The sequence below is a fragment of the Vipera ursinii genome, assembly GCF_947247035.1.
Source record: "Vipera ursinii genome assembly, chromosome: Z".
In the NCBI taxonomy this organism is placed as follows: domain Eukaryota; kingdom Metazoa; phylum Chordata; class Lepidosauria; order Squamata; family Viperidae; genus Vipera; species Vipera ursinii.
The window spans coordinates 49,737,181-49,809,269 of NC_139517.1; the positions used below are offsets into that span (position 1 = coordinate 49,737,181).

General features: G+C 40.6%; 1 protein-coding gene across 1 annotated transcript; it reads left to right on the forward strand.

Annotated features, from left to right (window-relative positions):
• The first annotated feature begins 26,071 nt into the window (after positions 1-26,071).
• SULT1B1 (sulfotransferase family 1B member 1) lies at positions 26,072-51,060 on the forward strand. The gene is made up of 8 exons (XM_083376236.1): positions 26,072-26,120; positions 35,830-35,976; positions 36,116-36,244; positions 39,854-39,951; positions 47,823-47,949; positions 49,292-49,389; positions 50,514-50,694; positions 50,856-51,060. The coding sequence occupies exons 2-8, from the start codon at positions 35,832-35,834 to the stop codon at positions 50,966-50,968; spliced, it is 891 nt and encodes a 296-aa protein (XP_083232362.1). The 5' UTR covers positions 26,072-26,120; positions 35,830-35,831; the 3' UTR covers positions 50,969-51,060.
• The last annotated feature ends 21,029 nt before the right edge of the window (positions 51,061-72,089 follow it).

A 72,089-nucleotide genomic window follows, 5' to 3' on the forward strand; every position in this document is an offset into this window, starting at 1 on the left:
TCCTCCAGGACCAAAGGGAGCTGCCGTGCCACCACGCTCTCAACAACCTTCGCAAGAAAGCGAAGGTTGGAGACAGGACAAAAGTTATTTAGAATAGCTGGATCCGAGGCAGGTTTCTTGAGGAGGGGCCTCACCACTGCCTCCTTCAAGGCAGCAGGGAAGCACCCCTCACTCAAGGAAGCATTAATAACTGCCAGGAGCCAACCTCGTGTAACCTCCCGAGCCGCATAAACCAGCCAGGAGGGACACGGGTCCAACAAACATGTGGTGGCACTTAATCTCCCCATGATCCTGTCCACTTCATCCAGGGTCACAGGATCAAACTCCTCCCAGATATTATCAGGCAAACCCGTCACTTTGACAGATACTGCCCAGTCAGAGTCCAGACCAGCCCGAATCTGAGCGATTTTATCCAGTAGATGCTGACTAAACTCCTTGGCCCGTCCCCGCAAGGGGTCCTCCCCCGTCCCCTGATTTAAAAGGAAACGGGTCACCCTAAACAGGATGGCTGGGCGGTTACCTGCGGACGCAATGAGGGTGGTGAAGTGAGCATGCTTCGCTGCCTCCACTGCCACAAGGTAAGATCTAGAAAAAGATCTTAACTGTGTTCGGTCAGATGCGGACCAACTGTACCTCCAAATGCTCTCTAGGCCCCTCCTCTGGCGCTTCATCTCCCGCAGGTCCATGGAAAACCAAGGGGTCAACCGGGACCTGCGCCGAGTCAGAAGCCGCAAAGGTACAACGCGGTTGAGAGCCTCCAAAGCAGCCCATTGCCAGGCGTCAACTAAGGTCTTGACTGGGCTGTGGGAAAGGGAGGCAGGAATCAGTCCAAGCGCCATCTGGAACCTATCCGGGTCCATCAGGCACCTGGGGCAGAACCACCTGGTCAGTTCCGCCTCCCAGCAGCGGGAGGTGGCATAACAGAGGCCCAGCCACAGGAGATAATGGTCTGTCCATGAAAGGGGTTGAGAGATTGGAGAAACCCCACCCAGACTATTAAGCCACTGCCCAGAGATAAAAATAAGGTCGGGCGTGTTTCCCCCCTCATGAGTCAGACCCTGAATAATCTGGGTCAGGTCCATGGCCATCATGGAAGCCAGGAACTCTCAGGCCACCCCTGATTCACCCCCCCCCAGGGAGGGCAGGTTAAAATCCCCCGGAACCATAAGTCTGGGAAACTCAACCGCCAACTCCGAGAGAGCGTCAAGCAGCCCGGGCAGGGCCATTGCCACGCAGCTGGGAGAAAGGTACATAAGCAACAGGCCCAATTGACCCCCAGGGCCCCACCTCAGGAGAAGAGACTCACATCCACCTATCTGAGGGGCAGTGGCCTCCCACGGACAAAGGGCCTCCTTAATAACCACTGCCACCCCACCGCCCCTACCCTGAGCCCAAGGCTGGTGAAGCACACGGAAACCTGGTGGGCATAACTCAATCAAAGGGACTCCTCCCTCTGGGCCCAACCAAGTTTCCGTAATGCATGCCAGGTCTGCGCCTTCCTCCTCGATCAAATCCCGGATGAGGGGAGCTTTATTAACCACAGACCTGGCATTCAGATAGACCAGCCTGAGCTCAGGTACCTGTCCTCCCCCATCCCTGGAAAAGCAGGATGAAGCCAGAGGGTCAGAGCATACCACCGCTCAAAGACTGCGGGGGCGCAATCCCAGATTTCAATATGGCCCTCTGTTCATCCATCTGCCGCCATTCCCAATCACCGTAGGGATCACTGTCCCCACCCCTTCCCCTCGGGCCCCAAGACCCCCCATCCCGGCCCCCCCATCACCATGACCATCTATCAACCTGGACTGAGGAAGGTCCGGCAAAATCCCCCCATCTTTCTGCCGGGCCTTATGTCCCTCCCCCCTCCCTAACCCATTAAAAAGTTTAAAAAGAAAACCCCCTAAGCCTCCTTTTTGTGCCATGCCACCTCTCGGGATCCCAAGACCCATCATTAAGGAACCGGCAGCATAGGTTAGAGGGCCACACCAACTTTGCCAACTTTTACCATCAATTTATTCCCTCTTTTGCAAAGATAGCCATGCCAATCATCAATTTACTCAAAATAGCAAAAGGAGGGCAAAAACCCCAACCTTGTCGGCCATTGCAATGGTCATTAGAGTTCCAGGCTGCATTCGAAAAACTAAAGAGACTCTTTGCAGCTGAACCAGTCCTTAAGCACCCTGACCCTGAACAACAATTCACCATTCAAGCGAATGCTAGTGACATGGCTGTGAGTGCCATTCTCTTACGAAAAAACCACAGAGGGTAGTTACAACCCTGTGTTTACACTTCCCAAAAGTTAACTGACACTGAGAGTAGATAGGCTGTTTGGGAGAAAGAGGTTTTTGCAGTTCATTGGGCATTGCTGACATGGTGTCACTCCTTGGAAGGGGAAAAAAAAACCTTTTGAGGTATGGACTGATTACAAAAATTTGGAGGCTCTAAAAAAACCCCTGTAAATTATCCCCAAAACAAGTTTGGTGGGCTCAGTAGTTCAACTGTTTTAATTTCACTTTAAAATATTTTCCTTGGGGTAAGAACTTTTTGGCTGATGCCTTATCTAGAATGCTCAATCCACTTCTCAACCAAATCGCAAACACAGAGGCCCCCTGCTGGTCCTGATGATCGCTCACTAAAAGAATTGAAGGAGAAGTTAGAGACTGATGCCTGGTTCAAAAACAACAAATCTATTTTAGCCCTAAAGGGGAGACTAGCTTAGAAGGGTTCCAGACTCAAGCATTGCAATGGAGTCATGATGCTAAACAGGCAGTTCACTCTGAATTTTTGAAGACATTGCATCTTGTGGAGAGACAATTTTGGTGGCCCAGAATGAAAAAAAGACATTGAGAGTTATGTTAAGAGTTGTGTCACTTGTGCTGCCATGAAGAGGCATCTTGGAAAACCCCCAGGATTGTTGCAACAAGTTGTAGAACCTTCCCAGCCTTGGGAGGAGATACCCATGGATTTTATAGTGGAGTTACCTGAGAGCAAGGAAAATACCGTAATATGGACTGTGATTGATCTATTTTCCAAACAGGTGCATTTCATTGCTTGCTCGTTTTTAAACACATATATCGACTCCATGGTGCCCTAAAGTGGATTATTTCTGACAGAGAGGTCCAGTTTACTGCTAAGTTCTGGAGGGAGTTTGTTAAACTGATTGGGTCCAAGCAGGGGATTTCATCCTAATACTAATGGTTACTGAAAAAGCTAATGCAATGGTGGAACAGTACCTCAGATGTTATATAAATTACCAGCAGACTAATTGGGCTGATCTCCTGCCTTTTGCAGAGGTGGCCTAAACAATACTGTGCACAATAGCACTGGACTCACCCCATTTAAAATAGTAATGGGTTGAGATTTTGTGCCCATGCCTGAGTACCCCCAGGAGCCTCCTACTTCTCAGACTGGATCAATAGGTGACATCCTTCCAGGGGGTTTGGGCGAATATGAAGAAGGCATTGACCAAGGCCACCAAGGTTTACAAAGTGGAAGGAAATAAACATTTTCCTCAGAAACCTTTTCATGTTGGGCAATTTGTTTATCTTTTAACAAAATATTTAAGGTTAAAGTTACCAGTAGAAAATTGGGTCCAAAATTCCTTGACCCTTTTCCCATCTCTAAGATCATAAGCCCTGTCACAGTGGAATTGAAATTTCCACGATTGTCAGGAAACATTCACCCTATGTTTCACTGCAGTCTATTAAAACCTGTGTCAGAATCCTCTTTGAGACCTGTCCCAAAGAAGCCATTGGGTCTAGTAGTGGTAGAAGGGGAGACACATTATGAAATAAAATGAATTCTTGACTCTAGGTTGTACAAGGGAAAGTTACAGTACCTCGTTCAGTGGAAAGGCTACCCCCTTTCAGAAGCTACATGGGTAAATGTACTAATGTGAAAGCAGACAGATTAATAAAAAGGTTTTACAATAAATATCCTCACATGACTCGAAGGAATACTGAACCTTTTTTTTTGTTTCTCCTACAGGAGACTCTTTCTTTTTGAGAGGGTCCAAGTGTCAACTTTACAAATGATCATGGCTGCAGCCATTTTCCTTCTCATTTTTTAGTTGCCACATAGTACGCAGGGAGGAGAGTTGACTAGGTGCTTCGCTAGTCAAAATAATATTTTGTCCTGTGGGAACCAAGATCATCAGCTGTTCCTGAGACTAGAGAATGGGCATTTCATAAAAGGCCCACTAGATAATCATAATGGAGAATGTAGTTCCTTCCATAGCTTTTGTGGGTGGGACATTTAACTTTGTATTGGGGAATTGATGCTTGTGTATCCAGACTTGGTTTCACTTTTGACATGCCAATACTTAACTAATAAACATGTTCTTTGAGGAATTTGCAAGCCTCGGAGTTCTGCTTTATTCATCTCTGTCTGTCGGAACCATGACAGCAGGTTTTTCAGTAGAAGATTTTCATTATAGGATCCCTAAAAGATGGCTATCCAGGATTACTATTTCTGTGCAACTCATGGCATTAAGCTAGCATTGAAGCTATTCTGGTATAACTTATTATCACTCTTCAGGTAAAAACTGAACATTGTTAAAGCTTGATTTCTCCATTTGGGTCTTAGAGGAACTACAAATTGCAAAGTGATAGCTACTCTGTACATGGAAGTGTGTAGGTTTCCAATCCTAAAGCTACCATAGTATATTTACATTTTTCCAGTAGACACAATAGAGTATTGTAAAGCATTTTTTATTTCATTTTTTATTTTTGTTTTTAATCAATATTTCTAGGAGCTCAAAGTTATGTCCAAATGTGCAGTACTGTAATTCCAACAACTATATAAAATAGCTTGTAACAATACTATTGGCCTAGTAAATTCAAGTCCAGGCCATCCTAATCTAAATCCAGAGTCCTATCTATTACTTACCCTAATTCCATTCTTCAAATAGCAAGATCTTTGGTGAACGAAAGAGGGACTTCTCACAGTATCATAATACACAAGAAGAGAAAGGCAGTTACGTGTGACTGAATAACTCTCATACGGCTAATTTTTTTATGTTTCTCAATGAGGAACAGGGTTGTATAAAATAGGATTACACCATGGTGATAATCTGCAAGCCTTTGATTTTCCCAAGAGCACAAGAAAAGCTTGTGATAATAGCTCTACAGCTGCTTGTTTCCTTACCCAGGAGAAACTGCATCCAAACCCCATGGGTTTTCAAACATTTCAGACTTAACACTTGCCTAGCAGGATAACTATTAAAACTGAGAGGCCTGTCTGTCCTGGGTTGTCATATTTTCTTATGTGTTAGGAAGGAAGTGTCCACAGTTGCTGCGAAGGAAGATTTAGAGCAGAGACAAACACAGTTTGCAATGAAACAATACATTGATAGCTTCTACATAATTTACAATATTCTCCAAATTTCACTTTTGCAGTTGCGGGTTATTAACACTTCATAGCCAAAAGAGTCATGATTGTTGAGTTGCCTAATCTCCAAGGTCCTCTGCTATTACTAAGTAAACAATGATGTCATGGAAATTAGAACCTCCCGCCATTATCATGGCCTTTAAGCCACCACAAAGTATTAATCTGGTTGATTATAGATATATCAGAAACCCTGCAGCTGGGAGAGATTTCAGCTTCATAAATTCCTTTTACATCATTGTATTTTTCTTTATTCCCAAAGCATCTATATATTGCAGAAAATCCTTCTGTGTATTAATGACCACAGATTTCATATCTAGAGTATATGTGTGATTTTAGTAAATAAGATATCCAGGCTGTGTTTTACTTTTCACGGCCCATCTTATTTCAAAACACATTTGAAACTAGGAGAATAGCTGCTGATATGCTGTATTTTTTATTAGTTTTCTTCCACTAATGGCAAAAAAGGGTCATAATTTAGGGGTTGCAAAAACAATGTCAAGGGTCTGAATTTTGATCACATGACCAGAGGGATGCTGCTGCAACAGTAATAAGTGTGAAAAATGGTCATACGTCACTTATTTCAGTGCTGTTATAACTTTGAATGATAACTAAATGAACTGTTGTAAGCCAAGGAATACCTGTATTTTGTTGCAGTCAGCCAAATGTTCAGACTGGATTTGGCATTGTTGTCTACCTACCAAGTCCTTCCTGGGACAGACATATCTGGATCTTTGATGGTGTTACAGATAGCACTACATGTTAGATTTCCTGAACATCTGGTGAAAAAATGTTATAAAGTCTCCTGCTTGAGCAAGTGTTGAATTGGAGGACCTCCAAGGTCCCTTTCCAACTCTGTTATTCTGCTCTGCTCTTCTCTGCTCTAAATGGGCTATAGACTCAGGACTGTTGGCAACCAGGGCCAGCAGCTACAGAACTACTGGAAGAAAAGATGTTTATCTATCATAAATACACAGTGTTTGAAAAAAAGAAATAATGATCTGTTATTATAGATCAAGTCCAACAAGAAGAGGATATTTGAAACAAATGCACTAGTTCTGGAAAAAACAACATCCAGAATCTGAAACAGAACAGAGGTTAGCTGATCAATGTCAATTTATAATACAAAATAAAGATTCAGAGAAGCAGAATTGAAAGAACTGCAAAGGTCTACCCAGGGTAGAAAAACCAGAGCTTTGCCAGAAATTACTCAGAGAAAAACCAGGGAGAGTTGGCAGTAGAGAAATCCAGCAGAGATATAGAATTGTTTTCATTTGAAAACTAGACATCTTCTTCTCTGAATCAGAAAGAATAAAGTCTTTAGTTAAAAGAAGTAGAAGAATTAAAACAAAGAATAACTGAGCATCTAGAACAGACAAAAACATCTGAATAAAGCTGCCTGCATTGAAGTTTCTTCTAAAGAAACAAGCATTAAAAGATGCCAACACTGCAATATCAAATTTAAGCATCAGCTCACTGCAAGAAACAAACCAACAAATGCAAGAAACAACATACAAATTTGCTTGCAAACAGAAACAAACCAACTAATTATAACAGCTGCAGTTATAACTGAATACCTGGGATACAAAATCAACAAAAAAGGTGGGGGGGAGCCAAACAGTGCACCACCAAAATGGAAGATCAGACTGGAAAATAAAAATCAGCAAGCTGAGATAAGATGCAAATAAACTAGAACAGATGAAAGAAAAGCTAAAGAACAAACAAAAAAACACCCAAAGAATACCTAATCAAGAAATACCACTTAGAAACAAGGAAGATCAAGAAAGCTCCAGAAATAATAATGCAGCAAATAGCAGCTATAGCCAAGAAGATCAGCAGATACAAAGCTTGAATTGCAAATAATAGACAGAATCTCCAATTTCAATCCAATCAGAAACATTTCTATTAACCCATCAATAGAGAGACTGCAGTGAATCAGCAGTGACAAGGAAGAAATGTCTGCTGAGACTCTCTGTATAAATGAAGCATAGTATCCTCCCCTCAATGTGATTGTGGGGTCCCACGTCAAACTGTAGATCACATTGTGACCAGCTGTAAGCTGAGGGCATATACTGGACCAGTATCTGATTTTTTAAAATAAACTGCAGAAGGAATTTTAAGACAACCACCACCACCCATTCCATAATCCTAGGAAAATAAGGAAGAAAAAGAACCATTCACAAAGGCTAAGAAAAGACCTGCCAAGTGGAATAGCCTCAGACAACCCAATAAGAGCATCTTATGAATGGATACATTGTATCCATCCATTGACTGGAAACAAAACTGCAAGAATGTAACAAGCAGCAGCTTCCAGGCTTAAGACTGAGGCAGGCTGAATTGACAGGATTAAAGCAGATAAACACAAGAAACCACACTACGTTTGCATTCTCCTCCTTTCCCCAAGGTTAGACTTGACCCTGTCCACCACCCAGAAAACCAGATAGGGGCAATCAGAATACCAAAAGACATATTATTAAACTAATCAAATTCCCCACCAGGCATCTCAATCACAAAGGTCCAGGAGAGTATAATAATCATTCTACTCACCCTTCCGATCAGCCAGCTGGCCTGGAAGCCAACACTGTTGTCATTGCAGTTTTCTGGCTTCTGAAATTAAAAGTTCTTTTCTAGCAGCTTGCTTCCTGGCTGCTCATTTTGTTCATCAGCACAGATCATATTGTCTCAGCTGGAAGGAATGAATTGGAGGGTTTTTTTTCTTCCTACAAATCAATGCTCCACTTCAATGGTTAGATGGCCTAAACTTTGATATTTGAACATAGATTTTTTAAAACATTTATATTTTATTGTGTTCTACTAATCTAGATGAAATATTAGTATATATTGCTATATATTGTTAATATATAAATGCTAATATATTGATTGATATGTCATACAATAAACAAACAAACAGGGCAGTTCTGGTGCAGATATGGGATAACCCAAAGAAATACAAGAACACAGCTTGGTTAAAGGAGGTGGATAAGAATAAAAAAGAAGCTGAAATGAAGGAACTAGTAATAATAGCAGAAATAGTTGCCATTACAGAAATCTGGTGGGAAAATTTGTCTTAAATTTGAGATTTAAGGTGCTGGTACTTACCTTTAAAGCCCTACATGGCTTAGGCCAAGGATACTTGCAGGACCATCTGCTGCCGGGAACGACTTCCCATCGCCCAGTGCGCTCACACAGAGAAGGCCTCCTCAGGGTACTATCAGCTAGATAATGTCGGCTGGCGACCCCCAGAGGGAGGGCCTTCTCTGTGGGAGCGCCAGCCCTATGGAACCAGCTCCCCCCTGAGCTTCGGATGGCCCCAGATCTCCAGTCCTTTCGCCGTGGCCTCAAAACACTCCTTTTCTACCAGGCTGACCTGGACTGACAGGGATTTTAATTATGTTTTTAATTTTTAACTTTAATTTTTAACTTATTTTAATTTTAATTTATTCTACAGGGCCATTAATTTAATTTTTCTTTTAACTTCTGTATTATTTTATGATATTGTTGTTAGCCGCCCTGAGTCCTTTGGGAGATAGGGCGGCATATAAATCCCAATAATAAATAAATAAATAAATAAATAAATAAATAAATAAATAAATAAATAAATAAATAAATACCCATGACTGGAATGTGCGGATGGATGAATACAAATTGTTCAATAGAGACAGATTTATAAAAAGAGAAGATGAAGTTGCACTATATGTAAAGAGAGCACTACGTATCTACAGATATGTATGTGATCAAAGATTAAAAACCCTCCTTCTGTATATGGGTCAATAGAAAAGGAAACAAAAAGTGACATTGCCATAGGTGTATATTATAGGCCATTCAGCCAATCAGAAGAAATAGATAAACTCTTTGCCAAACAGTTAACAAGTGTATGTAGGAAGCATACCACAGTAGTAACGAGAGACTTCAACTATCCAGATATTAACTGGGAGACAAATTCTGCAGTGAGTGAGAGATCAAACAGATTCCTAACCAACCTAGCCAACAACTTTGTCATCCAAAAGATAGATGAGAGAAGTAAAGCTATACTGGACCTAATTCTTACTAATAGAAAAGAAGTGATAGATGGAGTTGAAGTTGCCAGAACCTTGGGTGAAAGTGACCACATCATATTGGAATTCAATATAATGCAAACACAAGCTATAGAATATAATCCAACCGGTGTCTTCAATTTTAAAAGAGCTGATTGTAACAAACTCAGAGAGAACCTAGGAAAGATTCCATGGATGAAAATCCTAAAGGAAAACAACTCAAGAAGAGTGGGAAACTTTGAAAAATGTGATCATAAAAGTCCAGTCCAGCACAATACCACTGAAAAAGAAAAACAAGAAATTCAAGAAGAAACCAGCATGGCTGCACAAAGATCTCTCTGATAAAATGAAAGACAAAAAGGACATACAAAATAGAAAGAGGGACACATAACCAAGGCTGATTATCAGCAGACAGCCAGAGCATGCAAAGATGAAGTCAGGAAAGGAAAGGCTCAGAATGAACAAAAACTTGTAACAGAAGTCAAAGATAATAATGAAAAGTTTCTTTCAACATATTAATAGCAAGAAAAAAGTCAAGAAAACAGTAGGTCCACTAAAGATAAGAGAAGATGGCAAGGAAGTAATAGGTAGTATGGAGAAAGCAGAGCTGCTTAACTCATTTTTTTGCATCAGTCTTCACACAAAAAAAAATTAAAGCCCAACATACCAAAAAAATACTGTAAAAGACAAACTGGAAATAAAAATTAAAATAAGCAAGAAAATAGTAAGAGATCAGTTATCTGACTTGATAAATATAAATCACTGGGACCTGATAGATTACACCCCAGAGTTTGGAAGGAGCTGGCAGATGTTATCTCAGAACCATCGTACCAAATCTTTCAAAAATCCTGGAGCACCAGGGAAGTATCTGAGGACTTGAAAAGGGTTGATGTAGTTCCCTTTTTTAAGAAAGAAAAAAAACAGATCCAGGAAACTACAGACCAATCAGTCTAACATCAATTCCTTGGGAAGATCCTGGAAAAGATAATCAAAAAATAGATTTGCGAACAACTAGAAGCAAACTATTTATAACTTATAACTAGTAGCCAGCATGGGTTTGTTAAAAAAATATCATGCCAAACCAACCTTATTTCATTATTTGATAAAGTGATTAAATTAGTGGACATAGTATACTTAAAATTCAGTACGGCATGTTACTAAGTAGACACAACTTACTTCTTGGTAAGCTAGAAAAATATGGAATAGACAACATGACCACCAGATAGATTTATAGCTGGCTGACAAACCATACTCAATGAGTAGTCTTCAGCTACATCCACATGGAGAAAACTAAGCAGTGGGGTACCACAAGGCTCTGTCTTAGACCCTGTACTCTACAATATTTTCATAAATGACTTAGATGAGGGAATAGAAAGGGAACTCATACAATTTATAGATGACACTAAACTGGCGAGAATAGCCAACACCCCAGAAGATAAGCTCAGGATCCCAAAAGATCTTGACAAACTTGAACAATGGGCGCTATCCAACAAAATGAATTTTAATGGGAAGAAAAGCAAAATTTTACATTTAGGCAGGAAAAAATCAAGGATATAAATATAGATTAGGTGAGACCTGCCTCAAAAACAATAATTATGAGAGGGACCTTTGAATCCTAGTGGATGATCACTTGAATATAAGCCAGCATTGTGCAGGAACAGTCAAAAAAAGCTAATACACTCCTTGGTTGTATAAAAAGAGCATAGAATCAAGATCATGTGAAGTATTAGTACCGTTTTATAAAAGCCTAGTAAGAACACACCTGGAATACTGCAACCAGTTTTGGTCACTATACTACAAAAAAGATATTGACACTTTGGAAAAAGTTCAAAGAAGAGCATCTAAGATGATCAAAGGCCTGGAGACTAAAACATATGAAGAATGGCTGCAGGATTTGGGTTTGGCTAGTCTAAAGAAAAGAAGAAATAGGGGTGTCATGATAGCATTATTCCAGTATTTGAAGGGCTGCCACAAAAAAGAGGGTCAAAATATTCTCCAAAACACCAGAGGGCAGGACAAGAAACAATGATTAGAAACTAATCAAAGAGAAAAGAACTTGGAATTAATGAGCAACTGCCTAACAGTGACAACCTTCAGAAATTGTGGGCACTCCATCACTGGAAGTTTTGAAGAAGAGGCTAGATAGTCACTTATATGAAATGGTATAGGTTCTCCTGCTTGAGCAAGCAGCTGGACTAGAAGGCCTCCAAGGTCCCTTCCAGGTCTATTCTATTCCAAATGGTAGAGAAAAGAGCAAGGAAGACCAAGAACTGGTCAGCTCAAGGTGAAGATAAATTGCATGATTTTGGTTGAAATATCTAACTGGTCTATAATAACTTGTTGCTAAGCATTTAAGGAGGTGAAATTGAAGAGTGGCTAACATCTGGGGAAACCTATTTGATAATAAAAGTTCCAGCAAAAGGGGCAGCACTAGGTATCTACAGACCAGTTTATCAACAACTTTCAAATTGTTAACTGGTGTGGTAGCTGATGCAGTCCAAAAACAATTACTTTCCATCTGAGCAAAAAAGAAATTGCCTGAACAGCAGAGGAACAAAGGATCAACTCCTAATTGACAAGATGATTTTGGAAAACTGCAGGAGAAGGAAGGCTTCTTCTATAGAGTAGATTAAGTACAAAAGGACATTCAACTCTCTGCCTCATTATTGGATAATCAAGTGCCTAGAGATAACAGGTGTCAAAGGAAAAATCTTCAAGTCCAGTCCAAGCCGGGAGTAAACAAGATGGAGGCTAAGATGCTGGAAATAAAATGGAGGCTATTCAGCAAAGAAGGTTCTTATTTATTTAGTTGCCAGAAACTTCAGACACAACATGTTTCTGGAGTGGCTGACAAAATGAATTGGGAGTGAGTGGGTTTTTATATCTTCTTTGGGCTTTGTATTTGAGATTCTTCCTGTGCAATGTACTTTGACCTGAGCTTGAGTGTGCTCTTTTGGTATTCTAATGGTGGTGGGTTAATCCTATTATGTCCTAAAGGTCATGTCCCTGTCCTTGGAGTTTTTGTTTTTCTAATTCCCTCAACTCCAGCCTTCCTACCCCAGTTTTCCTGCCTGGATTAGAAAATCTGAATTTCTAAAAGGCTGGCCTCCTGAATTTCTGCTTGGGGGAAATTGGATCTGGGTTTCTGCCTAAGATTTTTCTCAATTATTCTTTTGGGAAAATACAATATTCTGCCTTTTTAATATCCCCCAAAATATTTCCTTCTCTAGGAGAGTGGGTGGGTGCTTAGGCTGGATTACACAAAGACTTTTTACAGCCTTTACATGTAGCCAGAAAATTCTGTAATAAACATTGAAGTCCCTCCCAGTGACCAGTTAGAATACAGATCTGGCCAAACAACTAAAAACTACATTTCCCAGAAAGCCATCTCTTAAGGAGACAGCTTTTAACCCTTAAAGGCTACCACTTGCTCTAACAGCACAGCCACCCTCCTGACACTCTAAAGGGTCTGGATCCCCACTCCCTAAGCTTAGAGAAGGGGGATATGGTTCTCTCTTATCTCACAGCCCTGCACCAAAGACTTTGGACTCTGGAGACAAAGTGCCTGACCCAAACACTGCCTTTGGAAGAAGCCCTTCATTCCAGGAGATTGGGTGTGGATAAAGTAATTTACTAGAACCTCACCACTGGACCTTACCAAATCCTTCTCACCACTCACACAGCCATAAAGGTAGCTGAGAAAAATGCCTGGATACAGTGGATATACATCAAATCAGCAGTTTTCGATCACAGTACCGGACCAGCCTCAGTCCAGAAGGTCCCACCCCATGACTACAAAAGGATCCAGAGACTGACAAGTGGGCAGTAAAGACTCTATTTTGCAATGGAAATGATGGGAGGGGGGAATGGAAAATTGTCTTGATGCTTTGTTTAATTTATCCTATGAAACATGTAACTCAGGGATTTGTGGGAACCAACCTGTTCCTAGAAAAAAGAATACTTGGCCAAAGAAGTATTGAACACAACTGATTGTGGTAAGTCAGTCAAGGACATATTAGTAACTTGCCTTATAGGAGTAGCAACACACCCACAGGCTATTCAGAGAGTTACTAAAATCAGAGATTTTAGATTAACACCAACATATTCCACTACTTCTTTACTGGGGACCCAGCACCAATTTCAAAGATAGGACCATGTTTGTGCTAAACACTACCACAGTAATCAGGGCAGCCCTGTGTTTTAAGATAAGAGGCTGCAACCCCTTAAAGGTATCTGATTGACAGACCCTGAACAATACAGCCTCACTTGCAATCATACTGAGGTTATCTTCTTCACTTACACACACATGAATCTTCCTTTAGGCTGGTTTATACTCTGTGGCCCTAAAGCCTTCTCTACAAACTCTACAGGTGAACCCTGCACTTTGGGGCAGTTAACAGTCTTCATGCTCTCATTGCAAAGATGACAGAAAAGGGAGCTCCAACACTTAACACCAGACTATGACTCTAAAACAGCTCTATTAACCACATCAGTGTATGTAGCCCTGGCAATATCATTAGTGGGTGAGCGAGGCCTTGCAGTGAGGAATTCCAGAAACATTAACAGCCTAGCCTGCATATTGGCAAAAAGTCTTAATTCAACCTCTCAAGCTCTCTAATGTGTCAGCTGGTCTCTATATACAAGGGCATATTGCTACCCATTTGTTCTAGGCAATTGAATGTAGTCCAGTTGTAAATTTTCAAAGGGCCATTGTGCTCATGGTCTCCCTCCCACATGAATGATCTTCCTTGAGGTGGCATTATTGGCTTGGCAGATTTGGCAGGTTTTTGCCATACATGTGGCTTCATTATAGGCCCCTGGCACATACCAGACCCATCTGATAGCATCCACCATGGCTTGGCTCCCACAGTGGCCTTTTGAATGTGGCATATTAGCTATAGGAGGTGATAGGGGGCTATGGGTCTCCCATCTGGGACACTCCAGAACCCTTCCCAAAAAACTGCTTCGTACCTCTGTTCCACTTCCACTTCCTCTAGGAAATCTTTGAAGGGGATTTCTGTGTTAATTCTTACAGCAGGAAATACTGTGTTTATGGGGAGAGGTTGAGTGGCCACCCATTTTGCAATTAGGTCTGCAATTTGGTTGCCTTTTGTGTTTTGAGAATTGTCCTTCTGGTGTGCCCTACAATGAATGGCAGCTATGGCTGAAGGTAATTGGATGCTGTCAGTAAACTGGAGACCAGTATTGCATGAGTGATGGGCTGCTTTGCTGAGGTCAGGAATCCGCATTGCTTCCACAGGGCTTCAATAGCATGGCATACTCCAAATGTATATTTGGAGTCTGTATAGACATTAGTAGATCAGTCCCACATGGCCTCACATGCTTGGATTAAAGTCATGAGTTTGGCTGCCTGAGTACTATAGGAAGATGAGAGCGATGCAGCTCATATGATTTCATGGAGGGAGACAACTGCCACCCCTGACACCTTGGTTCCCTCGTGTATGTAAGAGGACCCATCAGTGAAAAGCGTGAGGTCAGGGTTCTTCAAGGAGATGTTGCTTAGGTCAGGTCGGGACAATTCAACATCCTGAACCAGGTGTAGGCAATAATGTATGATGTCCTCCAATTGTTCAGTTGGTAGCAGGGTGGCTGGATTTAAGGAGGTGCAGCATTCAAAAGAAACGTGATCTGATGTAAAAAGCTTAGCCTCATATTGTGACAGATGCTGTTGGGTAAAAGCCTGAGTCTGGGATTTTAGGAGCATGGCAAAGACATCGTGAGGGACCTTCAAAATTAGTGGGTGCCCCAGGACTAGATCTCTTGAGCATTTCATGAATTCAACTATGGATGCCACTGCTGGCAGGCAAGGAACTGTTCCTCTTGCTACTGGATCTAATTGGACGGAGTAATAGGCAACTGGTCTCTTTATGGAGCCAAAATTTTGTGCCAAAACTCCTGACGCCTGAGGACCCCTGATTCTCATGTATATATAAGATGAAGGCCTTTTTCTAATTGGGTAAACCGAGGGCTGGGGCTGAGGCCAAGGTGCATTTAATCTTTTCAAAAGTTTGGTCTAAGATTTTGGTCCATGTGACAGGATCAGCCTCATCCTTTGCAGTTAACCAGATGAAAGGTTTTGCCAGCTCCCCAAAAGAGAGGATCCAGGGGTGACAGAACCCGAGGACCCCTAAAAGGGCTCTTACTTGGCATTTTGTTTTGTGGGGTTTCATGCCTAAAATAGTTTTTATTCTCCCTGGAGCCAATTTACAGGCCCCTGGGAAGATAATGTATCCCAAATAGGTTACTTCCTTTTGGGGGTATTGAAGCTTGGTTGGGGAGGCTTTATGCACTCTCTCTGCTAGAGAATGAAGCAAATGGAGGGTATCAGTGTGGCAGTCAGCCTCAGGTTCTGAAGCTAACAGAAGATCATCCACATACTGGATGAGGGTTGATCTGCAGGGTAAGATTATGGAAGACAGATCAGCCTTCAAAATTTGAGAAAAAAGGGTGGGGGATTCTGTATATCCCTGGGGAAGATGGGTCCAGGTGGTGCTGGTCTCCCCAGGTAAATGCAAATAAGTATTGGGAAGTTGGATCTACAGGGATGCTAAAAAAAAGGTGAGCAGAAATTAATTATTGTAAAATATTCAGCTGTGGCTGGGATCTCTGTGATGATTATGGCAGGGTCGGGCACCACTGGTGCTACATAGGAGTTGATGACCGTTACATTGTGTAGAAAGTGATAAATTGGGTTCCCCTCTGCAACAGTCCATGGGTTTTATTTTATTTTACCAGAAATAAGGGCGTGTTGCAAGGGGAAGTACGTTTTTGGAGAACCGCCGTTCTAAATATGCCTTGATTAGTTTCTGGATTGGTTCTATGGCTTCAGTTTGAATCTTGTACTGTAGTATGCATGGGGGTGGTCCAGTTTTAACTTGTATTTTCACTGGGGTGGCACTCTTAAGGAGCCCCACCTCAGTTGAGTCCCATCCCCTTAGTGAAAGTGGCAGACCTTGTAAGTCGGGGTGCAGTGGTTCCCTTTCAGCGTTGGTGTGGGTGGATAGACAGTGTATTTTTCCTTTTGGGATGTCTAAGATAAGTCCTTTGGGAGAGCATTTTATTGTGGCTCCCAATTTGCATAAGTGGTCCCTCCCTAACAGGGAGAGTGGTGATTTGGGGCAAACTGCAAAAGAATGGCTGAGAGAGAAGGGGCCAATTTCTACCTGCATATTGTTAGTAAACTCCACAGGTATTATTTTACCTCCTACCCCTATAATATCATTGTAAGCCCCTGGCACTATTTTACCCTTTATATGGGGGCTGGGTGATCAAGGATGAAGTTGCCCCTGTGTCAACTTCATAATCCTTTCTTCCTATGGTGAGGGTCAGGAGGGGCTCACCTTCGAAGCCATTCTTTGAGGATATAGCAAGATCTGTGAAGGTGGCATGAAATTCAGTTGTGTTGGGGCATAGTCATAATGAGTTGGGGTCATCTTGGAACTGCACATGGTGATGCTGCCTGGAGGCATTATGGTCCCGATAGGGGCCAGGAGGTCCTTTGGAGAAAGAGGGTCTGGGTGGTGGTTGAGGGTTTCTGGGTCCTAGAGAGGTTTCCCTACATCCTCTCTTATAATGCCCTTCCTTTCCACACCTGAATCAGTGGTGGTGACATCTTTCCTCTATTTTTCCCTCTCTCTCACTCCAGGGGCACCTGGAAAGTTCACTTGGTTGTTGGAAGTCAGAATGTCTCTGGCCATTTCGTATAGCTGTGAACATTTTCAGATCTTCCCTTCTTTCTGCCCTTCTCTTCCTATCTCTTTTCCTCTCCCTCTCTACTTCCCTCTTTTCATTATCTTCCTCCTTTATCTTTTCCCTTTAGTCATACACAAACTTGGCAATCCTGCGCAATTCTGATATTTCCATAGATGACCAATTTGACACTATTCAGTGGAAATGGTTTCTGATGTCATTGGCTGACTGGTCAACGAATGCAGAAGCCAAAACTTGTTGGTCTTTTTGGTCCTATATGTCCAGGTAGGCATAAGCCACTCTTGATTCTAGCAAGCAGACCCCAAAGGCATCAGGTGTTTCTCCCTCTCTTTGCACAGTGTGCTGAAACTGACCAATTCCAGAGGTTTCCACCCTATTTCCTGTAGTGCCTCTAACAAGTTCTCTTTGGCCCGGTTATATTCATCCCAATGGCCAGGTATATTGTAGTCCCAATCAGGCCAGTTGAGTGGCCATGCTACTCTCACTTGGGCTACTTGTCCAGGTGTAATAATTATGGGCTGACTAGCAATCTCCTCTGTTTTTTCAAAAAGTTTCCTTTGTGAGGAAAATATGGAGCAGCTGTACCATATCTCCCCATGAAGGATTATGGCTATCGATAATTAACTTGAGTATCCTAATTACTGATTGGGAGTCCACTATAAGAAGCCTCCCCCACTTGAAGCCAAGTCAAAGCCAGAGCAACCCAAACAGCAACCACCTCCCCAAAAACCACCAACTGCTATGACTGCTGAAAGACCTAGGCAACCTGCAGGTCCACCAATCAAGTGCTTCTGATGTGGACAGCAGGGACATCGAGCAGTGAACTGTCCAGTCCCCTAACCCCAACAGCACAGCAGACCAGGTCCAGCAGTGAGAAATAAACCTGCACAGCAGCCAATGAGAGAAAAATCTAACTGGATCACACAAGAACCGGTTGCCCAAGTCACACACCCCACACAGGAAGATGCTGGGACTAAGGTTGTATCTGCCCCTGCTCTACCCTCTTTCGACAGCTACAATGAAGGAGAGAATGATCTGATGGTGAGTCGAAATGTCCCACCTTTTTCAATGCCTGCCAAACTCATAATCGCTAAGTCAGGGGCACAGATAGACTTAAAAGTGCTAGTCAATTCTGGATGCTCCTGATGCGTCATTAGCTTGCATTTGCCATGAAATTGGGCATATGAGAAAAACTGCTGTCCAAGCCCATGAGATTTGAGCAAGCCAATGACTCTCTGATGGGAGGGACTTTAGCCACACAATTAAGTGAGCCCCTACGCCTAAAAGTAGGTGAGCACTGGGAATTTGTTCACTTCCTGGTGGCTCCAAAAATGAATGAGTCTGTGATCTTAGGATTAGCCTAGTCAGACAAATGGAAGCCGTTTATCTGGTGGGGGAAAGGAATGAGAACTATGAGACTACCTATAGGGCCTAAACCCCCCACTGATTCAACAGACATTGCAGGACACTTTAGGCCACCTAATGAGTGAGTGCACATGGCTGCCTCATCACCGCCAGGTGAGCCACTCATCCCCAGTGAGTACCGGGACCTAGCAAAGGCATTTAATGAGAAAGAATGGGATGCCCTGCCCCCTCACAGACCCAATGATTGCTCTATCGAACTGGTGTCAGGAGCCAAACTCCCATGACTGAGAATGTACATTATATCCCCCCTTGAAATGGAGGAATGTAGTGATGCATGAACAAAAACCTAGCAAAGGGGTTCATTGAATGGGCCAAGTCTGCTGTGGGAGCCCCTGTGTTATTTTTTTTAAAAAAGATGAGTCTCTTTATCTTTGCGTGGATTATAAAGGTCTGAATGCAGTGTGTGTGGAAAATAAATACCCCCTCCCCCTCCTGAAGGATATACTAACCCACCTGGCTAAGGGGAGTGTCTACACTAAATTAGACCTGAGAGAAGCATACTACCGGGTGAGAATAAATGAGGGAGACGAGTGGAAAACTGCTTTCAACTGCCCCATGGGGAGCTATCAGTTCAAGGTCATGCCATTTGGACTACAGGGGTCCCCAGCTGTATTCATGCAGTTAATTAATGAGGTCCTACATGATCACTTATACAAAGGGGTTCTGGTATATCTTGATGACATCCTGATATACAGCACGAATATGACTGATCATATAAAGCTGGTGAGAGAAGTGTTAAAGAAACTATTAAATTGTCAAAATGTGAATTTCACCAGACCCAATTAGATTATCTTGGCTACAGAATTTCCAATGAGGGCATTGAAATGGACCCAGACAAAGTGAGGGCTACAATTGAATGGCAGCCCCCAAAGACTCGCAAACAGCTCCAGAGCTTTCTAGGTTTTGCCAACTTCTATCATCAATTCATCCCCTCCTTTACCAAGATTGCCCTACCTCTTACAGAACTACTCAAAACAGGCAAAGGAGGAGGGAAGCCATGACTGGGCCAACCACTAGCATGGACGATGGGCTGTCAAACAGCTTTTGAGAATTTAAAAAGACTATTTCCTGTTGAACCAGTCCTAAAGCACCCCTGCCCAGGGGAGCCCTTTGTAATTCAAGCTGATGCCAGTGATGTGGCAGTATTACTGCAAAAGAACAAAAGTGAGGTCCTGCAACCCTGCGCCTACACCTCTAAAAAATTTACTGAAAGCGAGAGAAGATGGACAATCTGTGAAAAGGAGGACTTTGCAATTAGGTGGGGACTATTAAACTGGTAAGGGACGCGGTGGCTCAGTGGGTTAGGACGCTGAGCTTGTCGATCAGAAGGTCGGCAGTTTGGCGGGTCGAATCCCGAGTGCCGCGTAGCAGAGTGAGCGCCTGCTACTCGTCCTAGCTTCTGCCAACCTAGCAGTTCGAAAGCACATAAAAATGCAAGTAGAAAAATAGGGACCACTACGGTGGGAAGGTAGCAGCGTTCCGTGCGCCTTTGGCATCTAGTCATGCCGGCCACATGACCACGGAGACATCCTCGGATGAGCGCTGGCTCTTCGGCTTTGAAACGGAGATGAGCACCGGCTCCTAGAGTTGGAAACGACTAGCACGCACGTGCGGGGGAACCTTTATTAATCTGGTGACACTATCCAGAAGGGAGCAAAGTGCCTTTTGAAGATCACAAAAATCTAGAGGTGCTGAAAACTCCCCGCAATTTGTCCCCAAAGCAATTGCGGTGGGCACAGTACTTTAACCATTTCAACTTCACCCTAAAGTACATACTGGGAGGAAAAAACTTCCTAGCTGATGCTCTATCCAGATTGCCCCAGTACAAAAGTGAATGCGAAGAAGTTAACGAGGAAATTATCTCCAATCCACAAATTGCCACTCAACTCACACCTCACTGGGCCCCTATCCTGATGACCCTGGGGCAAAGAAAATAAAACAAGAGCTCCTCACCGATCAATGATTCAAAGGCAATCAAACCCCCCTAACATGCAGAGATGATTTGGCTAACAAGGAGAGAAAACTGTATTTGCCTGAAGCCCTCTGTCTTAATGCTCTCAAACAGAGCTAAGACGTAAAACAGGCTGGACACTTTGGATATCTAAAAACTCTACATCTCATCCGCTGGCAATTTTGGTACCCGGGTCTAAAACAAGATGTGGAAAACTATGTCAGGAGTTTTGCTGTATGTGCCATCATGAAAAGAATTCCAGGGAAAACCCCAGGATTATTGCAGCCAGTGGCAGACCCTTTCCAACCATGGGAAAAAATAGCAATGGACGTTATAGTAGATCTACCTGAAAGCAGAGGAAATACATTCATCTGACTGTGATAGACCTAATTTCGAAGCAGGCTCATTTTATTGCCTGCAAACTACTCCCATCTGCCCAACGACTGACTAAATTGTTCCTGAAACATATCTACTGGCTGCATGGCACCCCTAAGCAAATAATTTCAGACAGGGGGGTGCAGTTCACAGCGAAGTTTTGGAGGAGCTTTCTTAAATTAATTGGATCATCTCAAGGCCTATCATCTGCTTTTCATCCATCTACCAATAGGGCTATGGAATCTGCCAACAAGATGGTGGAGCAATATCTCAGATGTTATGTTTCATACCAACAAACAAACTGGACCAACCTCCTGCCTTTCGCAGAGCTGGCTTACAATAATTCTGTTCACAGCAGCACTGGCTACATGCCTTTCAGGGTAGCCACAGGAAAAGAATTCAGCCCAATACTTGAATACCCCCAGGTGCCCTCTGCTTCCCAGACACTTGATCAATAGGTAAGGGAGTGGGAAGAAGTTTGGAGAAACATGAAAGCTGCTTTAAAAAAGACTTCCAATATCTATAAAAAGCATGCTGATAAAAAGAGGGCTCCCTAAAGAACATTCCAAGTTGGGGAAAAGGTTTATTTGTTGACTAAGTATTTATGCCTGAAATTACCCAGTAAGAAATTAGGACCAAAATTCTTGGGGCCTTTTCCCATTCTAAGGATCATGAACCTGGCCACAGTAGAATTGAAACTCCCTAGGCTTTTAGGAAGAATTTACCCGGTCTTCCATTGCAGCTTACTGAAACATTTTCAGGGTTCCACTTTAAGACCTTCCCCTAAGAAGGCACCTGGGCCCCTCGTAGCAGTGGGTCAGACTCACTATGAAATGTATTCTTAACTCTAGAATTTTTAAAGGTAAATTGCAGTAGCTAGTACAATGGAAGGGATACTCGTTGTCTAAAGCCACTTGGGTAAAATCTAGCAATGTGAAAGCTGGCAGACTCATCAAAAGGTTTTATGAGAAACACCCCAACAAAACAAAAGATAGTCCCTAGCATATGCTTTTGTTTACATTACAGGATCTATCCTTTTTGTAAGGGGGGCCAGATGTCAACACTGCTAAAATTGGATGTTCTTGTTTTGACAATATATGAAGATGCAGCTATTTTCTCTTTAACCTATGTGTTACTTTTAGAGTTAGAATTAGATGATGCTGGGGGGGAAGGGGAAGAATGTGTATGGGGATTAGTTAGACATAACAACATTGCAGTAGAGTATTCTTCAAGGTTGTTTGAAATAAGAGATGATAAGAGAAGGCGGGTTAGAGAACTGGAGGGAAGGCTTGCATTTCAAACTAATTGGAGAATGTGTTTTATGACTGTCAATTGAAGGAGGGAATTGTGCTTTGATACTATGTGTTTAGGGGAGGGGAATTCAGATTTTGGCTTCGACCACGTATGTGCTGATGCCATGTTATTTGAATAAAGATTTTTTAAGGTAAACAATACCTCGAAGTTCTTTTTTTTTATTAAAAAGTTTTAACATACAATTTTTCCTTTAAAAATCCCCCCTCCCCCTCCCTTCTCCCTCCCCCCTACCTCTCCCCCCTCCCCCCCTCCCCCCCCGACTTCCCAGAGCTAAATACAAGGTATATAAAAAAACAATCATAAACAACCATATACTAACAACCATAAACTCTAAAACCCATCACTCTCTAGCTTATATAGGATAAATATATATATATATATTAAATATATATAGAAAAACAAAAATAAAAAAAGAAGAAAAGAAAGAAGACTTATTCAAATGCTACATGAAACTTCTTAACCCTATACTTGTTCTGGATAAACTCAATCCATTTTCTCCATTCCATAATATAGCGTTCTTGCGAGTGATCTTTCAAATAGGCCGAAATCTTCGCCATCTCAGCCAGGTCGGAAACCTTGAAAGTCCACTCTTCTATGGTCGGCAATTCCTCTTTCTTCCAATATTGGCCTATCAAAAGTCTCGCTGCCGTAATTAAATTCAACATCAACTTAGTGTCCACAACTGTAGCATCTGTAATTATTCCCAACAAAAAAAGTTGCGGACAAAACTTTATCCTCTGTTTAAAAATCTTCTGCATATTCCAACAGACTTTTATCCAAAAAGCCTTAACCTTTTTACAAGTCCACCATATGTGAAAATATGTTGCGTCTTCATCACCGCACCTCCAACATTTAGGCTGATAATTCGGATACATACTTGCAAGCTTTTTAGGATCTAAATGCCATCTATAAAACATTTTGTAAAAATTCTCTCTTAAATTTTGAGCTTGTGTAAATTTTACATTCCTCACCCAAATCTTTTCCCACGTATCCATTGTAATAACTTCCTGGATGTTTTGGGCCCATTTTATCATACAATCCTTAACAAGTTCTTTTTCTGAGTCAATCTCTATCAACGCAAGATATATCCGTTTAATATGTGCTGGTCCCTGATTTCTAATTTGCTTTATCAAATTTTCATCAGTCATTGTAAATCCATTTTTCTGGTCTTCTTTCCACCTGGCCCGTAACTGAGTATATTGAAACCAATTTTGAACAACCTTCTCTTCTCGCAAGAGGCTATATGATTTCAAACACCAAACATTTCTTTCCAAGCTTAGGATCTCCTTGTACGTAGTCACATCATGTTTGAAGCCAGCATGTATATTTTCTATTGCGTGTTTTGGAATTGCCCACAGTGGTATCTTGCAGTCTAACTTGTGTCTATACTTCTTCCAAACTCTCAACAATGCCTGTCTTAAAATATGCACTCTAAACACATTGTCTACCTTCTTGTCATACAACAAATATGCATGCCAGCCAAACAACAAATCGTGGCCCTCAAGATTTAATAATCTCTCTTGTGACAAATTAATCCAATCACTTATTCCTACTAATGCAGCAGCTTCATAATATAGTTTAAAATTAGGCATTTTGAGACCACCTCTCTCACGAGTATCCTGCATAATCTTAAGTTTAACTCGTGGCCTTTTCCCTGCCCAAACAAATTTATTGATACCTCGCTGCCATTCCTCCAGATTAGAATCTTTCTTAAGAATCGGTATCATTTGAAATAAAAATAAAAATTTAGGCAGGACATTCATTTTCACTGCTGCGATCCGTCCCAACAAAGACAATTGCAATTTTCCCCAACTCTCCAATTCTTTTTGAATTTTCCCCCATAATTTTTCATAATTATTTTTATATAACTTTGTATTAGAGGGCGACAAAAGCACCCCCAAATATTTAACCCTTTTAACAATCTCGAATCCAGTTAATCCTTCCAAGAGAGCCTTTTGAGAAACTGTCATATTTTTGGCCAAAATTTTAGTTTTCTGTATATTAACTTTAAATCCAGAAACCTTCCCATATTGTGTTATTATCTCCATCAGGTCCACAACAGAGTTCTCTGGCTGGGTCACTGTAACAACCAGATCATCTGCAAATGCTCTCAATCTATAATCCTGATCTCTAATTTGTATCCCCTTAATTAATACCTCGAAGTTCTTTGAAGAGTAAGACCTGTCAAAACCATGACAGTTGGTTTATTTCAGAAGCCAAAGACACTGGTAACAGCAGCAATGGATTCCAGGTCAGATAGCAAATTGGTTTATTGAGTACATGAGTTTTTATACATTTTTACAGCGTTTTGAAGACTAGAGGCTTACTTTTGTGTATTTGCCATTTGATTTTGGCTAGCTTGTTTCATCAGGGATAGTAATGGGTGTAAAGTGTCAGCTTCCTTGGCTTAAGCCAGTTAAACAGATGTAATTAATTTTTATCCTTTATCTCTAGCGGTCTAGAGCAGGCAAGTCAAACTGCCGGCCCATGGTCTGGATGTGTCACACCGAAACCATGCCCACCCCATTGCTGGCAATGGGGAAAAAGTCGCGATATGTCTCGGATGTCATGTGACATCACGTGACATGCCTGGTGTAGAGCCTCTGGAAAGCGATTTCTATAAATTAACAGCCTGTATTCATTGCTTTTGTTTTTGCAACAGCAAGAGCTACTCAAATCTCTGATTGCAACATTGTTGCTTTTTCTTTAAGTTAAAGCCCACCAGCCTGTGCAAGGCTATTTATCTGACAGCTTTGAGTGGAGGGAAAAAATGGGAAATAGTGTTACTTTTTTTTTTTTTACCTTTCACAGCTTTTGCAGTTTTCTTTGGCTTTTCTGTGGACTTTTGTTATAAATGGGGCCTTTTTCCTGGATGTTTTCATCCTACAGATCGATGGCATAATGCAAGACACAGTTGCAGGTTGCTTATGCTATTTGGGACTTCCCTAAGGTTAAGATTCTAAACATGATTCTATATAGCTGATCGTAGTCAGAAATGAGCAGATTCTCCCTCCATTTAGTTAATTTGGAAAACCTCAGGAAATTGCTGTCTCCTGATCTGGAAACAGAACACTCAGCACCACTTATCCCACTACCACTAGTCAATTCCAGACCATCTTATTTACAGAGGTGATGCAATTCTATCATCAGATACAAACTGTAAAGTGAAACAGATGAGATCTGTGTTTGTGTTCTGACCATCTTGTTTCAGGAAAAAAAACAGAAAAGGAAGTAAAAAAAAATCATTCAATAGGCTGATCAAGTAGCTGAGGTAACCTGCTAAACTGATGAATCTATTTTACAATATGTTATCCGAGCACCTTTTCTGTGATCCTCCAACAGCTGCCACCTGTACAGAATCAACATCACTTTTCCCATCACATTTGGGTTGATGCAATTTTAATTTTGTGCTTGCAGTACCGCTGCTGAAAAACATGGGACAGATAGATCAAAAGACATATCTGTGTTCAATTGAACTACATATGGCTGCTGAAAAGACAATATTTTCCTTTATTGTGTTCTCAAAGCACTGCACCAGAATATGGAAACTCATTAGCTTTGCCAGCTTCTAAAGTTCTGTGGGAATGATTGGGCAGAAAAATAAAGTAAAGCTCAGCAACTGAAGGCACCATACCATTTATGTTCCCTGTTTTTTTAAACCCTCTTAATCTTTTCTTCTAGAAGAAAAACCGAATCATTCAGTTCTGCTCCTCTCAATTAGCTTTCCCAGCTCCACCTATTTTGCACACAGAGATTAGGCAATGGGGACCTTTGGCTTCCTTGGCTGTGTTTCTCGAGGCCTCTGGCTGGCTAAAACCCTCTGCACTTCCTTCCCAGTGTGTAGTTCTGGAAAGGAAATCACACTGCCTTGTTGAAGGTCGTCAGTTTGGGCTACAAAATTAAAGGTAAGGCTTTCTTTCTAATTCTCAGTGCAAATAAAACAGCTTTCAGAAACTTTGGGCCTGTGTATTGCAATTCTTAGCCAAATCTTCAGGCTTCTTTCTTGATTTGAGAGCAGAAAATAATAATTCCCCCCTCCTCCCCCAGTCCCCCTTTCAGAAAACAGAGAGGAAAAATCAGCAGCCAGGGTTTATATCTTTAGTACGTGAACTCTGTGGTACAATCTAATGTGGGCCTGTTTGAAATTATTTCTGCTGCAATTCCTTTAGAGTGGTTTGTGGTGAATGGGGCTATCACCTTGACCTGCTGCTCTGTAATGGAAGAGGGGGATTTGTGGCAATCCTCAAGCAGTGTGCTAAGGCAAAGTCCAGAACAAAGTTAATATTTTATAGCTTGTTTGGTGTGTGAATCTCATTATTGTGGCTTGTAAAATATTTTTGAATTAAATTTGGAATCCAGTCAGCTGTGAGGTGTTTAAAATAAGGGTTAGGGGATCCAGCTTCTGAAAAGCTATAGAGGAGAGTCTTCTTGGCATGAGTTTACAACCCCACTTCCTAATTTATTTAAGTAACTTAAATGGGTTTACACATTGTTTTGAATGTTTAAATTATGGTTTATGGAACAAGACATACCTGTAATTGTGGTTTCACCAATCTGAGTAAAAAACCAAAGAACATATAAGTTGTCATATTGTCAGGACCCACCCCAAACCACGTCTTAGGAAGACAAAAACTCTTGGAGTCAGTTCTAGTCCAAAAGGAATCTTTACTAGGACATGCTTGGTTGTGGGAATACAAGACAGGACTTAGTATTATTTTACAAATTGAAATTTTATAAAGGGTACCCAGTTCAACCCCCCTTCCCTCAACCCCATTTGGTCAGCCCCCATCCTTCTACTTCATGTCAACCCTTTCATGGGAAAGAAAAAAAAGGAACTTTGAATCTTTATGGTTATTGCCTTCTTCCTCTCCCCTTCTCTTTTGATCCCCCTAGATCAAAAGGTTTCCTTGGTCTTTGAAATAATATAAGGCAGGCTGAATCCACATATGCTCCTCCTTCCTTGGGAGATGGCAGAATCCATAATGGGGGGGGATAATGTTTTAAAAATACATTTATGAATGTGATATAAATGGATTCTGACACATATAGAACAAAGAATACTGAAATACATGCTCAGCTTGATTTTATTTGTGGAAGAATAGTGATCAACTTCAAAAAATTCTTCACCCATAAGCAAAACAGTGTACTTATATGAGAAGTGTAATTTATTTATTCAGTCTGCAAAGTTTTCTGCTTCAAAGATCTTGCATGAATTGGTAATTTTGTTGTTACACTGCTGTTTTTGAAAACATGGCCATCAGAGTATGTTAAAAAGATGATCAAGAACTTAACCATAGTCTATTTGGTTAACCTGACTTTATGGAGATGATGTATCAAACTATAAACTAACAATCACAGACTTTGCATAGCACACAGGTTAAAATATGATTGGCTGATTTGTGGTTCAAGATAATGATTGAGCAAAGCCAAGTAATCCTGCCCACATGCACTGGACAATTCCCTGAAATTTCTTGACAAAGTTTTCAGAGGTTGCCAATGTCTGGTTCCTAGGGCTGAGAGACTGTTATTGGTTTAACATCACCCAGCTGGTTTCATGCCTAAGGCAGAACTAGCATTCATGGTGTTGAAAGAAAAATCTTCATCAGGATCCAGTCCAAGCTGGGAATAATCAAAAGGGAGACTGCTTTAGAAAGAAGGTTGCAGTTTATTGAAGAGGAGAGCCACACAGAAAGATGGCTCTTTGAGAAACACCACATATTGTAGGGAGTGGTGGGTTTTTATACCTTCTTGGGCTTTTGTTTGGAGTTGTTCCTGTGGCATGAACTTTGACCTGAGTCTGAGTGTGCCTTCCTGGTATTCTGATGGTGGTGGGTTAATCCTATTATGTCCCAAAGGTCATATCCTGCTTCCCTGGGGCTGTGGCTGGTGACTCTTGGATTTTTTGGTGTGAGGGATTGTTGATTCTAGGGATCTTTCTTCCTAATCTCAATTTCCTGACTCCATTCTTTCTGACAAGATTATCACATCTGCATTTCTGAAGACCTTGTTTCTGTATGGGGCAGAAGGACTTGTGGGGAGGGGTTGGTTTCTGCTTTTAAGATCCTTTGGGGAAATATAATATTCTGCCCTTTTAAATATTTCCTTCTCTGGGCGTGGGGCTGACTTTCCACAATGGTCCCCCAGTTTCTAGCCTAATATCTTGATCATGATATCAAACTACAGATATTCTCTAGTATTTAAATACACTTCCCTAAACCAGAATGTCAAAACATATTTTGATTATTATAATTATAGAGGATGACCCTGAAAGTCAGAAGAAAGATCCATTATCAAAGCAACAATTCAGATAAATGACACTTGAGCCCAAAACACCTCAGATAGCCCTACCCAGTTCACATGAAGTTAAAAGAGGAAGGGAGGGAAGCACATTCAGACTTGCAAGATTCTATTACTGCAGGTGTTCTAATAAAAGTATCTCTTTTTTAAGAAAATTTTATTAAATGTACATTTAAAAATAAAAGTGGACGTGATTGAACTTCCCTAGCTACAACATTACTATTAGTATTACCTTATTGTTACAGAAAGAAATAACAAAAAGTTAAAATACATTCTATGACAGGACAGAGTATAACAAACTGTACATATAGCATCTGTAAATTTTTTAGTAAACTGTCTTTCAATCGTCACCGTTCTATTTACATGTCTTTCAGTTGTGTCCTGATATAGGTGCTAATAAGAAATCCTTACATTATCAACTAATCAAACAATAGTCATCTCAGCGATCCTCCTTATCTCTAACCAACTGTACAAATTTTGCCAAATATCATAATGGTTTCAGCCTTATTTTTGATCTCTAGGATTAACCTGTCCATTTTGGCGCAGGATAAAATTTTATCTATTATTTCTTCTTCAGTGGGTGTTTACTTTCTTTTCCATTTTTGAGCATATGCCAATCTTGCTGCGGTTAAAATATGCACTAATAAGTAGAAAGATGCTTTGCTGAGTTTATAATTAATAATCCCTAACAAGAAGGTTTCTGGTTTTAAATCAAGTTTTTGTAGTAATATTTCTTCCAACCAATTTTTTTATCTTCATGTCAGAATTGAACCAAAAGATTCCCTGAATCATTCTTCTCCCTGTGTCCAAAGTTACTATTTTTGCTTGGCTGTCAACGTTTGTACTGAAATCACCTAGAATGTATACAATGTATTTTGGGGGCTCTTGCTTCAAAATATTTTTAATGCTGGGATAGAAACTATTTCAATTTTCTATTTCTATTTTGAGCTCCATTGCATAAATCATTGGGGCATAGACTTGAATAACTGTGATTTTGAGGGTTTGGCACAGATTTGAATAGTTAGAATGTGATCATTAACCATCATTAAACTTTCAACTGCTTGGACAAGTTTCTTTATAAATGCTACTCCAGGCTTCTTGGTGTCATGTCCTGAATAATAAATAGTGAATTTCTCAGATTGGAAATAGCTGAAGTCTATCTAGTGTAACTGATAAGCACCAAAGGGGTTCATTTTCAATCTGGCCATCTCCTGTTTGATGGGTTACAGTTTACTCTGACTCATTGCTTTGTATCTATTAGTTTATCAAAATAAAAAAATACAGAAATACAAAGAAAAATGAAAATAATGGAAAAATAAGGGAGGAAAGGAGAAAGAGGGAAAAAGTGTAAACAGAATTTTAAAAAAGAAAAGCCTCAAATTGTTTTTGGGGCAGTAGAATAAGGTAATAGAGGTAGCCCTCGAGTTACGAATGATGAATATAGCCTGCCCATTCCATTCGTAACTCGAGGATTTGTAGGAGTGAATCGCATATCTTGAACACGATTCACTTCAAGTTTTCACCCACACATTTGCTAATTTAATGTGTGGGTGAATGCGCAGCTCATTAAGTGAACATGAGATATCTCAAGGTGGGGAAGGCCAGGGGGGGGCCTAGTTATGGAAAAGGCCATCTTCAGACTATCCAAGGCCTCCCCCGACCTACTGAAATACCTTATGCTGCTCCCTTCCCTGCGGACCCACAATTCCCCCCCCATCCTGTTGTGCTAGATCACTTACCTTGTGAAGATCTGTCTCCTCTCCAACCTCTCTGTTTCTTTCTCTTCTTTCGGCAAGAGCAGAGGGAGGCCTCCAAGGCCCACAATGGATCTCCAGAAGCATGTGGCCGCCATCCACAGCCTATGTTCTGGGCCTCCAGAGGCCCGCTGAAACATCCCCTAGCATCCTTTCTGGGCTATAACAGCATGGAAAAGGCCTCCAATGCCCGGATCGGGCCTCCAGAGCCCTGCTGAAGCCTCCCCCAGTGTTATTTCCAGGCATTGGAGGCCTCTTATGGGCTGCTGTCACCTGCAAATGACACCAGGGGACACTTCAGCGGGGCTCCAAAGGCCTATCTGGGCATTGGAGGCCTTTTCTGGGCTGCTGCCACCTGGAAATGATGCCAGGGGAAGCTTAAAGGGAGCTCTGGAGGCCCAATCCGGGCGTCAGAGTCCTTTTCCAGGCAGCTGTCACCTGGAAAAGACACCAGTAGCTGCTTCAGTGGACCTCCGGAGGCCTGTTCTGGGCCTCAAGAGTCCTCCTCCAGGTCTCCAAGGCCCAGAATGGAGGCCTTTGGAGACCTGTTCTTACCCGGCTTCCATTCCATTCTCTTTTGCAAAGAACAGAGGCCTAAACTACCATGAGATCATGTGAGATCAGTAGTGTGAGATCTCACCATCGATCTTGCATGATATTGTGTTACTTTAGGCCTCCATTCTTTGTGAATGCACTGAAGGAAGCAGCAAAACAGCCATGAAAGTGAAGGTGAGTATACACAGGCCTAGTGCCTAGGGAGATCCGGGGTGGGGGAGGGAATACCCAGGGTGAATGTTGCAGTCCCACTGCAGTTGATCATAAGGGTGAACGACTGCCATGGTGTGGCAACATGGGTAATTTTGGGACTTTTTTTGTAAACACTAGGGTTTGCTTATCGCATAACTTCGAATGTTCATTAAGGGAACACTCGTAACTCAGGGCTTACCTGTAACATACACTTTTTACTTTTACATAATAATACATACTAGCCATTCTATAACAACCATCTGTCTAATCAGCAAAACCCAATATCAAAGTTTCATTTTTTTCCACCTCAAGCAAGTCATTTCACATTGCTGTCCATTGGGTCTATGCAGTTTAGATCCTTGCTTTCACTAATGGCTGCATTAGTGAGCTGGAATTTCTGCTAGATTTTTTCCTGGCACATCATTGCAGGTCCCCATTTTTCTCTAGAAGGTTGTTGGATATCTTCTGATGGACATAATTCAAATGTTAAAGTCATGTCATAGGTGGTCTCACAGTGATAGCTCATAAGCATTGGTTCCATGAGGGCAATCACCAAGCAAACATTTATCAGAAGAAACTCATGAACTCACTCCAAGTATAATTTATACTATCCCAACCATAATTTTTATTTTATAAGAATGCCAGTAGGATTTATATGACAAGCTAGATGCTGTTTAATTTTTCATTCAATTGTTTTTAAATTGAAAGAATCTTTAAATAAAGAAGTCAGATGGGATATTGCAAGAGAAAGTATCTTTGAATGTGCTGGCAACATCTCTTTTGGATATTAAAGAAATATATTAATAATAATAATAATAATAATAATAATAATAATAATAATAATAATAATAATAATAATAATAAAGTTGGAAGGGACCTTGGAGGTCATCTAGTCCAACCCCTGCTCAGGCAGGAAACCTTATACCATTTCAGGCAAATGGCTGTCCAGTCTCTTCTTAAAAACTTCCAGTGTTGGAGCATTCACCACCTCTGGAGGCAGGTTGTTCCACTGGTTAATTGTTCTAACTGTCAGGAAGTTTCTCTTTAGTTCTAGGTTGCTTCTCTCCTTGACTAGTTTCCATTCGTTGCTTCTTGTCCTGCTTTCAGGTGCTTTGGAGAATAGCTTGACTCCCTCTTCTTTGTGGTAGCCCCTGAGATATTGGAACACTGCTATCATGTCACCCCTCACCCTTCTCTTCATTAAACTACACATATCCAATTCCAGCAACCGTTCCCTATATGTTTTAGCCTCCAGCCCCCTAATCATCTTTGTTGCTCTTCTCTGTACCCCTTCTAGAGTCTCGACATCTTTTTTACATCGTGGTGACCAAAACTGGATGCAGTATTCCAGGTGTGGCCTTACCAAAGCATTGTAAAGTGGTATTAGTACTTCACTTGATCTTGATTCTATCCCTCTGTTAATGCAGCCTAGCACTGTGTTGGATTTTTTGGCAGCTGCAGCACACTGCTGGTTCATATTTAAGTGATTGTCCACTAGGACTCTGAGATCTCTCTCACAGTTACTACTATTGAGCAAGGTACAACCTATACTATACCTATGCATTTGATTTTTCCTGCCTAAATGTAGAACCTTACTTTTTTCACCATTGAATTTCATTTTGTTAGATAGTGCCCAGTGTTCGAGTCTGTCCAGATCCTTCTGTATCTTAAGCCTATCTTCTGGAGTATTGGCTATTCCTGCCAGCTTGGTGTCGTCTGCAAATTTGATGAGTTCCCCATCTATCCCCTCATCCAAATCATTAATAAAGATATTGAAGAGCACTGTGCCCAGAACAGAGCCCTGAGGCACCCCACTACACACTTCCTTCCATGTAGATGCGGTTCCATTGAGGACCACACGCTGAGTACGGCCTGTCAGCCAGCTACGAATCCATCTGGTGGTAATGCTATCTAACCCACATTTTTCTATCTTATCAAGTAGTAGGTTGTGATCTACTTTATCAAATGCCTTACTGAAGTCCAAGTAAATTATATCTACAGCATTCCTCTGGTCCACTAGTTTTGTCACTTGGTCAAAGAATGTAATAAGATTTGTCTGGCATGATCTGTTTTTGACAAACCCATGTTGACTTTTAGTGATGACTTTGTTTGCATCAAGGTGTTCGCTGATTTGTTGTTTGATTATCTTTTCCAGAATCTTCCCAGGTATTGAGGTCAGGTTGATAGGTCTGTAGTTTCCTGGATCTATTTTTTTTTCCTTTTTTGAAGATGGGAACTACATCAGCTCTCTTCCAGTCCTCTGGTAGTTCCCCAGTGTTCCAGGATCTTTGAAAAATATAGTTCAGTGGTTCTGAGATCACGTCTGCCAGTTCCTTGAGAACCTTGGGGTGTAATCCATGTGGTCCTGGTGATTTGAACTCGTCTAGGCTGGACAGGTGCTCACTTACCATTTTCTTGCCTATCTTAATTTGCGTTTCTATTCTGTTTTTCATGGCACTGGTTTCGGTAGGTTGGACTGTTTTTTCCCTTTGTGTAAAGACAGATGCAAAAAACGAATTAAATAGTTCTGCTTTCTCCCTATTGCTTGTCACCTTCTTGCCACTTTCCCCCACTAATGGACCAATCATTTCCTTAACTTTTTTCTTGTTTTTTATATGTTGAAAGAAGCATTTTTTGTTATTATTGACTTTGGTCGCAAGCCTTAGTTCATTTTGAGCCTTAGCTTTCCTCACTTCATCTTTGCAGGCACGGGCTATTTACTGATATTCTGACTTAGTTATGTGCCCCTCTTTTCAATTCTTATACTTGTCCTTTTTATCTTTCAATTTATCAGAGAGTTCTTTATGCAGCCATGCTGGTTTCTTTTGAGAGCTGTTATTTTTCTTCTTTGTTGGTATTGTACTAGACTGGGCCTTTATTATCTCACTTTTCAAAATTTCCCAAGCTTCTTGAGTTGTTTTCCCCTTTAGGATTCTCATCCATGGAATTCTTCCCATGGTCTCTCTAAGTTTATTGAAATTAGCTCTTTTAAAGTCCAAGACTCCAGTTTGGCTGTGTTCTATTGCTTGTGCCTCCAGAATGTTGAATTCCAATATTGCATGATCACTTCCCCCCAAGGTTCCTGTGGCTTCGACACCTTCTATCATTTCATCTCTGTTTGTGAGAATTAAATCCAATATGGCTAATCCCCTAGTTCCCTTCTCTACTTTTTGGGAGAGAAAGTTGTCTGCTAGGTTTGACAGGAATCTGTTTGATCTTCCACTTGGTGCAGAGTTTGTCTCCCAGTTGATATCAGGGTAATTAAAGTCCCCCATTACTATTGTGATGTGCTTCTTACATATCTTAGTTAGCTGACTAGCAAAAAGTTCATCTATTTCCTCTGCTTGGTTGGGAGGCCTATAGTATACACCTATGGCAATGTCATTTCCCCCCCTTTTATATTGACCCAAATGCTTTCAAGTTTACAGTTTTCATCATTGTTGTGCTCTATTTCTGTAGAGATAAAGTTATTTCTTATATATAGAGCAACTCCTCCTCCTCTTTTGTTTAGTCTGTTTCTTTTAAATACCGGTAGTTTAAATCCCTCTAGCTGTGTGTTCCATTTGTAGGTTTCGTCCCACCATGTTTCCATCATGGCAACAATATCGTATCTGCCCTCATTTACCTGAATTTCTAGTTCACCCTGCTTACTGTTCATACTCTGTGCATTGGTGTATAGACATTTGAGTCCTTTATGACTGACCCTGTGTTTACTTGCTGCATAACTTGTGTGGTGCCTGGCTTCCCCTATTTTCTTAGATTGCCGGGGACAGTGATGTTCTGTATCAATTAACTCACTATCCCCATTATTTAGTTTAAATGTTCCTCCAAGAAAGCTGTGATTTTATTGCCAAGTAACTCAGTCCCTTTCTTGGATGGATGCAGACCATCTCTTTTATACATTTTTTCATTGGACCAGCTACAGACATCATGACTAATATAACCAAAGCCTTCTCCTTTACACCACTCCTTTAGCCACATATTAAATTCTGCTATACGCTGGCCTTTTCCATTTTGCTCCTTATACACTGGTAAAACCTCTGAAAAAGTAAGCCTACAGCCTATTCTGCTAAGTTCCTGCCCCAAGCTCTGGAAATCGTTCTGCACAGAGAGTGCATCTTTTGGGACAGATCATTAGTGCCAAGATGTACAATAGACTCCACATCACAGTCCTTGATGGCATTCTTAATTATTTTAGAAATACGCTTCTTGTCCCTACTGGCAGTAGCACCTGGAAGACACCTGAGATCTGGTTCACAGATCTCACCCTGCCAGATCCCACGGTTGTCCACACTGCCCTTCTCCTGCAGGATCTTTGTGGTAGAGGGGGCTGATAGCATGGAGGCTCAATAGGGTAGAAGGGCTGAACTGGACACCTAATTTCTGCCTGAAGAGCACAGATTACAGACCCTAGATAAATAATCTGTCCTTGTAGATTATATGATTTGTTTACAGATAGGACAGTTTCCAAGTTTCCAAGTTTGAAAAGGAATATATAGTACAAGGTGTATTTCTAATTATATAATTACTGTCCAGAGCTAAACAATATTGCTGGTTTTTTTTAAACAAATATGGAATAGAATAGAAAACATATTTTTAAAAACCCTAAAATGAAATGTTAGTAGGAAGACACCCTTAAAATATCTAGTCAGAAAGTTAAAATATAAAATTAGTCCTTTATTTGGCATGATGGTGAAAGTTTAAATTGATTAAACTAGGCTTCCCAGCTTATTTAGCAAAATGTTTGATAAGGAATGGATAGTCTTGCACATGTTCCATTTATTTTTTCTGATTATATTGCTTGACGTTACTCCAGATATGGCTACCCAAGATTATCTTCGTCAGGACTGCCAGATGGTCCATGGAATTCCTATGGTCTATGCATTCTCCTTTGACTGGGATAGAATTGAAAATTTCCAGAGTAGGCCAGATGATATTGTGATAGCCACATATCCCAAATCTGGTGAGTATTCAGTATTAGAAAAGGGGAACCTAATGGTTTGTCACCTTTTCATGAAGCCTTCATTTTATGAAGGTTTTTTTTCTTGGAACGCAGATTGCAATACAACTTCTGGCAAACTTAATGGGCTGTTTGTTTCCAGGTACAACGTGGATAAGTGAAATTGTGGATATGATTCTGAATAATGGTGATCTTGATAAATGCAAAAGAGATGCTATTTTCAATAAAGTGCCTATGTTAGAATTTGTTGTCCCAGGGAAGATGCCGGCAGGTAAGCTTTGATCCCACTTATTAATGTGTACTTTAGAGACACAGGGTAGAAAAGATCAAGAGGTGCATCTGGCAAGTCAAATTCTGCCTTCCTTTATTTTACTCTCCTGGAATGAATAAAAAGATTTATGTTGTGAGGAGTGGAAATATGCAAAATACGTATTTTTGGAGGAGGGTTCATTTACGGTCTGAACTAGGAGAACAACATGAAAAAATTAGCCAGAAAGTTGTTCATAGTCTGTTAATATAAGTAAGAGAAGGAGAAGGTTGCATCGCATGGAATAAGTGTGACATAGCTATCCAAATAGATGTGTTGCTTCAGGACCTAAGCCACAGGTCGGCAACCTGCGGCTCCCAGCCGCCCGGTGCGCGCGCACCTCTTCCAACGGGCAGTGGTGCGCGCGCACCTCTCCAAATGGAGGGTGGCACCGCCCGTTTGGAGAGGTGCACGCGCACCTCCCCGAATGGGCGGAGGTGCGCGCGCACCTCCCCAAACCTTTGGAGAGGTGCGCGCGTACCTCCGCGCGAATGGGCAGCAGTGCCGCTCTTTCAGGAAGCCCACCGCGGCCCGTCTGTGAAGCTGCCGAAAGCGGGAGCTTAGCAGACGGGCCGCGGCAGCTTCCGCAAAGAGCGGCGCCCCTGCCCATTCCGAGAGGTGCGCGCGCACCTCTCCGAACGACCGGAGGTGCGCGCGTACCTCCGCGCGAATGGGCAGCGGTGCCGCTCTTTCAGGAAGCCTGCCGCGGCCAGTCTGTGAAGCTGCCGAAAGCGGCAGCTTAGCAGACGGGCCGCGGCAGCTTCCGCAAAGAGCGGCGCCCCTGCCCATTCCGAGAGGTGCGCGCGCACCTCTCCGAACGACCGGAGGTGCGCGTGCACCTCCCCAAACCTTTGGGGAGGTGCGCACGTACCTCCGCGCGAACGGGCAGCGGTGCCGCTCTTTCAGGAAGCTGCCGCTTTCGGCAGCTTCCTCAAAGAGCGGCGCCGCTGCCCCTTCGCACGGAGGTACGCGCGCACCTCCCCAAAGGTTTGGGGAGGTGCACGCGCACCTCCGGTCGTTCGGAGAGGTGCGCGCGCACCTCTCGGAATGGGCAGGGGCGCCGCTCTTTGCGGAAGCTGCCGCGGCCCGTCTGCTAAGCTGCCGCTTTCGGCAGCTTCACAGACGGGCCGCGGCGGGCTTCCTGAAAGAGCGGCACCGCTGCCCATTTGCGCGGAGGTACGCGCGCACCTCCGGTCGTTCGGAGAGGTGCGCGCGCACCTCTCGGAATGGGCAGGGGCGCCGCTTTTTGAGGAAGCTGCCGCGGCCCGTCTGCTAAGCTGCCGAAAGCGGCAGCTTTGCAGACGGGCCGTCGCCATCGGGCAACCGGGAACCGGTTCCATCTCATTTTTTAAAAAATGGCAGCCGCGTGCGTCCGCGCATGCGCAAAAAACCTTTTTGCGCATGCGCGTGCATGGACACACACACGCAGCTCCCTCTTTTTTTAATTTGTGATGGAACCGGTTCCCAGTGGCTCTTTTTCTTTTTTAGGTTGCCGACCCCTGACCTAAGCCATTAAAAGAACAGTTTGTAGAGCATCATATGGCTAAAAAAATCCAAAGAAAAATAAGATCAAAAAGCCATTCAATAAATGGGGAAATCACTATGCTAATTAATTAATATGCTAACCCATATTAAAACAGAATACTATGTTTCTCATATTAATATCAAATTTTAAAAAACCAATTAAATGAAAAAAAATGAATCCAGTTTTCTAGCATTACTATTGGACCCATCTCCTTCAAGACTTACTTGATGACTATGGGGAATCAAACCATAATAATAGCTGCATTGATCCAGCATCTTAGTAAAGGATATTTTGCTAATTAAAAGTTATAGATCTCTTTTTTCCCCTCTCCTCTGGTCTGAGCTGTGACTAATAGTACCTAGGAAAAATAACTATCAAGTGGTCTTATACACACACACACACACACACACACACACACACAAGTACACACACATCACTACAAAAAAGAAACATTACAGTACACAAAACAAAATATAGTATTTTGAAGCCATTTTTCAAAAGACGTTTTTGAGTCCACTGGATGAATAGTGGAAATAAAAAAGAAAGAAAAGGAAAACAAATACCATGCAGACAAATCTCAAAGTTCAGAGGAGGATTAAGGGAGGACAAAGCAGTGGTGGGATTCAGATATGTAAACAACCAGTTCTCTGTGTGGATGCCGCTTCCAGAAGTCCATTCTGAGCCTGGGCAACAAAACATTAGCTACTAGTTCTGCCAAACTGATGCCAATTGGCTAAATCCCACCACTAGGACAAAGAATACATGCAATGTAAGCTTGTGCATGCATCACGATGTTACACAAACACGAAGGGGACAGAAGTTCACTGTAGTGGTGAGATGCTACTTTTGTTATTTTAACAAAAGCATTGGATAAGGCAAACATTTGATTAACATTCTCTCTCTCTCTTTTAATATTTAGGCTACATCCAAATTCCTCATTTGCCCATGATCATTCCTAAGATGGTTTACCAATGGGTGCTGGTTCCAGATTAGGCATGCTATGTGCAACATCAGAGAATTGAAAAACCTGATAATTGATTTTATTTATTTATCAAATTTCTACATTGCCCATTGTTTGCTTTTGGGTGCTTTACAGATAACATAGAGCAGCACTGCACATTTAGAGGAGAAAAGCCCACATTGATAAATTTAAAATCCTCACAGACCACTAAGGCCAACTAAGCTGGCACCAGTGGACCTGAAAGATGTTGAAGATGTTTGACAGTGCATCTTTTGGTGTGGTGGCAACAGCGAATTTACTAATTTTTTCAGAAATGCTTGGGGAGAGTAACAGAAGCAGCATGACAAGCCACATATATATGACCACCTGAAGTAGACACTCCTTTGACAAACACAGAAGAATGAATACCCTGCAAGTAGTTCAGTGTTTATATCTTCTACTGCTCACAAGACTTCTCCAGAAGTTATTAACTTGTTTGGAGAGGAGTTTAGCAGATAAATAGGCCTATAGATAGGCCAGGTTTCTCACAAACTCTCCAATAGTTGGGAAACATTAGGCAACACTGAATACAATGTATTAGGAATATCTGTTGATCAATTTGGCGAAGGTTCCTAAAGCTGGGTGGGAACTGGTCTTAAATACTGCTTTTATCAAAGTCTATCCAACGGTAAACATGAAACCGATGTTCAAAGACAATTCCCTAGGTGGATTGTAGAGTTCAATTATTAGTTTTGTAAAAATCAGTATCAAATGGGAAGATGCCAAAGTTGCTGCCGCAGACGGAGTTCATTGGAGGAAGCTGCCTTATGCACTTCATGTGAAAGGAACCAAATGATGGTAATGATGAAAAATCAATAATCATTCAACTTTTAATGATCCTTTTAGTCACATTATATTTTTCAAAGTTTATAAGTGATCTTTTAGTCTCTTTTTTAAATACTTAGATTAGTACTAAATAGTGTCAAGACTCAGCACTGACTTGAAGACCCCTACCAAATGTAGGGTGCCTCCTACATTTCCAATTATCTTCTATATCAGCAGTGTCTATATGATATTCCTTACCATCTTTCATTGTTTTGCTTGCAAGGCACAGAACAGTTAACTCATATACCTTCTCCTCGCGTGGTGAAGACCCACCTTCCAGTAAACCTACTTCCCAAGTCTTTCTGGGACAAAGGCTGCAAGGTAAATACATTTGTCAGCATGATACATTGTGAAAGGGTCTGGAGGGTGTCTAATCCAAAACAATCCAAACCTTTTAGAAGTAAATTTCCCTCAAATACTGTCATCAGAGATGCTAGTTACTTACATCTTTTTATGGAATGTGATGGTGTAGCTCTCCAAGAATAAATGTTATTTGGGGGATGTCAAAATGTCAATCCATACACCAGCACATTTGACTTACTTAACACCAGAACTCTTCATGTCATTTTGTCCTTTAGGTGGGAAGTCTTGCTAAAATGACAGATTTCTCCACCTCTTCCTTACACCTCATCAGTCTATCAATCTTTATTATGGTCCATATCAACAAATAAAAACATTAAAACAATAATAGTAAAATATAAAATGAAAGACAGAATAAAATATTGCAATTGATGGTGGATTAACAGTAGGCAACTAAAGTTTGTCTAATTTTACATATAGCATAGCAAAATGTGGCCATATTCAGAGAAATTTCTTCATACTGATCTGATAAAAGTAGTTGTACACAGGACTTCTGGTTTGTGATCGCAGCCCTGGTGGATGCATGGAGGCAAGCCTCCTCTCCAGCATCCAGTTTTATCCCACTGGGGGACCCTGGATCAGGTCAAAAGTCACCCTCTAGGGGCAACGAGCAAGGAGAGGACACATGCTTGATTGCGGAAGGGCAATAGCCCTTCCACTTGATCTGGGGCAGCTTTTCAAACCAACGGGGAAAAGACCGGCCATAGTAATATGGCTCATCACTAAGCTGCTGACAGCTGAAGTCAAATTTATTACCAAGCATTTTGAAAGCAATGCGGATGAAAATGGGTGAGATCTTATCTTCTCTTTGCCCTAAGTACTTTCTTCCTGTAAAAGCTTTTTGAAGTATCTTCCCCCTGTGAGGAGAGAGGGAAGGGAATTTCTATCTCAACCTCTAAGAACAGTGGCGACTGACTACCCAGGGAAATCAAAGCTTTAAAATAACAATTTCAATCTAATTGGATTCATATGTTTCTGAGATTTGGGGACCAAAAATGTTCCTATCTTTACTGGAGACTTTTGTTTTTATCTACAAAAAAGAAATAAAACTGGAAAAAGAATTAGAAAAATTTGGGACTTTTTTTAAAAGAAAAGAAAAGAAAAGAAAATCTTAAATGGTATCAGTGACATCTTATGGTGAAGCTTGGTATTTGTTATTTCCTAAAAATAGCCCAGAACATACATAAGACTTTCCTGACCTTGGTACCATCTGTGAGAGATTAAACTATAACAGCTGGCAGTAAAATTGGCCTTCTTGAACTGTGAATGTAAACTTTTATTGACTATTGATTAACAAACAAATTTTACTAGAAAGATTATTTACAAACACGTGAAAGATGGATGAAGACCAGGAAAAAGTTCTTGCCATCTTGAAAGCAATACATGAAACTATTCTTTCATCTTGTGATAAAATGAGACCTAAAATAAAAGATCAAGATGCCAGCTTAGATGCACAAAGCCAAACTTTGACTACAACCAAAGAACCAACAATGCAGAAGATAACAGAAGAAGTGGAACAATTAAATATTAAGACAGAAGACAATTGACCAACAAGTACAGCTGATGGAAAACCCAGACAAGGAAGTAACAACAGTGGCGTAGCGTGGGTTGTCAGCACCTGGGGCAAGGCAAGTAATTTGCGCCCCCTAACCCGTGGATTTTAGCACTCGAGTCTGCCTCAGGGAGCCCCGCATCCTGGGCGTCCGCCGCACCCCCCACCCATGCCTCCCCCGGGAAAAGGGGGAAGGTCCGGCATCCCCTCCCTCACGTGCAGCAGAAGCGCCGGGACCCGAGGCCGTGCCAGGAGGCGGGCGGCGCAGCGGAGGATATACAGAACATTCAAATAGAAGGAAAATATGTGCATCAATAAGACAAAACCAGATTTACATATATTATTCCCCTCCACTTGAATATTCATAAATATATTGGAGCAATATTACTTTCCTTCCCTTACGAAGTAGGCCCAAAATTTATGAAGTTCTACTTCTATTTACAACAAATTTGACCTTAATCTACTTGGTAGATAGAGAGGCAAAGTAGTTAACAGGTGAACCAACAGCAAAGTTAAAATGTCAAAGCACTTTGTTAATAATCTATATTCTATTTTACTTCTATAAAGCCTCAAACAGCTTCTTATTTACAGTAAGTTACACAGTGCCTGCTCATTTCTGTATCGGTCAACTGCCCCACTCTGATAGTCAACAAGAGAAACTCCTGGGTTTATTTTTTCCTCCAAGAGAATACGGTACTGAAAAGCCATGTGGGTACAGAAGTGGGAAATCCAGTTCTAACATTTTGCTTGTAAAAGTCATAAAACAAATTCCTCCTTTCTTCCCTGGATCTCCCACTGTCCTTTCAACATCAATCAGTTGCATTTGAGTTGTTTTGAGAACGATCTCAGAGAAGTGGAGGCAATTAGAGCTCCCAGACCTGTCACTTGACCTAAAATTATTTTATTTCCTCCGAACATGGGAACGGGGGTGCCCAACCTTCCGGGAAACACCAGGATCTCCCAGGCGGGGAGCCGGGCTGCGCCAAGAGGTGGGGCTGCGGGGCAGGAGGGGGTCTTGGGGGAAGGATCTGAAGGGGATCGGAGAGCCGTTCGTGGAAGCCGCAACCCAGGAAGAGGAGAAGCGAAGGCGCAGCTCTTCCCACGGAGCAGAAAAACTCACGAGGAAAGGCGGAGACTCGGAAGGGGAGGGGGGCGCAACTGGGGGAAACCCACCTGGCTCTCCCAGGAATCCCTCCTCCCCTTCCCGCCCCTCCTATTCCCTCCCCCTCTCACGGCATCCTTGCCCACCTGGCGCCCCTCCCCCGCCACAGGAATCCCTCCTCCCCTTCCCCCCCTGGGGATTCCCCCCTCCTGATTGCCCTCCCCCTCTCGGAGCCTCCTTGCCCACCTGGCGCCCCTCCCCCGCTAGGGGAACCTCCGCAGCCCTGGCGTAAGAGGCGTCGAGAGACCAGGAAGGGGAGATGGAGGGGCAGGAAGCTGGATTCCCAGCCCCTCTTTCTCCTCTCTAGGCGCAAAAACTCTGCGCTTAACTCCTCCGCTGAAGCGCTGCGGGGAGGGGGCAACTGGGGCGCCGCCGAGCAATGCTAAAGTGCTCCAAGCAGGAACAGCAAAGGACCGTCACCCTTCATGCAAAGCCCCAAGACCAAAAACTAGGATCCAGATTGAAAAGGAAAGTTGCGTGTGCCAATCTGCACCTCTAAATGCAAATTAGGAATTCGTCGCCGAGTGCGCCCCCCCAGATGTTGCGCCCAGTGCGGCCGGCCCCCCCTGCACCCCCCACGCTACGCCACTGAGTAACAACACTGAAAATAGAAATGACTTTCTATACAAATCAGAAGAAATTTGAGGAAAAAAGAAGAATAGATTGAATTGAAGACAAATATATCAAACGTGGGGGACTGGAATAACAGGGCAACAACTAAAAGAATACAAACAGGGTTGTCCTTCCAGAAAACTGGCAATCAAATGGTCTCTTTTAATTCATCTAACATGTATAAGAATGGAGATTTATTTGATGATTTTAAAGCGCTGATATGGAAGCCTAGTTGGCAAATGAAGAAAGTTAGAATAAGGTTGAAAAAAATGGGGTTTTGATTCATTAGAGTGGATTTTATATAGCCAATTAGAGGGTTAAAGGGAGATGTTGACATAAGGGGAATTTTGACATAAGGAGTTACTAGATTTAAAATATTCAACTGGAAACTAGTTGAAAATAAGGATTTGATTTGTCTAATATTGAAAAATTAGATCTAAAAGGGAAAAGAAAATTAATTATCATGAATATGTTTGACATTGATTAACCCAGGCAATATATATAATGGTTTTGATTTATTAAAGAGGATATTGTATTATTAAGTAGATGACTTAATATGGTGGGAAATAGATAACTTTTAGGAAATAGAAAATTATATTTAAATAGATAAAATGTGTATTTTGGACATCATAGTTTGCAATGAAGTGAGATAAGGGAAATCTTGGTTACCCAAGGTCTGAAAAATATGGATATCAAAGGTTAAATTGGAATATTGATGAGAAGTTAAAAAATATGTAAAAATTAATTACAGGATATGGATTGTTTATGAAGATTGAATGTAAATAAGATATGTATAAGCCAAAAATTTATTGATAAATGTAATAATGATGTCTTTATTGAGTTAATATAATTAGAAATGTACTAGTTTGAACACGAGATAGTAAATGTTAAGAGAAAAAGGAAAGAAATATCTGATGTTGTAACCTGAGATTTGCACTAAAGATTTTGTTATTGAATTATTGATTAACCCAGTCACCACATTGCTTTTTAAATACTGAAATGTAAAATTGGAAAATTAATAAAATATTATATATATATATAAAAAAAAAAACAAACAGCCACATGCTTCTCCCAGAAGAAGGAAGCAGAAACCACTAGCCTGATGATGACGGATGGGATTTCGTCGAAACGTTGCGCCTACACCTTTAGTTCTACGCGGGGAAAAACCCGAAAAACCAAGGATCCACATACAGGCACCCGCGAAAACCTCAGAAAACAAATATATATATATATATATATATATATATATATATATATATATATATATATATATATATATATATATATATATATATATATATATATATATATATATATATATATATATATATATATATATATATATATATATATATATATACAGTTGTACATAAAGAAGATCAGTATTTCCCAGATATTTTGTTAGGTAAGGTGTTATAAATTGAGTCTGTAAGTCTCAGAAAAAGTCTGTAAGTCTTACAAAAAATGCAGTATACCAGATATGAGCTATAGTTTTAATGGCCCCTTGTCTACAAGGGCACAGTCTCACCTTTTTTGATTCAGTCCTCCAAAACTGCTGTGGGAAGTGCATTGCAGTGCATTGCACACTCCATATACCCCACCTACAAAGTTTTGCTAATTCTTTAGTGGTACTCTATGAAACATATTAGGGACACGGTGGCTCAGTGGGTTAGGATGCTGAGCTTGTCGATCAGAAGGTCGGCAGTTTGGTGGGTTGAATCCTGAGTGCCGTGTAACAGAGTGAGCGCCTGTTACTCGTCCCAGCTTCTGCCAACCTAGCAGTTCGAAAGCACGTAAAAAATGCAAGTAGAAAAATAGGGACCACTACAGTGGGAAGGTAACACTGTTCCATGCGCCTTTGGTGTCTAGTCATGCCAGCCACATGACCACGGAGACGTCCTCGGACAAGCACTGGCTCTTCGGCTTTGAAATGGAGATGAGCACCGACCCCTAGAGTTGGAAACGACTAGCACGCATGTGTGGGGGAACCTTTACCTTTTACCTTTATAAAACATATTGGGTTTGGTGGTACTGCCATATAGAACAGAAATGGTTTTTTAAAAAATTATTGGTGAGAATTCTAACAGAGTCTGCTTAGAAAACCTATCTAAAAAGATTGAAAAGATTAAATCAGTGGTATTTTTCCTGAATTGAAGCAGATAAAGGATAACACTTCTTTAAAGTGAAAGTTTATGTTCACCCTGTGTGAACACCAAGTGAGAGCTGTATTGAAGGCTGTGAATCCCAGCAAAGCCGCAGGCCTAGATGGGGTGCTGGGGATAGTGGTCAGGAATTGTGCCGATCAATTAGCAGGGGTACTGACAAGAATTTTTAACATCTCCTTGCAAACGGCATGTGTACCATCGTGCTTGAAAGCAGCTACCATTGTCCCAGTCCCCAAGAAAGCTGCAGTTGAGTGCCTGAATGACTACAGACCTATTGCATTAATGTCTGTAGTCATGAAATGCTTCGAAAGATTGGTTCTCCAACATCTTAGGACATGCCTCCCACTGGACTTTGATAAACATCAATTTGCCTACAGGGGAAATAGGTCGACAGACGATGCCATAGCTACTGCTTTACACTCTGTAGCAAGTCATCTCGAGAAGCCTGGAAGTTACGTCAGGATGCTTTTTGTTGACTACAGCTCGGCTTTCAACACCATTTTGCCGAGCATTCTCATCGAGAAGCTGACTGACTTGAAATTCTCCCCCGCCATCTGCGATTGGATTCAAGACTTTCTTAGGGATCGGTTACAAACAGTGAGGGTCGGCTCTGCTTTGTCCACCCCCCTGAAGCTTTGCACCGGCACACCACAGGGCTGTGTGCTTAGCCCCTACCTGTACTCTTTATACACTTATGATTGTGTATCATCTGACCCATCCACTGCGATAATCAAGTTCGCAGATGATACAACTGTGGTGGGTCTTATTACAGGTGGGGATGAGACAGCATATAGGGCGGAGGTACAAAAACTATCCATATGGTGTAGTAACAACAACTTGCACCTAAACATCGGCAAGACGAAAGAGATGGTGTTAGACTTCCGGAGAAAAAAGGAGGAACCTGCCCCACTTTACATCATAGAGAACTGTGTGGAGAGAGTTTCCTCCTTTAAATTTCTGGGAGTCTACCTCTGTGAAGATCTGACCTGGAAAGTTAACACAACTCAGGTGGCTAGAAAGGCCCAACAGAGGCTTCACTTTCTTAGGGTCTTGCGGAAGAACAGGGTAGAACAACAGCTAATGACCCTCTTTTACCGGTCTACTATAGAGAGCGTCCTCTCGTATGGTATTGTGGTTTGGTATGCTGGTCTGACAGCCGCGGATAGGAAAGTATTACAGAGGGTAGTGAGCACAGAACAAGACATTGTGGGCTGTCCCCTGACACCACTGGATGACATCGCCAGGGCTCGTTGCCTTGGAAGAGTGAGGAAGATTCGCAGGGATGACTCACACCCTGGACGGTATCTCTTTACTCTCCTACCATCCGGTAGGAGATATAGGAATATAGCCAGCCGTACCAACAGGCTGAAAAATAGCTTTTATCCGTGGGCTGTTAGGCTTTTAAATGGGACATAATCTTATGTAGAATTGACTTGGGAGGCCAGTGTGTGGTGTAGTTGGTTCACATAGTGTGGTAGGATGGAGGGTTTGTTGTCACTGTGTGTTGGGGGGAGAGAGGACAGGGGGAGGCTCGGCTAATCTCAATGTACACATGTTGTACTTTGACAATAAAGGTTTATTATTATTATTATTATTATTATTATTCAACTGATTAAGTACTAATCACTTTAATCAGAATTTGAATCCTTTACCTGTTAATCCAGATTATATGTGTGTGCGTGCAATGCTCAGTTACAAATCAGGAGAAAATGGTTTTACAATTTAAAATTTATTATTATACCTTCTTCAGAAGTCTTGAGAAAAGAAAATTGTAAAGTGTTTTGCAGATATAATTATGATTACCATGACAATCCAACCCTGATGGATGGACACAAGGAATAAGAAAGACCATGAGCAGGCAAAAAAGCAGTGGGAGCAGCTTAAAACTTACTGCCAGTTTCCCCATTAAATTTCTTTGCTACAGACATGAGAGTTTTAGTAGCACAGTAATCCTCAACTTACACACAGCTGCTTTCCAAGTCAGTTTTCCATTTGAGCCCATTCTAGATGTAGAGATATAGAGACAAGATCACTATATTTTTTGATTTGCAGTCTCATTTTAGTATTTACTAATTACATTAGAAATTGTGAAGAATCTGGTAACACTTTTTTTAGATTAACAAGTTTCTTAAAATGTTTTTTTAAATAAAGGTTTAATGATTCTGGACAAGCCCAAGTACTCCATACATTCAAATGGAATTCTGTGGGGTTACCTGGTTGAGCACCACTGTTTTATAAGGTGCCATGATCACAGGTGGTTTTTCATTACTCTAGTCTCTTCAGTAGTGAAACCTACCAGTAGCTTATGCATTCTATGTGTTTTTTATTTGTTCCAATGAAGATGATCTATATGGCTCGTAATGCAAAGGATGTTGCTGTCTCCTTTTATCACTTTGACTTGATGAATAAGCTACATCCAGATCCTGGCTCTTGGGGTGACTACCTGGAGAAATTCATGTCAGGAAGAAGTAAGTTTTCAGGAAGTGATGAGACTGAGTGTGTTTGCTGCTCACTCACTGAAGAAAAACCCAAATCAGATTATGGACATTTTTTTTAGTAAGAAAAAGAAAATGTCTCCTTTTCAGATAGGGATATGAGTTATATATCTTATATATGAGTTGTATATCTTATAACATTGTATGTCTAATAGTGGTTGAAAATACACAAGAATAGGAGATTAAAGTAGTCTCATCATATTCAAATCTATTATATCTTTTGTAATCAAAGCTGCATTCTGAAAAAAAATGTGATTTCATACATTGGAGTGGATAAGTTTCCTCACCTATTCAGACAACAAAGACAAGTCTTAAGTAATAATGGGGCAGTCAGTCATTACTTTGAACAGTTGTTAAGTGACTGATTATAAATTGAGAAGTAGCTATATAATAATAAAATGTTGCTTGAACATTGACATTGAATGGTAGCCTTTATTATGGAAAAGACAAGCCTGATATTTGAACCAATATTTAATTGTTCTTTGCACTTCTTTTTTAACTGTGCAGTTTGGAGAAAACAATGGTAATACAAAAATTTAAGAATTTATTCTGTCTACATGTACAATTTGACAATATTCATATGCTGTTGTTTACAAGGGTGGAAGTTGTGCTTACAAGTCAGTCTTCACTCCTAGGGTCAATTTTTGGGAAAGATTTAGCCTTGCTTTTCAGGGCTAAGAGAGAATGTTTGGCCAGCTAATTTCATGCTTAAGGTTTCTTCTGGTTTCTAGCCTGATGATTGTAATCAGCACACCAAACTATTAGATATAGTAATTAGGTTCAGCCTATTGTTATCTTTATAGATAAAGCCAAAACAGAATGTTCATACTCCAACATATAGTGAGCTGAGGTACAATTTTACTTTATTTTCACAATCAGACCCTTGGCAGCCAGAGTTTTTATTAAGTTTTGATGTAGCCACAAACTCTTAGTCAGCCACAAATTAATAGAAAGCCTAACTTGTCCAAATTGTATTAGCATCTTTCTCCTGAAAGCTGACATAATTCTGAGCATGCATAGAGGTGTGTGGTAGTACAATACTATTAGAAGTCAGTGTAAGCTATAATTGCAGGCTGAAATAACCTGTGAGATTATATAAACATTTACAATTTAGAAAATTTTAAAGTATTCATTATACACATTCTTTCATATAGGCCAGATTATTCTTGGCAAATTCCAGGTGGAATTGAGGTTAACAAGCATGTGATTTACCTAAATATTTCTAGTGCTAAGGGGTGATTTAAAACAATGATTTCATAGCTCCTGCAAGAGTAGTTAAACTTATAACTGCTTGTCTCTTTTTTTTTTTAATAAGGAATGATCTTTGGCTCCTGGCATGATCATGTGAAAAACTGGTGGAATAAGAGAAATGATCACTCCATATTATACTTGTTTTATGAAGACATGAAAGAGGTAATAGAATAAGAATACCTTTCAAGTATTTTATAAATATTTATTTGTTTGTTTGTTTGTTTGTTTGTTTGTTTATATGCAGATTGACTCTAGGGGGTTATGATAGATGTATTTATTTAATCAGTGTTTTAAGGTAGCCCACTAGCTAATATCTCTGGGCAGCTTAAGAGAATTAAATCAATTTGAAAACTATTAAAGAGCAACTGTGCTGGGAGGAATCATATTACTGAGCCACTGCTATTGCTTACCAGAACCATACATAAAACTTAATGCTTCCTGAAGCCCAGTAGGATCAGGGCCATATGGATCTCACAGAGGATATTAGGGCAGGAATAGCATAGCGGAAATTTCCTTTTACAGATAAAAGCTTACATTTTATGTGTAATATTTTAAGAATCTCTTCCTTGAATCAAATATTGGGACCCCTTAGTTCCAAGAAGAGCGAGGAGCAGAGGGCCAGGGGCCCATTGGCTCTGGAGAATGGTTGGGGAAGAGCCAGTGGAGGTGGAAAGCTGGCTGTAAATGGATTGAGGCAGATGGGTTGGGGATGAAAGAGGCGCGGCCAAAGGTCCATGCCTAAGTGGCCCATTCTACCACCATAGTCATGTAATTGCAATCTGGCTGCTCGTGGACCTGTTTGCACTTAAGACCAGTTGCCAAGTACACTGAAATTTCCAATCTTCTCTGCTGATTCCTGCAACAAGTCACTGGGGAAGCTGGCCAGAAAAGTTGTCAGCTGCTGCCAGCTTCCAGAAAGAGTACGTCTCGTATTGAGGCTGGCTGAAAGAATTGCCTGCTGAAGGATCCTGCTTAGATTTTGGCAATCCAAGCAATCACATAGCTGAAATACTTCAATAGGAAGCTCTTTTGCTTTGAGAGCTGATTGAAAGAGCTGCATGCTTAAGGATTTCAGCTTTGTGACCACAAGCAAGCACATAAGTGAAATCATTCAGCAGGCTCTCTTTTCTCCAGCCCCCAGAGATGAGAGGGAGTCAAGCACCTGAGTTAACAATAGATTTCTGTCCTGTATATTTTATCCTCTAAGAACTTTCATGTGTGCAGCATAACTTTATGAAAGGAAATGTGCATCAACAAGCATATGATTTAAATATGATTTTCCATAGGATCCAAAGCGTGAGATTAAGAAACTCATACATTTCTTGGGAAAGAATCTTGATGAATCAGTTGTAGATAAGATTGTTTATCATACATCTTTTGATATGATGAAGAACAATCCTATGACAAACTACACGATGGCTCCAGCTGCTGTAATGGATCATGGTATCTCTCCGTTCATGCGCAAGGGTAAGAGGCTGTATGACCTCTCTGATCATAATTCTTTAATTTATACAATTGTTATTCCTTTATCACTCATTTTCAACTAATAATGTTGGATCAGAGGCAATATTTCAGTATATATACTTCATTCTCTATATGTGTTTTATTTGTATTATTGTGCATTTTAGGAATTGCTGGAGACTGGAAGAATCATTTTACAGTGGCTCAGAATGAGGCATTTGATGAGAACTATAAGAAGGCAATGGCAGATACAACACTGCAATTCCGAACTGAGATCTGAGGCTCCCATGAGCTGTAACAGAGCTGCTGCAGTTTCTTATAGAATATGTCATTCAATATGTTTTGAATTCTTACAAGTCCTTGGTTTTAAAGAAGAAGCAGATTCTCTTATAAATGAATCTTTATTTACATTTTGTGTTAAAAACACACCATACACCAACAAAGACAAAAAAAACATTTACAATATACAAAAAACGAAGAAATCAAAAAATTGAAAACCATTTCAAAAATTTCACATTCTCTTTTTGTTTCAAATGATACCTATATTGAAAAAGGATGCCAACCTTGATCAATGGCAGAAGGGTATTAATAAATTTATTTGGGCGGGGAAAAAACCAAGAGTTAAATTTAAGATTTTACAAGATGCCAGGGAAAGAGGGGGACTCAAGGCGCCGAATTTGAAATTGTATTATGATGCGGTTGCCTTGATGTGGGTTAGTGATTGGCTTAATTTAACTAATAAGAGAATACTTCATCTTGAGGGATGGGATTTGTTAGATGGATTTGTAACTGGCTGACGAACTATACTCAATGAGTAGTCCTCAATGGTACTACATCCACATGGAGAGAAGTAAGCAGTGGGGTACCACAAGGTTCTGTCTTAGGCCCAGTACTCTTCAATATCTTCATAACTTAGATGAGGGTATAGAGGAGGAACTCATCAAATTTGCAGATGACACTAAACTGGCAGGAATAGCCAACACCCCACAAGAGAAGCTCAGTATCCAAAAAGAACTTGACAAACTTGAACAATGGGCCCTATCCAACTAAATGAACTTTAATGTGAAGAAAAGCAAGATTTTACATTTAGGCAGGAAAAATCAAAGGTATAAATATAGATTAGGTGAGACCAGGCTCAAAAACAGTAACTGTGAGAGGGATCTTGGAGTCCTAGTGGAGCCAGCAGGGGGCAGCAGCCGCCAAAAAAGCTAATACAATCCTGGGTTGTATAAACAGAGGCATAGAATCAAGATCATGCAAAGTATTAGTACTGCTTTATAAAACCCTAGTAAGACCACACCAATTTTGGTCACGATACTGCAAAAAAGATGATGAGATTTTGGAAAAAATCAGAGATGAGTAACTAAGATGATTTGAAGCCTTGAGACTAAAAAATATGAAGAATGGCTGCAGTAATTGTGGTTGGCTAGTCTGAAGAAGGGACGCGGTGGCTCAGTGGGTTAGGATGCTGAGCTTGTCGATCAGAAGGTCGGCAGTTTGGCGGGTCAAATCCCGAGTAGTGCCGCGTAGCAGAGTGAGCGCCTGCTACTCGTCCCAGCTTTTGCCAACCTAGCAGTTCGAAAGCACGTAAAAATGCAAGTAGAAAAATAGGGACCACTACGGTGGGAAGGTAACAGCATTCCGTGCGCCTTTGGCGTCTAGTCATGCTGGCCACATGACCACGGAGACATCCTCGGATGAGTGCTGGCTCTTCGGCTTTGAAACGGAGATGAGCACCGGCCCCTAGAGTTGGAAACGACTAGCACTCACGTGCGGGGGAACCTTTACCTTTACCTTTTTAGTCTGAAGAAAAGAATAAATAGGGGTGACATGATAACAGTATTCTAGTATTTGAGGGGCTGTCAGAAAGAAGAGAGTGCCAAATTATTCTCCAAAGCACCAGAAGGCACAACAAGAAACAATGGTTGGAAACTGGTCAAAAAGAGAAGCAATCTGGAATTAAAAGAGAAGCTTCCTAACGGTGAGGACAATTAACCAGTGAAACAGCTTGCCTTCAGACATTGTGGGTGATCCATCACTGGAATTTTTAAGAAGAGACTAGACAGTCACTTTCTGAAATGGTATAGGTTCTCTTGCTTGAGCAGAGGGCTGCACTAGAAGACCTCCAAGATCCCTTCCAGCTCTATTCTATTCTTCATTTTCTATTATTTTCTTTATTTTATAGTCCTACCATTTTTTACAGATCTTCCAATAAAGGTTTATTGCTACTTTGTCATTCTGTTGTTTGTAGTTAGTCTGTGTAATCTTCTTGCAGCAGCTAACCAGGTGATCCACTGTTTTTCAGCTTCTTGCAGAGGTGACACTTGCTATCTGTTGCTGTCTTCTGAATGCTGGCTTTGTATGCATTTATTCTTAAGGCTTGGTTTTGTATAGCCAGAATTAATCCTTCTGTCTCTTCAACTTTCCTGCTTAGATATTGCTAGGTCTTGTTAGTATCTGGTCACTTTACAGTATATAGTGACCATGTAATATTTTACCTTCCCAGTGCCTCTTTTCTGCTCTTCATTTAGTCCGTCTTGTAGGCCATTTCAACTCTCCAGTATTCAGTAAACCTTGGTTTATTGACTTCAGTAGATCTTTTTCACTGTCCTTCACATGTTCTTCTAATGCCCTCTTTATGTATTTATTATATTTTAATCATTTTTATTTTTTAAAAAAATTGTCAGATGATGGACATGTGTTTATCCTAAGCATGTTTAAACTCAAGCTCCTGATGATTAACCCACTACCTCCATTGGAAGTTGGTTCCAAATTTCCACTACTCTTTCTTGATTTAATAGTTTCTAACATTGCTTTTGAACTTCCCACCTGTCAGCTTGAAGTTATGCCCCTATGTTCTTGACTTTTGCTTAATATTGAAAATACTGTCTTCTAAAATCTTATTCATACCCTTAATATATTTAAATTTTTCAATCATGTTACCCTTTCCCTTCAGAAGCAGAAAGCTTGTGCAGGAGAACTACTGTATAGTAGAAGCAAAGTTGGACTTCTCTGGAACTAGAGATGAACTTGAAGTCAAGAAAACATTCAAAGAGCAGAGCAAAACTCTGCTTTGGTAAGGAGAACCTCTGTAAATGTGTGAAAAGAGCTCAACTAAGCTCCTGGACTCCTGGTTAGAGAAGGTGCCAAATAGACTCTGAAATACATAGGAATCAGGCATTATTTAGGGTACATTAGCAGAAGTAAGCTGAGAAAATCTTTCCTCTCAAAATAGAAGTTCTAGGTTAAGATGTCAATTTTGCCAGATTTTAGCAGAGGAGTTTGTTTTTTTAAAAGGATGAATATTAAAATGGTTTTTGTCCATCTGCAGTAGTAATGCAGTTGACTGGGCAATGCTTAGTCTATCACAGATTCTTATTAATATCTTTTCTTTATCAGGGAAGTGAAAAATCAGAAGAGAAGGGTGAAGCAATGCCTCATTTTCTTCTGTTTTACAAGTTGTCATCTAAAAAGTTTACTTAAGAGATAAGCAGAATTGATCCATCTATCTATCTATCTATCTATCTATCTATCTATCTATCTATCTATCTATCTATCTTCTAAACTCATCAAATTTGCAGATGACACTAAACCGGTAGGAATAGCCACACCCCAGAAGATAGTCCCAATATCCAGATGGATCTTGACAGACTTGAATATTGGGCTATATCTAACAAAATAAAATACAATGTAGAGAAAAGTAAGGCTTTACACTTAGGCAAGAAAAACCAAATTAGGTGAAACCTGGCTCAATACCATTAACTGTGAGAGGGATCTTGGAGTGCTGGTGGGCACTTAAATATGAACCATCAGTGTGTGGCGGCAGCCAAAAAAGCCAATGTAATCCTGCATTAATAGAGCAAAATAATCAAGATCACGTGAACTATTAGTAACACTTTATAAAGCTTTAGTATTCACACTTGGAATACTGCATTCAGTTTTGGTCACCATATTATAAAAAAGATGTTGAAACTCTGGAAAGAGTGCAGGTAAGAGCAACAAAGATGACTAGGAGGTGGGAGGCTAAAACATACGAAGAACAGTTGCAGGAATTGGGTATTTCTAGTCTAGTGAAAAGAAGACTAGGGGTGACATGAAAGTAGTGTTCTAATATTTGAGGGGCTGCCACAAAGAAGGGGGTCAACCTATTTTCCAAAGCACCAGAAGGAAAGACAAACAATGCATGGAGATTAATCAAGAAGAGAAGCAATACAGAACTAAGAAGAAATTTCTTAACAGGGAAAACAGTTAACCTATGAAATAGGTTGTCTTTAGAATTTGTGGGTGGTCCATCATTGGAAGCTTTTAATTAAGAAAAGACTGGATGGCCACATGTCTGGAATGGTATAGGGTCTCTTCCTTGAGCAGGGGGGTGGACTAGAAGACCTCCAAGATCTAGGAATCTCTGTTATTCTGTTATTATTATTAGGGAGTTGATATTGGATCAATATTATATTAGCTGTGTCTTCTAGTGAAAATGACCAAATCCTGTAAATTGACCATGCTAATAATCTTATTGTCAATGCTGCAAATATTGACATGTTTTTGCACTGACAATATAAGAGGCATCCTTTTGCTTTAACTGTTCGGTTTTGAATCACTAAAACGCGGGAGAAATGCAACCCGGATGTTTTGACAAGATAAGGGAGCCACTTCAGAAGGGAAACGAAACTTCATGTGTTGAATTAATTGGTAAATGTGATTCATGACATATAAATAAGGGAAGGAAATTTGATGTGGGGGTCAAGGGGAGGAGAATTCAGATTCTGGCATCCATTCATGAGTGCCAATGCTTTGTTTCATTATTATAGACTTTTTAGATAAAACAATGCCTGAATGTTGTTTGAACTGTCTCATTAATCGGAACCACGACATCATGCCAGAACCTATTTTCCTTCAAACAACCTGCCGCTGTTTCTAGCCTTGAGAGAAGCTGGCAAAGATTCAGGGGAGAATCTTTATCATGGGAAAAGAGAATCAGCTTGGAGACGGTGACCTGGCAGCTGCTGACAGCTCAGAGCAGGAATTAACAGACAGCATGCTGTGGGAAGATGAGTTTTTTCAGGGCTCCCATTTGGGGGCAGAACCCAAGCAGTTAGCAGAAATAAACTGGTTGTCAGGCTAGAACCACTCCAGTGGAGACTACAGAGGCCTTGAGAGTGCACTGCTGAAGCCCTCAAAAGCAGAATGGTGGAGAGATGCCAGACCATCTGCCACTGAGACTTTGGGTGAGTGGAAAATCCTGCCAGCAGACCAGACTGCCTGCTAGCCCCATGAGTCCCCCGCCAGGCCCTCCAGACCCACAGAGATGGAGGGTCCCAGCCTGGGGCCTCTGCAGCAATGGGAGGTTGGGGAAACCCCACAAGTGAAAGGACAACAACCTCTGAGCTTCCCCAGCTAATAGAGGCCTTGCAACAGCTGGGGGTGGTGCAGAGGCCCGGAGATCAGAAGCTGGTGGGAGGACAACAGCAAGGGTGGCAGCAGCAGGGCCCAAACGTGCAACCCCTGAACATACAGCAGGACCAGTGGGGGCCCTGGCAGCCATTAAATCAACAACCAGAGTGGGGCCAGCAGCAACTGGAGACACAACAACAGCAGTGGGGCCCCCAGCAAACATTTAACCAACAACCAGGGTGGTGCCAGCAGCAATGGGGGCCCCAACAAGCAATGATGAGACCACCCTTCAAAGCAAGCTTCAATGGTATTAAGGATTTGTTGTGCAGAGGTCTCCTTGTGCTACCAAAGAGTTGCACAGACAAGGAAGGGTACTGAGAGCAGTAAGAGTCACACAGTAACCACAAGAGTACACTGAGTTGTAAAAAGCAAAAAGTATTTTACTTTGAGGTGGTGTAAGAACAAAAATGCACGGTCAAAAATAAACAGTCCAGGTCATACACAATAGCAACAGTCCAAGGAGTAATCCAAAAAACAAAGTCTTCTTACTGGTCCAGAGGTCAATACACAGTTCAGGTTTATCACAGTAGTAAACCAACAGTACAGCAAAACAGTAATAGTAGAGAGAGCAGTGAATTCAGAGAGAGAGAGGAGCTACATTCCTAGCTTCCTCTTATGGCCATGAGAACACTTACACACCCATTGGCCAATTAACATCTTAAAGACATAACATCATGGTTAATATATTTTCAACCCAACATTGTAGGCTATCACCATATGCCTAACAAATGGGAACCCAAATAAACTGATTTTCTTCCTCAACCAAGTACGCTCTCACTTGAATTGCTGGGCCCATCTCTACCCAGACCCAGGTGCTATGGTCGATGTGATTGCGTCCACCCTAGATGGAGAAGCATCCGAATGGTTGAACAATTTATATAATGAGCAGGCCCCTGAGTTGGAGGACCCCCACCTTTTCCTCCTAGGGCTGAGGGAAAGATCCATGGAGGACCCATCCATTGCCCTCAAAGCGGAAGAACAAATCCACAAGATAAAACAAGCTGACCGGACTGTCCTGGAGTATGTGCGGGAGTTTTGAAAGATGGCCAGTCAGATAGCGAGATGGCCTGAGCAATCCATAATTTATCTTTTTAGAGAAGGCTTAGATGACCACCTTTCTCAGGCATGTATCTACCAAGCTGTGCCTGACCAGCTGCATGAATGGTACCAGGCAGTGGTGAAATTAGATGTTCAGCTTGCCCACTGTAAGAAGCCTCTCCTACCTGAAGGTCAGAACAACCCAAATGGCAATCACTCCCATGAAAATCTCCAGCTACTGTGATGGCTGAAAGACCCAGGCCACCTGTAGGCCTGGCAATTAAGTGTTTCCGATGTGGACAGCAGGGTCATCAAGCAGCAAAATGCCCAGTCCCCTTCCCCCAACAGCAGAACAGACCAGGACCAGTAGTGAGAAAGAAACCTGCTCAGCGGCTAAGTGGAGAGAAGTCCAACCAGATGATGCAGGAACCTGGTGACCAGGTCACATCCTCCACACGGGAGAATAGACCCACCCCCATTCTACACTCTTTTGACAGTGACAACAAAGGAGAGAATGACCTGATGGTGAGCCGACATGTCCCACCTTTATCACTACCTGCCAAGCTCATAATCCCTAAGTCAGGTACGCAGGTAGATTTAAAGGTGCTAATTGATTCTGTATGCTCCCAATGCATCATTAGCTTGCCATTTGCCATGAAACTGGGCATACAAGCAAAACTACTCTCCAAACCTGTGAGGTTTGACCAAGCCAATGGCTCCCTGATGAGAGGGACTTTAGCCACACAATTAAGTGAGCCCCTATGCCTAGAAATAGGTGAGCACTGGGAATTTATTTGCTTCCTGGTGGCTCCAAAAATGCCTGAGGCTGTGATACTAGGATTAGCCTGGTTGGACAAATGGAAGCTGTTTATCTGGTGGGAGAAAGGAATGAGAACTGTGAGACTACCCATAGGGCCCGATCCCCCCATTGATTCAACAGATGTTACAGGGGATTTTAGCCCACCGATTGAGTGAGCGCACATGGCTGCCTCATGCCCGCCAGGCGAGCCGCTCATCCCCAGTGAGTACCAGGACCTAGAGTACCTTGCCCCCACCCCGGTCCAATGATTGTTCCATTGAACTGTTGCCAGGGGCCAAACTTCCATGACCAAGAATGTATGCTATGTCCCCCCTTGAAATGGAGGAGATGTAGCGATATGTGGATACAAACCTAGTGAGGGGATTCATTGAACAGGCCAAGTCTACTGTGGGAGCCCCTGTGTTGTTCAAAGAGAAAAAAGATGTGTCTCTTCATCTCTGTGTAGACTATAAAGGTATTAACGCTGTGAGTGTGGAAAATAAATACTCTCTCCCCCTCCTGAAAGACTTACTAACACACCTGGCTAAGGGGAGTGTCTTCACTAAATTAGACCTGAGAGAAACATATTACTGGGTGAGAATAAAGGAGGGGGATGAGTGGAAAACTGCCTTCAACTGCCCCTTGGGAAGCTACCAGTTCAAAGTCATGCCATTTCGACTGCAGGGGGGCCCAGCCGTATTTATGCAGTTGATTAATGAGGTCCTACATGATCATTTATACAAAGTGGAAAACTATGTCAGGAGTTGTACTGTATGTGCCACCATGAAAAGAATTCCAGGGAAAACCCCTGGGTTACTGAAGCTGGTGGCAAACCCTTCTCAACCATGGGAAGAAATAGCTATGGACTTTATTGTAGACCTACCCAAAAGTAGAGGAAATACTGTCATCTGGACTGTGATAGACCTGTTTTCAAAGCAGGCTCAATTTATCGCCTGTAAAGGACTCTCATTTGCCCAACAACTGACTAAATTGTTTTTGAAACATATCTACTGACTGCATGGTGCCCCTAAATAAATAATTTCAGACAGAGGAGTGCAGTTCACAGCAAAATTTTGGAGGAATTTCCTTAAACTAATTGGAGCATCTCAAGGCTTATCATCTGCTTTTCATCCAGCTACGAATGGGACTGCAGAATCCGCTAACAAAATGGTGGAGCAATACCTCAGATGCTATGTTTCCTACCAACAGACAAACTGGACTGACCTCATCCCTTTCGCCGAGGTGGCCTACAATAATTCTGTTCACAGCAGCACTGGCTACACACCTTTCAGAGTAGCCACAGGAAAAGAGTTCAGCCCAATGCCTGACTACCCTCAGGTGCCCTCCGCTTCCCAGACACTTGATCAATGGGTGAGGGGGTGGGAAGAGGTTTGGAGGAACACGAAAACAACATTTAAAAAGACTTCTAAAACTTATAAAAAACAGGCTGATAAAAAGAGGGCTCCCCAAAGAACATTCCAAGTTGGGGAAAAGGTTTATCTATTAACTAAATATTTATGTCTCAAATTACCCAGCAAGAAATTGGGACCAAAATTCTTGGGGCCTTTTCCCATTGTGAGAATCATCAACCCGGTCACAGTAAAATTGAAACTCCCCAGACGTTTGGGAAAAATTCACCCGGTTTTCCATTGTAGCTTACTGAAACCTTTTTGGGCCTCCACTTTAAGACCTCCCCCTAAGAAGGCACCTGGACCCCTTGTAGTAGCGGGTCAGACCCATTATGAAGTGAAACGTATTCTTGACTCGAGAATCTTTAAGGGAAAATTACAGTACCTAGTACAATGGAAGGGATACCCATTGTCTGAAGCCATTTGGGTGAAGTCTAGCAATGTGAAAGCTGACAGACTTATCAAAAAGTTTTATGAGAAACACCCCAACAAACCAAAAGCCAGCCCCTAACGTGTTTTATTTACATTACAGGATCTGTCCTTTTTGCAAGAGGGGCCAGATGTCAATGCTGCAAACATTGACATGTTTTTGCACTGACAATACAAGAGGCAGCCTTTTGCTTTAACTGTTGGGTTTTGAATCACTAAAACATGGGAGAAATGCAATCTGGATGTTTTGACAAGGGAGCCGCTTCAGAAGAGAAGTGAAACATTGTGTGTTGAATTAATTGGTAAATGTGATTCATGACATATAAATAAGGGAGGGAAATTCTGTATGATGTTGGGGTCAAGGGGAGGAGAATTCAGATTCTGGCATCCATTCATGAGTGCCGATGTTTCATTTCATTATTATAGACTTTTTAGATAAAACAATGCTTGAATGTTGTTTGAACGGTCTCATTAATCAGAACCATGACACTTATATTTACTTAAGAGGAAGAAAATGTTGAATTTAAGATGATTCTCCCCCCAGGAAGGTAATAGAAAAATTATCTGTTGCTATTATTGCATTCTTTTAACATAATGTTTGAATTTGTAAGATAAGTTGTTTGAAAAATTTGTGTCATTGTTTCATCATAAAAATACAATAAATAAACACTTTAGTATTTTCAAAAATATTCAAAATACTGAATGTAAATTTATTTATGAAACAAACATTTATGAGGAGGCTAATTAATAAGCAAACAAAAAACAAATCTTTTCCACTTCTTTGTCAAGAGCTGAGGTATATTTGAAAAGTGCTATTTCTCACTGGAATTATATCAATTCTTTAGCCTATAAATTGAAAAGAAATACTAATATTTACAAGTTTAATGGTTTTAATAACAGTAAATTATTTTGAGATATTTGGGAAAGATGCCTAAATTAATTAAATGCTTAAAAATTCTCCTTATTGGGGTTTATTTTAAAAAGGCCATTTTTATAGATCGAGAGATGCCAGGATTTTCCAGCATTTAATTTTCTAACATAAAAACTGTAATATTTTTCATTCTATGTCTTGGATTCTTGAAAATGATGTCATAAGAGCACTTGACCTGAACATGATTGACAATCTGTCTTTTCCCAAATAATTTATAAAGAGCCATGGTGGAGCAGTGGTTAGAATGCAGAATTGTAGGATAATTCTGCTGATTGCTGCCGCTGGCAGTTCAGCAGTTTGATTCTCATTGGCTCAGGATTGTCTCAGTCTTCCATCCTCCCGAGGTCAGTAAAATGAAGGCCCAGATTGTTGGGGCAATATGCTGACTCTGTAAACCACTTAAAAGAGTTCTGTAAAGCACTGTGAAGCAGTATATAAGTCTAAGTGCTATTGTTATTACTATTACATATTAGTAGGAATGCCATGTGTTATATACTTTACAATGTTTTGTCAGATATTATTTGCCTATCAGGAATAGTAATTTCAATTAAGTTAAAATAGAATAAACATAAATTATATGATTTATTCATATGCATTAAATGCTTAACCACAGAAAATTCACAACTTATATTTCCAGACTACTGATGGGAGACTAATTTTCTTATAACAGAATGTAAAAATTAGGCAGCAGATTATGAAGTAGCCCAGTTACTCTCAGATTACCGTATGTTCATGTCAGTGTATGTCAATAGTAAAGTAATATTGGCACATATTGTGTGCATATTTCTGTGCAGATGAAAATTACTAAAGTCAATAACAACTCTTTGCAAATTTAAGTGGTTATAATATTATCTTTTTTTTTTACCTTTTCTAAGCCTGTTGTTGTTCCTTCATAAAAATAGTCTATATAATATAAACATTATTTTATGCATGGTCAGTTATGCAAGAAGACAGTCAACCATTTATGTTACTTTAATTAGTATCTATATAAAACATTAAATTTAAACTAATGGAACTATAGAAATAATATAATCTGTGAGTCTATTGTAAAGTACTCACTTGGAAATATAACACAATGACATAACTATTTTAAGTGCAAATGTTGACATATATATTGCTTCCTGTCGAAAACAAAATCTGCTGCCTGCTTAATATTCAACAAAATGTCCCTTGAAATTGACTGCTTTTTACCAAAACATCTGGTGGATTTAAATATTTTATAAAAGTGTCCTGAGTCCCTAGATTAATAGATCTGAATTTGCTTGCATCTGGTACACATAGCTTGTCGTTCAATTCTCCAAGTAATTTCTTCATAAGTACAGTGGCATATAGTACATTCATCTGTCTTCACTTCTCGACCTGCTGGAATAACCATGGTCTCAGCAAAACAATTTGGCCCTAAAATAGAAAAAAAGAGGTGTTTCATATGACCCTGATTCCATGAGATTGGCTGGCATATATAGATAGGTGAATTGAAATCCTTTTCATGTCCAAAACCTCACTGTGTGCCCTTACGTTGATCGCTTTCTGCTTGACCTATGTCAGAAAGTTGTAAGGATGAATACACAGTACACTAAAACACTAATGAAATTATTTCTACATATGATTTAGCATGAGGTGTTTCCAAATGTATATTAGTTTTCCATATACGTATTTCCTTGTTGAAAAGATGCAAGCAACAATATGCTAGCTTGCAAAACCATCTCTAGAAATCCTAACTTGTGTACAATAGTGTGAGAAGTAGGTGTTTATTGACATACTGGTCTAAATATTCACTCAATTGACATCTAAATACTGACTCAATTAGTAACCTATTTTTTATCTTATTAAAAATATCATATGAAAGCTTAACTAACCACAGCAGCATCAGTGATCATTATCCATGGCCTTGCTTCTTGATGATCAGAGCATATGAAAGACTATGACTGTGTAAAAGGAGTAAATGTGAATAGCATGAATTAATAAACAGAAAGAAATTTCTGAAATTAAACAAAAGAAAAGTGATATAAGAAATCTGAAGATAGCTAGATCTTGTGTATTAATGCACTCCAGGAAATGGTGATAAATGAAAAACTAAAAATGAGGTTTGGGGAAAATTGGGCAAATTTATGTAGACTTTTTTTACACAAGAAAAATATGAAAAAATACAGAAAATGAGATTAAGAAAGAAAAGAGAGAAAGTGCAGAAAAATTTAAAAAGGGCAAAGGAAAGATATTTTTTTAAAATGACTTTTGATATTTAGCAGAGTTACAAACAAACTTAGTATCATTCCATCCTCTACAATTACATTACATTATGGCTTCTTCCCATAGTTAACCCTTTTCAATAGGCAAATCCAAAAATCATCAAATCATTTCTGTTCATTTTCAGCAGAAAACTTCACAAAAGGTTTCTGATGTTTTATAAAGGATTTATTATCCCTGATCAAAATTCTTTTCTCTTATTCTGATACCCTAGCTTAATGTTAAGATGTTTTTTTAGAAACTGGTTTCTTGTCTTCTTCCTGATAAGATCTACAATGTATTTCTTAGTACAGGTCTTAACTTTTCATTTTCCCCCTATTAAATCTGTGCATCTTATTCACTTCTACATCCATGTTTTCTTCTCATTCTGAAATTTTTTTTAGGGTTTCAATAACACTATCCTTTCTTTCTTCACTAGAAACAAGACCAGGAGCTGACTGTGGCTCAGACTATGAGCTTCTCATTGCAAAATTTAGACTTAAACTGAAGAAAGTAGGGAAAAGCACTAGGCCACTCAGGTATGAATTAAATCATATCCCACAGTAGAGGTGACAAACAGATTTAAGGAATTAGATCTGATAGACAGAGTGCCTGAAGAACTATGGACAGAGGTTCACAACATTGTAGAACAGGTAGCAACCAAAACCATCCCAAAGAAAAAGAAATGCTAGAAAGCAAAATGGCTGTCTGAGGAAGCTTTGCAAATAGCTAAGGAAAGGAGGGAAGCAAAAGGCAAGGGAGAAAAAGAAAGATACACCCAATTGAATGCAGAATTCCACAGAATAGCTAGAAGAGATAGGAATGCCTCCTTAAATGAACAGTGCAAAGAAATAGAAGAAAACAATAGAATAGGGAGGACCAGAGATCTTTTCAAAATTGGAGAGATGAAGGGAATGTTTCATGCAACAATGGGCATGATAAAGGACCAAAATGGCAGGGACCTAACAGAGGCAGAAGAGATTAAGAGGTGGCAAAATTACACAGAAGAACTATACAAGAATGAGCTTAACGTCCCTGATAATCACAATGAGGTGGTCACTGACCTCGAGCCAGACATCCTAGAATGTGAAGTGAAGTGGGCCTTAGAAAAGCTGAGCAACAACAAAGCTAGTGGAAGTGACAGTATTCCAGCTGAGTTATTCAAAATCTTAAAAGACGATGCAGTAAAAGAGCTATACTCAATTTGCCAGCAAATTTGGAAAACTCAACAGTGGCCACAGGATTGGAAAAGATCAGTGTACATTCCAATTCCAAAGAAAGGCAGTGCCAAAGAATGTTCAAACTATCACACCATTGCACTCATTTCACATGCTAGTAAAGTTATGCTTAAAATCCTACAAGCTAGACTCCAGCAGTATGTGGACCAAGAACTATCAGAAGTACAGGCAGGATTTCGAAGAGGCAGAGGAACTAGAGATCAAATTGCCAACATACGTTGGATCATGGAGAAAGCTAGGGAGTTCCAGAAAAACATCTACTTCTGCTTCATTGACTATGCTAAAGCCTTTGATTGTGTGGATCATAACAAACTGTGGCAAGTTCTTAAAGAGATGGGCGTACTAGACCATCTTATTTGTGTCTTGAGAAACCAATATGTGGGCCAAGAAGCCACAGTGAGAACTGGACACGGAACCACTGATTGGTTCAAAATTGGGAAAGGAGTCCGGCAAGGCTGTATACTGTCGCCTTGCCTATTTAACTTATATGCAGAGCACATCATGAGAAAGGCAGGGCTAGATGAATCAAAAGTTGGAATTAAGATTGCCGGAAGAAACATCAACAACCTAAGATATGCAGATGATACCACTCTAATGGCAGAAAGTGAAGAGGAACTAAAGAGCCTCTTGTTGCGAGTGAAGAAGGAGAGTGCAAAACTTGGGTTGAAACTAAACATTAAGAAAACCAAGATCATGGCATCTGGCCCTCTCAATTCCTGGCAAATAGATGGGGAAGAAATGGAGGTAGTGACAGATTTTATTTTCCTGGGCTCCAAGATCACTGTAGCCAAGAAATTAAAAGACGCTTGCTCCTTGGGAGGAAAGCCATGGCAAATCTAGACAGCACACTAAAAAGCAGAGATATCACCCTGTCAACAAAAGTGCGTATAGTCAAGGCTATGGTCTTCCCAGTTGCAATGTATGGCAGTGAAAGTTGGACCATAAAAAAGGCTGAGCGCCAAAGAATTGAGGTCTTTGAACTGTGGTGCTGGAGAAGACTCCTGCAAGTCCCTTGGACTGCAAGGCGATCAAACCGGTCAGTCCTAGAGGAGATCAACCCTGACTGCTCTTTAGAAGGCCAGATCCTGAAGCTAAAACTCAAATACTTTGGCCACCGAATGAGAAGGAAGGACTCACTGGAGAAGAGCCTAATGCTGGGAAAGATTGAGGGCAATAGAAGAAGGGGACGACAGAGAATGAGGTGGCTGGATGGAGTCACTGAAGCAGTAGTTGTGAGCTTAAATGGACTCCAGAAGATGGTAGAGGACAGGAAGGCCTGGAGGAATGTTGTTCATAGGGTTGCGATGGGTCGTACACGACTTCGCAGCTAACAACACCACTAATACTTTAAATGATTTTGATCCTATCTCTCTGTTTATACAACCAAGGATTGTGTTCATTTTTTGGGTGCTGTTGCACACTGCTGGCTCCTATTTCAGTGATTATGCATTAGAACTACAAAGTCCCTCTCACAATTACTGCTATTGAGCCAAGTTTCACCTAGTCAGTATCTGTACATTTAGTTTTTCTTGCCTAAATACAAAAGCTTGCTTTTCTGTACACTGAATTTCATTTTGCTAGATAGGGGCCAGTATTCCAGTCTATTGAGATCTTTCTGGATCTTGAATCTATCTTCTGGGGTGTTGACTATTCCTGCCAGCCTGGTGCCTTTGGCAAATTTAAAGTGTTCCCCTTCTATTCCCTTGCTTATGGAGATGTTGAAGAGTACTGGGCCTAAAACAGAACCTTGGGATATGTGCTGCTTACTTCTTTCCATGCAGATTGAGGATTACACTTTGAGTGCGGTTTATCAGCCAGTAATAAATCCATGTGGTGGTATGATGCTCTCTATCCAACATTTTTCTAGCTTATCAAAATGCAGGTTGTGGTCTACTTTGTCAAATGTTGTACTAAAATCCAAGTATACTACGTCCACATTTCACTGGTCCATTAATTTAGTTACTTTGTCAAAGAATGAAACACGATTTGTTTGGCATGATCCGTTTTTTTTTTTAATTGAAAAGTTTTAACATACAATTTTTCTTTAAAACCCCCCCTCCCCCTCCTTTCACCCTCCCCCCCTACCTCTCCCCCCTCCCGCCCTCCCCCCCGACTTCCCAGAGCTAAATACAAGGTATATATAAAAAAACCAATCATAAACAATCATATACTAACAACTATAAACTCTAAAATCCATCACTCTCTAGCTTATATAGGATAAAACAAACCTTAGTAATATTAAATATACATATATAAAAAAACTAAAAGAAAAAAAGAAGAAAAAAGAAAGAAGACTTATTCAAATGCTACGTAAAACTTCTTAACCCTATACTTATTCTGGATAAACTCAATCCATTTTCTCCATTCCATAATATAGCGTTCTTGCGAGTGATCTTTCAAATAGGCCGAAATCTTCGCCATCTCTGCCAGGTCGGAAACCTTTAAAGTCCACTCTTCTATAGACGGCAATTCCTCTTTCTTCCAATACTGACCTATCAAGAGTCTTGCTGCCGTAATTAAATTCAACATCAACTTAGTGTCCACAACTGTAGCATCTGTAATTATTCCCAACAAAAAAAGTTGCGGACAAAACTTTATCCTCTGTTTAAAAATCTTCTGCATGTTCCACCAAACTTTTATCCAAAAGGCCTTAACCTTTTTACAAGTCCACCATACATGAAAGTATGTTTCATCTTCATCACCGCACCTCCAACATTTAGGCTGATAATTCGGATACATACTTGCGAGCTTTTTAGGATCTAAATGCCATCTATAAAACATTTTGTAAAAATTCTCTCTTAGATTTTGAGCTTGTGTAAATTTTACGTTCCTCACCCAAATCTTTTCCCACGTGTCCATTGTAATAACTTCCTGGATGTTTTGGGCCCATTTTATCATACAATCCTTAACAAGTTCTGTTTCTGAATCAATCTCTATCAACGCAAGATATATCCGTTTAATATGTGCTGGTCCCTGGTTTCTAATTTGCTTTATCAAATTTTCATCAGTCATTGTAAAACCATTTTTCTGATCTTCTTTCCACCTGGCCCGTAACTGAGTATATTGAAACCAGTTTTGAACAACCTTCCCTTCTCGCAAGAGGCTATATGATTTCAAACACCAGACATTTCTTTCCAAACTTAGGATGTCCTTGTACGTAGTCACATCATGTTTGAAACCAGCATGTATATTTTCTATTGCGTGTTTTGGAATTGCCCACAATGGTATCTTGCAATCTAACTTATGTCTGTACTTCTTCCAAACTCTCAACAATGCCTGTCTTAAAATATGCACTCTAAACACATTGTCTACCTTCTTGTCATACAACAAATATGCATGCCAGCCAAACAACAAATCATGGCCCTCAAGATTTAATAATCTCTCTTGTGTCAAATTAATCCAATCACTTATTCCTACTAATGCAGCAGCTTCATAATATAGTTTAAGATTGGGCATTTTAAGCCCACCTCTCTCACGAGTATCCTGCATAATCTTAAGTTTAACTCGTGGCTTTTTCCCTGCCCACACAAATTTATTGATACCTCGCTGCCATTCCTCCAAATTAGAATCTTTCTTAAGAATCGGTATCATTTGAAATAGAAATAAAAATTTAGGCAGGACATTCATTTTCACTGCTGCAATCCGTCCCAACAAAGACAATTGCAATTTTTCCCAACTCTCCAATTCTTTTTGAATTTTCCCCCATAATTTTTCATAATTATTTTTATATAACTTTGTATTAGAGGGCGACAAAAACATCCCCAAATATTTAACCCTTTTAACAATCTCAAATCCAGTTAGTCCTTCTAAAAGAGCCTTTTGCAAAACTGTCATATTTCTGACCAAAATTTTGGTTTTCTGTGTATTAACTTTAAATCCAGAAACCTTCCCATATTGTGTTATTATCTCCATCAGGTCCACAACAGAGTTCTCTGGCTGGGTCACTGTAACAACCAGATCATCTGCGAATGCTCTCAATCTATAATCCTGATCTCTAATTTGTATCCCCTTAATTTTTTCCGAATTCCGTATTTTAACCAATAATATCTCTAATGTTAACACAAATAACAAGGGCGATAACGGACACCCTTGCCTTGTGCCCTTCTCAATATTACATGCTTCTGTCAAGCTATTATTAACTATAATTCGGGCAGTTTGTTTTTGATATAATGCCCTAATCGGTTGCAAAAATTTTTCCCCAAAATCCATTTTGTCTAAAACTTTCAACAAAAATTGCCAATTCAATTGATCAAAAGCTTTTTCAGCATCTAAGAAAATTAGCGCCGCAGAGATCTGGTTGTTCCTTTCCAAAAACTCTAACACATCAACTATATGCCTCACATTATTTTTCATTTGCCTACCACTAATAAACCCCGTTTGGTCCCCATGAATCACCTGTTGCAGAACCCTCATCAGTCTATTAGCCAAAACCTTAGCAAATATCTTGTAATCTGTATTTAAAAGCGATATCGGTCTGTAATTTTTAACTTGAGTAGCATCTTGGTCTTCCTTCGGAATCAAGGAAATAAAAGCTGTTCTCCAAGACGGTGGCACCTTTCCCCCCCTCTGGATTGTCTGGAACAGTTCCTTTAACGGTTTTATCATCTCTATTTGTAGATTTTTGTAATAGGCCGCAGTCAAACCATCCGTACCTGGTGCTTTATCCACCTTCAATTCCTTAATTGCTGTAAAAATTTCTTCTTCTGTAATCAATTGATTAATCCCTTCTTTTTGTACTTGCGTAAGAACCGGGATGCTAGCATTCTCCAAATATATATCAATGTCTTTTTCATTAATTTTCTCCTTAGCATATAATTTAGAATAAAAATCCACAAAAGCGTCCTTGATAAGGTCCTGTTGAAACACAACCCTTCCTTTATACTCAATCTTGTCTATGGCATGATCCGTTTTTGACAAACCAATGTTGGCTTCTGCTTGCTTGCTTACTTCTAGATTTTTTTGCAGATTTGTTACTTATCTTTTCCAGGATCTTCTCAGGAATTGATACCAGGCTGATTAATCTAGCTTCCTGGATCTGTCCCCCCCCATCTTTTTTAATGAATGGAATCATATCCTCTGGCACTTCCTTCGTTCTCCTAGATCTTTGAAAGATATGGTCCAATGGTTCTGAGCAGGGCTTTTTTTCTCATAGAACACTCAGAACGGCATTCCGGCACCTTTTTTTGAGGAAAAAAAATCAGCTCCCTTATTGGCTTTCCTAAGCCTATTGTAGGGCTAGGCAATCTTGGCTCTTTTTTTATGACTCATGGACTTCAACTCCCAGAAATCCTGAGCCAGCCATGCTGAGGGGAAAGGGAGAGGTTTCCAAGCTGAGCCATGCTGGCTCAGGAGTTCTGGGAGTTGAAGTCCATGAGTCATAGAAGAGCCAAGGTTGCCAACCTGCACTAAAGGAGGACATTAAAATTATTTACAGGATTACCTCTTTAGGAACTAAACTTTAGAATCTAAAACAGCTAATTCAAAAAAGCCAACAGGAAAGAACCTCACATTTTTCATCTGCTTCTGTCTTTTGGAAGGTAAAATTAGATAACAAAATAATCTATTTCTGATGTTAACATCTTTGCAATGAAATCAAAGGTAACAGGAAAGAAATGAGAAACATTTTTCTCAATGTAAAATGTCTAATTTAGCTGATTCTAGAAAAAAGTATCTTTTGTACACTCTTGAAAACTATTTTGAATCTATAACCATCTATTACAACTAAACCACTTTAAATTAAACAATTCTTAAGAATGAAATATTCTTAATTTGGACTTTACGTTTACTGTTTGGACTGTTGTGTGTTTTGAAAAATAGATTATTTAGAATCTACTTATGTTGCACTTCAGTCTTTAAATAATTAACCTAGTATATACATAACAATGTATTTTCCGGCGTATAAGACGACCCCCTACTTTTCCTGTTAAATTATAGGGTTTGGGCTATACTCGCCGTATAAGACTACCCCTCTTCCAACGCACACCAAATAAAAATTAAAAAACATCAGATTTGATTTTAATATGGTAATTTTAATTCAACTGCTTATGACATGCAGGTACTTAGTAGGAAAACTGTCACTTATAAACATAAGGCTGTTTGTCATCAAACATGTAAACATAAAACAGTGCAAGTGGATTAAACTTTTCCTAATTCACTCTAAAGCTTTCCCTGCGCAGAGCCTTAACTAACACCAGCTGCCTGTAATTAGTGCAGGTTCGCATCCCACCAGGCTCAAGGTTGACTCAGCCTTCCATTCTTCCGAGGTAGGTAAAATGAGGATCCAGATTGTTGGGGACAATAAGCTGACTTTGTAATAATGCTGCTTGGGGGGGGGTGAAAGCCCTAATAAGCAGGCATATACATAGAATGAAGGCTATTGCTAAGCACATTGATTTGTGCTTTAAATTGTAAGCCGCCCTGAGTCTTCGGAGAAGGGCGGGATATAAATGGGATTTTAAAAAAAAGACCAAATGGGAGATCCGCTCCAGGTTTTCCAGCTAGCCCGCCCAGTTCTTGAGTCAAATGTGTCCTTAGAGCTAAGCAGCTGCTCTGACTGCTGCATTTCCCACCTGCCTTTCAAGTTGGGATAGACTGCACCTGCTCTTCAACTTTAGAAGGAAAGACGCCCAGACCCCAGCCTGTAAAAAATCACAGACTGCAGCTTCTTCTCCAATTTGTCCCACTTTCCCTGCACAGACAAAATGGGAGATCTGCTCCAGGTTTTCCAGCCAGCCCTGTCCCTAAAGTTTCAGCACCCGGCATATAAGACGATCCCTGACTTTTGAGAAGATTTTCATGGGTTAAAAAGTCATCTTATACGCCGGAAAATACAGGTATGATGTTTTCCCTGGTGAGCTTAACATCAATAACGACATTTATTAAAAAAGCTAAAATAAGTTTTGGTGGTATTATCTGTATAGTAAAATTTTGGACAAGCAGTGATCATGAATCCTAGCAAAAGATGTTACATATGTGCATAAGCGTAGTGAGTAGCATATGTCTTTTTAAAAATATCAAACATGCAAAGAAACAAAAATAAGTCCAAAATATCTGTATTACATCCAGAAATGTCAACTTTGCAACCAATATTTCTCAATCATAACTATGGCACCCTAAGGATACCTGCATACATGCAAATGCTTCTCTGGGATCAGTAATGCAGCAGGGATTCCTTTTTCCTTCCAGTAACAGATACCTAAAACTAGTTTATTGCATTTGGCAATTGTACTAAAAAAATATCTCATTGTCAACCAATATAATTCATTTAATTTGAAATCAAGTGAAAAATTGATTTAAATTATTTTATTAAAACAAATTAATGGCAATTCTTTATAAGAAGTTGCCTCAAACAAAATGAGCTTGACATGCGTGCTCTAGATAGTTGAATGCTCCAAAATAAATTCTAGACCAGGCCTGTACGTGCAGCCTACCAAGCACCCTTGGACAGAGCACAGACCTTTTTTTAAAAAAAATGTAATAAAATCACCACCACTGCCCTGAAAGTCGTGTTGCCTAGTGCCTCCATGGCTTACCATGACCACGAACTCCAACACTGTAGATGCTCCTCTAGTCACCAAATCATTGATTAGCCCACCAGCATTCCTTTGCAGACCACAAAGATTTTTAATTTATCAGTGTGGGCCTTTCCCTTCTACAAGTTGCACAGATCTCTTCTAGATTTTCCTCTTGCCTTTCCAAGTTAACTCCTTGGTCTGTCATTGAGCAAGAATTGACTTTATAGGGAAGCATATTATCATTTGATGTATATTTACATATGTATACCTTTATTTACCAATTATATAATATTTGTATGCAATCCACATGGCGAGGTTTGGGGCAACTTACAATAGAAAAAAATATATTTTTAAAATCATAATATT

What these genes read in the sequence shown, in the direction of transcription:
- SULT1B1 (XM_083376236.1), top strand. Translation starts at nt 35,832, where the DNA reads ATGGCTACCCAAGATTATCTTCGTCAGGACTGCCAGATGGTCCATGGA. An exon ending in TCTGGGACAAAGGCTGCAAG is followed by an intron (nt 39,952 to 47,822) that starts GTAAATACATTT and finishes GTTCCAATGAAG; the next exon opens with ATGATCTATATGGCTCGTAA. An exon ending in TTTATGAAGACATGAAAGAG is followed by an intron (nt 49,390 to 50,513) that starts GTAATAGAATAA and finishes GATTTTCCATAG; the next exon opens with GATCCAAAGCGTGAGATTAA.